This window comes from Ylistrum balloti, unplaced genomic scaffold, assembly GCF_031769215.1.
Source record: "Ylistrum balloti isolate Yb309-2 unplaced genomic scaffold, AGI_CSIRO_Ybal_v1 Utg370200, whole genome shotgun sequence".
Taxonomy (NCBI): Eukaryota; Metazoa; Mollusca; class Bivalvia; order Pectinida; family Pectinidae; genus Ylistrum; species Ylistrum balloti.
Genome location: NW_026782175.1, coordinates 624,338 through 696,426, shown reverse-complemented (window position 1 = coordinate 696,426; position 72,089 = coordinate 624,338). Strand labels below are relative to the sequence as shown.

Genomic DNA, 72,089 nt, shown 5'->3' with positions numbered 1-72,089 from the left:
GCTTTCAGATAAACACATTCCAGATAAGACTCAATAAATGAATATCAAATTGTGAACACATGCCAAACACTAAACACAATTGTCATAAATGAAATAATTAGTTTTCACTAAACATGTAATTGTTAATTACACTTCAAGACATCCTCGATATAGCCATCTCTGGGCACTGGGCTCGCGCCTAGAACACCCATTGACTGGCTTCAAGAATGCCCAGCAATACACTTCAATGAAGGGGCTAATACAAGGATTTTTCACGAGGACACCCGAACGATACACTTAAATCAAGGGGTTGGTTAAGGGTCTGTCAAGGGTCAGATACTTATATAAAGCAAACTAAACTTACCTTCAACGTAGAAGAGCTCTTGGATTTCAATTTGAATTAATGAGTAGTTGGGAGAGGAGATGCTTCATAGAGTTGAGAGCGTTATGTCGATGGTCTCTGGGCTAAGTGAGGGGTTCTCCATTCTGTCATGATACCATATATATTGTTACCATAGAAATTATACCGACACCAAGTCATGACAGAATTGTTTCTTTCGTAACCAAGCCATTTATCATTTTGAATTTCCGTAACCTGGCTAAAACCTCATTTGTACATTAATTCCTATCGACAAAGCAAAGAATGCCATATGGTGTGTTAAATATCACACTAGGTGTTGATGAAGTGGGAGGATGTATGGTTTTACTGACAAAACCAACAACGGCAAACCTGGCCAGACCGTGTTATCATCATAGTGGTTTAAGGTCATTCTTCAAATGGATGGTATTGAACAGGTTGTAAATATGAAATATATGTAATGCTTGATACTTGACGATGATTCTGTTTTAGAGGTCGGGAAAAAGATAACAACATTATATCTCTCTCAGAGAAGATTATTAAGCCAGAATAATTTCAGAATAGAATGCACAAGACTTTCTCTGGGTTTGTAGTTTTTAAGTTTTTCTATCACTTTCAGTATTTAAAGTAAAACTACTTTGACAAAGAAAATAAATGTTTGAAACAACATAAACTAAAACTACCACCATAAGGTTTCATATTATCTCATAGGTATCTTGAATGAAAATGAATACCTAAACTTAGATTCTGCTTTTTATGTTTACCGGTAAGAACGTGACAAAAGATCGATCTCACACAAGAAATGAGTACGGTAACAATATGGTTTCTCCCTAGACGTATAATATTATGAGGGCACGTTTACTTATCATAAGGTCGTGATATGGGATTATCTTGCCTATAATTAACGATTAAAATTTTGTCTTAATTCTTTAAAAATGTATCTTAATCGATGTAATAAACATGGTCCAAATCTTTAATAATGAAGATAAATAAATCTACAAAAATTCTTTTATCTTCAACTTGACTTTTGACATTGCCATCAAGTAGCATCTCTAGTTATATTATGGAAATACGATAAGATGGTCCTCGAGGTTTGTCGTTACCTGTATACCACGGGGTTTTTTTTAATTCATTAGAATATTTGCACGGTCCAGAATATACACATATACTTGACAATCTTCTAAAATTATCTTATTTATAAAAAGTAATGAAATTATTGTATTATGGAGATGCGTCTGTTACTGACTCAAAATTTGTGTTAAAATATGTTATATACTCTTGTGTCTTTTGTACAATCTTCGAGATTGCAAGTGGTAGACACTATTGGTAGACTTAAAGTCTCCGAGTTCTGATGTAACCTTTATGTAATGTTTTAATTCATTCGAACAGTGGCACGGATCAGAACATATCCGGCCTTCTATGACTCGTCAATCATGCTACATCATACAGTTGTTCCGGCCCTCTATGACTCGTCACTGAAGCTACACCCTTCAGCTGTTTCCTCCTTCTAGGACTCGTCAGGGATGCTACACCATACAGTTGTTTCGTCCTTCTATGATTCGTCAAGTATGCTGCATCATACAGCTGTTTCGGCCTTCTATGACGCGTCAATTATGCTACATCATACAGTTGGTTCATCCTTCTAGAACTGGTCAGTGAAGCTACACCCTTCAGCTGTTTCCTCCTTCTAGGACTCGTCAGTGATGCTGCATTATACAGCTGTTTCGGCCTTCTATGACTCGTCAATTATGCTACATCAATACAGCTGTTTTATCCTTCTAGGATTCGTCAGTTTGACAGTAAATATGAAAATCTATTCTAATTAGCTGTATGAAAGTATCAAGGAATTTTCTTTCGTCTGTAGTTAAATTTACCAAATATTTCATCTTGCCTTATTGATCTCGTCACCAATTTGTGCTACAAATCCCGACTACAAGGTCGTAATTGATTCCGTCATCAATTTGCGTTAATACCCAGTTACAGCAGCTTAATCGCACAGATGAGGCAGATTGTATGTTATCTGTAGTCGGTAGTCGACCCGCATAGCTGGTAAACAGGGACATATGGCAGAACACTTGTCAACAAGCAACACGGCCCGCGATCGGAATTCTCGTCATTACAGTATTTGTTTGGTGACTAGCAATACACGGTATTAATTGATTATCGAGTAAAATGGACCAAATACGCAGTTATGAACGTGATGCACGTGTAATATTTAAGAGAACCAGATGCAGTGACATTTTGATAACTTTAATGTTGTAAAATTCAATGATAATCGCTTGGTAGCAACATCACCATCATATATTTTATAAATTCTGTTTTAAAACAGTTTTACATTTGACCATAGTTTTGCTGTGAAATTAAAAGTATCCGGATTTAGAATTGCAAACTAAATATGATGTTTACATTTGGTATCAGACTGGCTTTCTCAACTCAGACTTTCCCTATATTTACAAAAATATATTCTTCGCTTTCCGATCACATTATTTTAGTTGTACAAAAATATTGGTACTGAAATATATTTAATATACAACCAATATTTAGCAGGTAGGCTTTTCTATTTAATAATTTATTTATTTTTATATCTACTTCTCATCCAACTTATCCTGTCTTTCTTTGTATATTTTAGATCTTGGAAAAGTACGACAAAGGCACATTGAAACTGACTTAGGTTTACATGGAAGTGTAGACCCTGAATCCCTTTCCCAATGCCTCGTCTTGTTTTCCCTGAAAAATAATTTATTTTCTACTAATTTATTTACCATTTCTTTATTTATTCAGTTATTCCTTTATTATACATATATCGGCATCGTTTCATTTATTTAATTTTTTTCTCGTTTTCATAGGTAAAGCCCATTTAGTCAATTTAAGGATTAAAAGTTTTACATTTTTGGTGATTATAAAATTGCATTTGCTCTATCTAGTCGGATTACACAACTCAGCATAATAAGAACGGATATTTCAATTAAATATTAGTATCGGTTTCCAAAATAATATAGTCTTTTTTTCAGAATGTACTTCTTCAAGATGCATGACTGTACTTAGGTAATATAACAAAACGGCAGAGTTAGGTATGCAAAATTTAATTTAAAAGTCGAAACACTCTTTCATCTTTTCGTCAGTGTTAGGTTTGAAATTTATAAATATTACCTTCGTAAAACTTAAGAAATTTTCAAATCACCTTGTTGGTTTTTGATTTTCAATAATTCAATTTAAATTTCTTTATTCACTGGATATATTTGACATGTACCTATTAGCGTCTAGTCTAACAGTACATATTGCATAATACTTGTTACAGTATAAATTAAACGTCTCTATAACTCAGTGAACAGAACAATAAAAGTGAAATGGACTGACTGTGATGACGCTAGACTTCCATGATATTGATCTCTTAAATCTTATATGGATATATTTACAACAAGAACTGAGAAAATTGAGTTGAATCGTGAAATAACCATGATATCTAATATCTCCTTTCAAGTCCTATGCACCATATCAGGGAAACGTGTAAGGACTCCTAATGGCATGCCAAGGATCAAACGATTTACAAGTTACTCAAATTCAAACATCTAATACCTCAATCTGATTGGTTGATGAAGGTGAGATATTTGACACCTTAAGAAGCATTTGATGACGGTGTAAAAAAACTGTACCAAAGTATATAGCTTTATTGTATTTAATATTTAAATCATCTTGCCATAGTTATGTCATTGATTTAATTATTGGTATAAGTGTACAGGTTTATTATGCCTCCTCTTGGGTAACAACACAGTTGAGGAGGTACAGTTGTAAATTGACTATCATAAAGTCACCTTGGCAGATATGAAATATATTTGTATTATAAAAAAAATTATATTGTCCTTAAATTAGGTTTATGTTGACCACAATAATACAGTTTGTGACAGTCTGTCATAAATAGCACCGTCTACCATATCTAACTAAATAACGCATTATACTCGTACTATGGTTTTTGTCCGTAAATTAGGTTTTATTTCACACAATAACCTGTTATACATATTACATATATAAAATGGAGCTACACACACCCAAACATACACATCCACAGACAGACAAATGTCTGTCACAAAATTTTCTCTAATTTAGAAACATTATTCACAAATATACCGGTTTTTCTATTTTACCAACACTCCTGTGCCGAGAGTGTCACCTTTTGCATCTCATTTGTGTCTGTTGTCAGAACATGGCGACTTGCTAGTTTGTCGTTCGTTTAACGAGATTGTACGATGTGTTTTATTCTCTCTTGTGTGCCTGGTAGTTTCTGTGTTATTATCCCGTCTATCACTGCTTTCCGTACCTTCCGGAACCTGGCCGTACTCTCCTTGTACTTTTGCAATGCTTTCCGTGTAAATATTTCTTATTTGTAATAACAATTTGTTTGTAATCATCATTCTCTTGTTTTTTTTAAATGAACCCAACGTTCCGTTCATCAGTGAACATCGAACAACGACAGTACCAACAATTCAACAAAACCGTAATTAGAATAAGAATTAAACCAGAGCAAAATATGGAAAAAGAGAAAGATTAACGCGGAGATTCCTGAAAAAGTACCAGGAGAATAAAGCCATGTGTTCCAAAATAGTAAGCGTCTTCTGCTTCATTGACGACAGCCACCATGCTAATCTTAGTCAGTCCAAGTAAATAATGTCAGGTTCCAAATTGAGAACAGCAACGGAACCGACAGACAAACTAACTAGCATCAAACATGTCCATGTTTCTATTGCACAAAAGAATATAATATTTCTCAATAAGATCACTATGACAACCTTAAACTTCCTTATATTCAACATGCATGTCTCGAATCCCTGTGTTGTGAGTTTGTCAGTTGACGATGACGTGATCATGAGAACCAGACTTGGGATATCAACTACGATAATAAAATGCTACTGGTTAGAGATACAGGGATGTTGCTGCCGAAAAATGAAAATTTCATAATAGAGAAATTGAGACCAGCATAAAGCTTAGTGGAAAGTTGTCCATGTTGGTTTCGTTGTGGTAAAAGATTGAGGTAAGTTGATAATGTCATGTCCTTGATTTCCAAGTCTGGTGTGTATACAATAATGAAAATGGTAAAAATATCTCATTAATTAGAGACAAGACGTATTTGATATATCTGAAGTAGAATTGAAAGATTTCGTAAGGTCTTTATAGCCTGTTTGATAACCTCTTCGATAAATTCAGCCAAGTCAGTCAAGACAAAAACACAACTTGTTCCCATAGGTATACAAATATTCTGTTGGGAGATCTTACCAACAATTGTCAACCAGGACTTTTTCATTTTATGGCTTCGTTCTTCGTATATTTCTTCTTTTAATATGGCGCATCTATTTTCACGAAATACGTTTCAGTATACTTTACAACCATGTACTTGTACTGACATTCACTATTCTTGGAAAAGAAGGCTCTCGTAGCAAGACAACGTAAGGATACATGGTTCTGCATAGATCGGAAAAATCAAATGTTTTGAGAAGAAATGTTTTAAAAGAGGGTAATAAAATTCGGTCAAAAGCTCTTTAGAGTAATCTATCATCCATATATCATTAAGTGTACTTCTTGTGTAAACAGTTTCACAATAAGACTGTAATCCAGATTTGATAGTACTTACAATGGTAGTGAGTAGTATGGATAAAGGTGTGGTTGAACAGTAGGACTGAGCAATAAAAAACGCTGTTTATATGGATTCTTGTGAAGCTAAGGAATCCACCATAAACGGGGGAGGTCCGTATCCTTATTAATACGCAGTCTTCATGATTGCAATACCAAAGAATGATTAGCCAGTATTTCTGTTTTTGGAAAGATTGGATAATATTCAGGTAGGGTTTCCTTTGTCATCAAACAAATCTGGTTCTTTTTATATTTCAGGGAATGTGATAATATCTGACAAGATACAAACAAAACGCAAGCTCGTTGTTCATGCCGAAATATACCAATTTATTTTTATATTAGTATATTCATTATGTTGTACCAAGTTAAACTCGTTTTGAAATTTGATCACAAAATTTTGATGATGCATCATATATTTAAGTGATATTGATTCAAACTGTTTTCTTATGAAACGGATATTTTTTCTCTGGCAGAAATTCAGACAAAAAAGTCTACATACCAGACAATTTATTAGTAAGTAATAGGACAACAACTTAAATTGCGTTTAATGTGAACCATCTGTTGATATCACGTTTCAAATTATAAATCCGACAACTTGTTAGTTTACAGCAATACAGTAACTTCCCTTTCATTATTTAGTAAAATAGAAAATAAAAACGTTCCATTTGAGTAATTCAACTTATGTAAAACGAATTTCAATCTCGTTTCCTATGTGAACGATTAAGCTGATTCACGGATATTTGATAATTCAGAAAAAGTATAAAGTGATCGTACAAAATAAAAATATCTTTAATTTTATTTTGGTGAATAATTATTTTTTCTCATTTTGTCAAGAAGATTATAAAAATGGTAATAGTTACTCCCTGGTTGTACGTTTAGCAGATTTGAGGGCTAATAGATGTGTTTCAGCTACAAGTCAACTAATAGCAATACCTCACAACTGATTGAAATCGAATGTGAAATTAATTATTCGTGGTACAATTTCTTCAGTATAATGTTTTGACCCCGGCTTAATAAATCCAGATTAACTGCAGGCAATAGCTCTGAACACCTCTTCAACAACACTGTCAGAAAATGTATTTAACGTCAATTTTTGGTCCTCTGCTATTGTCATCTGACGTTTTAAAGCCATCTGGTTTGATACAATAAGACCCACGCTACAATAAGAATGTCCAATAGCATTGATAAAGGAACAGAGGGGAAACTAATGATTAAAACCTTGTACGGAGAATATTTAAAAGTTTTACTCTAAAACTATTCAAACAAGTCCTTTAACATTCAGCATACGTTTCCCATTTGCCTCTATTTCAAAATAAGCCGTCAAAGTGGGATTAGTTTCACCCCAAATCTTGTAAATGCAAAATTGACTGCTTTTGTGCCGTGACAGTGATGTGAACATTGAAATAAACCAAATTTGAATCAATTCAGGTCTCGACTTTTTCATAAAAATGTCAAAGTCTTTACTTGCTAATTTTCATTTTGATTTTTTAAACAAATTATTTTGTCGAGCGGAAAAGGAATGTTGTTGTTGCCCTTTCTAAATACACTACTATTTGTTTTCTTTTTCATATCATTCCCTTTGATATGTAAGTTGCAGTTCTTAATAAATAATATTTTTTTAAGAAGTAATAGCGATAAAAAGTTCCACAGATTATAAGGCCTATATATGATGTGTAAATTCGTGTGTAGTGTTTACTATTGAAATTAATGTCTTCAACGGGGGAAAGGGTTGATCTAGTTTATCACCTGATCTGAAGTCCTTGGTACCGCTCAGTGTGGTATATCTTATATATCTTATAATACATGGTAATTCACCTGCATGTCAGTTATTTAATTATTGGTAACAAGATTTTTAATCCTTTATTAACGATATTGTTCTATTGAAAATTTTGAGAACTTAATGATGCTATTTTCAAAATGAATAATCAAACTAGACAATGAATATCTTAAAACCCACTTTTATGTAATGATTTGATATAGATTAAGTACAGAATTTATCTCGACAAAGGACATTTCTTTCATCGTACTTTTTTTAAAGTATGCTATGGATGTTTTTAAAATTAGGGATAAGTTTATTACAGCAGAGAAGGATTTTATACTTTAACACGGAAGATGGTATAACATAACGAATGATATTTGTATAGAAATTAAAACAAAATTTCTCTTTCATATCAAAGCAGTTGTATATAATCTCGTTAATTTTACAAAAGTGTATTTTTCTATAAGTATATATATCATATTTTTTACAAACAGTTGGTGTTGACATTTCTGCCAGTATAAAACCCCGAAACTGCCATATCGCGTGCATCTGTATTCCTAAATTAAACCATTCAATACATTTGGTTTGTGGTATAAAAAGTCGATTCTCGCACTGTAGTAAACTGTATACCTGTCATTAAAGGTGACGATCGATGATACCAAGTATTAGCAAATAGTCCTTGTGATGTTTAACAAAATCTAACTTAAGCGTTCGGAAACGTGCAATATTGTTACACGAATATAATTAATTACATTTTTTCTATGGAAGTGTTAATTTCTATTGTTCAAGAGATTTTTCCGATAAATCTGAATTGTTTCGATAATGCTTGTCTTTGTCCTCAAAAGTGCAACTGTTTAGATCGCCAATAATATCGGTGTCTTGTACCTAGTTTATATCAAAGCTGAATGCACGGTCCAAGCGCATGTCGACCTATATGTGTTTGTTTCTAATGTTTTAAAGGGAAAATGGATCTAAATTTTAACGTAAGGACGTGCAAACACAAACGCGTGTCTGTGTAAACAAGTTTATATTGTTGTAATTTCGGTTAGAAATGGTAAAACCGGGTATTGAAAATGGACTAATATTGTCCAGCCACTAAAACAGACAATATGTTTGAATTTCCATAAGTGCTAAAAGCAAACAGCCTACTCGAACGCTCCTAAATTAATGATATGTGTATGTAATGAGGCTAGTCGACCTATCAAGAGTATCGGTCGATAAATAGTGGAGTGATATCAAAGTTTTCGTTTTAACATAAGATCTATAAATTTTCGTAAAGTGAGCTTTAAAATATTTGACAAGTTTATAATTATTTGTATATATATACATAGTTCTTCCTTTTTTATGACAACTACACATAGTGTTATTGCCTTTCAGTCCAGTTCTTCCCTCGATCTTATTACTGTCTTCCTCCTTCTCAAGCAATTTTTTGTTACCATCATGGTTGAGTTAAAATGGTATATATTATATTGCAATATATGTTTCAGAAAATTCGGAAAACAGTTTGTATAATAAATTGTTGATGTCAGAAATATGATACAATATAGATAAAGTTAGTATTATGTTCTATCATAGAGATAAAATAAATATTGATACATACTTTTTAAAAAAATGACATACCTGCAAAATGTTTTCTTTTAAATTACATGTTTATCTTATTTTTCGAATCGAAAAAGTCTAAGATGTGAGCGTTAAAATGTTGTTTTTTTTGTGTTTGTTTTTGGTTTTTTTTCTGTTTTTGTGGTTTTTTTTCTGTTTTTGTGGTTTTTTTTGGGGGGGGATGGGGGGATAAGTGGGAGGCGATTCGGGCTGATTCATATCACTATGAGGCAAAATTATTTCTTCTTCATCGGAGTGATCACTTCATGGTTCAGAAAATATCATGATGACGTCATAATTAGTATACAAATATCACTAAGTCTTAATTAGTTCAAATATCATGACGCAATATTCTAGATAATTGTACGACGTCACGACGTTTTGTTTAAAGTGGTAAAAAACGATGTAGACTGAATTAAGATCTGAGTTTATGCACACATTTGATATTTGTTGAATATTGTTTGAAAAAATGAATGTGTTGCACACGCCCTTAGACTCACAGAATATGAATAATGTTATCTGGGTGGTGTTTAATCGCATAATAGATGCACACACATGGAGAACTGTATGTTTGCTCTTGTCTCCATACTGCACCCTTGGAAGACAGACCTGATATTTAAAGCGACAAAGACATCTACTCCAACAGAAGTGTTATAACGATGTCGACTGTGTCACTAAATGGATGGGTTCCACTAAACAAACGTGTCCAGGACATCCGACTGGTCAATATTTACAGTGTCAACAAGTTTTGAAAAATTCACAACTTCAAGTTAAATACTTGCTCTTAACTTTTTAATCCTTGTCTGTGTTGGTTCAGTGGCGACTTGAGGGGAAATGTACCCGTAGATCACATATATCATATTTAACATTAAACTATCAGAAAGAAAGAAAGAGCAAATCGTCTTTATCATTAAAAAGCATAGACATGTTCGACTAAAAGAACAAGGATAATTTATCATGACGGGCTGTATTATTTGCACAGTCGATTTTAAGACGGACAGTACACCGTTTTTCACTCATCTTAGTATCTTATTACATACAGGTCGTCGTCATCTCGTCTACACTTCGGATTATAACCGCAGATCATACACCCGAGATATCATCCTGTCAGATCGGCCAAATTCTACGTGCTAAACTGCACGCTTTCCATACAAAACAATTAATTGTATTAATATCTCTGTATCTCTTCTACAAGAGAACATTTGTTTTTAAAATGCTGTCACGTGATAAACTGATAGTGTAAAATTATGTATTTTCGTGGGGCTCAAATTTCGTGGTTTCCAACGAAAAATATTGAAATCTGATTTAACGGAAAATAGTACTCAGTAAATTAACTAGTGTTAAATAACGTGTATGTTAAACTGTTGTCATTTCGTGGATACATAAATTTGTGGATATAGTGTCTCTCGAAATCAACGAAAATGAATCTCCGACAAAAATGAATGTTTTACAGTATAATAATTCGCATTGTGTATCAACTAATATTTGATATATTATAAATGCTTACACCAAAAAACAATTCTGTCAGAGGCCTTTTAGAGGGAATTTATTTTGGCGACTGCATGGATTGATCGGTATTTACATCACAAAAGTTTTAATTCTTCGAGTAAACATCAACAATATATATCTTTTTAATACCTAAAATCATGGAAAAACAAATATAACAAGATATTGATTTCATTATATAGTTGGTCACGTTGTTTATTAGGTCTCTATCATGTCTCCAAATAAATTAAGGATGTCATTCCATGACACTGAAAAATACCTACAAATTCTTGTGTTCCGTGTGACTCTTCAGAACAATGATAGACGATCGAGTGATCCAGCTTTATTGTTATTACAATCTAATTTCGGATTGTAGGTTTCCTCTAATAAACAAAAGTTACCAAACAAATTATTTGGTTACTAATGTCACCCTACAGATGGAGTTGTGGGGTGAATAGTTGATAAAAAATCTTGTCAGACTGGGAATTATCAATGGAGTAAATTCTTTATCGACTTCTGTATGGACGTGGTTACATATAAGAGAAATTTGTAAAAATGTTTTCATGATTTGTGAAATATAATTATTCATTATCGTATTTATCTCTTGTGGTTTTTTTTCCCAGTGATACTACATTTTGTGAAATAACTCGTAGTATCATTCACGAAAATAAGGATCTTATCACGGAAGTAGTTTCTACACACGGTTCATGATTTTATGCTTCTTTTAATTGAAATGTAATTCATTAAGAAAACCTTCATAAATATTTATCTTTTATGAGAGATAAAAAAATCCAGAATATTTTAGAACCTCCCAACTCTTACCCTGCCAAAAATCCTGGAGAATAAGACCAGATGTCCCGTTAGGGTAAGCGTATTTTGCAGCATCGACGACATCCGCTATGTTAATTTTGTTCAATCAAAGTAGGTAATGTCACGTTCTTAAATGAGAACCATGTGAACAACAACGGAACCAGCAGGCATATCCACGAAGGAATACTTTCCATTGTAAGTTTTTTTTATTCCGTGATTTCTGTCCCATACTTCGGATTCCCTAGGAAAGGATTCTGTATTATAAAAAGTCTTTCTCAAAATGAAAAGGATTCCCTTGTTCTGTCAATTTTCCCGAGTACGGAAAGTGAAAAACTTCCATGAAATTAAAAATATTTCCTACACTGGAAAGGATTTCCCTAGAATGAAAATCGGATGTGTCATGCTATTCTTAGAATCAGAAAATTATATATGACACCATGAACTCCACAATGTCTCTCATATCTCAGAGTAGTCTTTTGTCTGTTTCTGACTACATATCTCAGAGTAGTCGTTTGTCTGTTTCTGACTACATATCTCAGAGTAGTCGTTTGAATGTCTGTTTCTGACTACATATCTCAGAGAAGTCGTTTGAATGTCTGTTTCTGACTACATATCTCAGAGTAGTCGTTTGTCTGTCTGTTTCTGACTACATATCTCAGAGAAGTCGTTTGAATGTCTGTTTCTGACTACATATCTCAGAGAAGTCGTTTGTCTGTCTGTTTCTGACTACATATCTCAGAGAAGTCGTTTGAATGTCTGTTTCTGACTACATACCTCAGAGTAGTCGTTTGAATGTCTGTTTCTGACTACATATCTCAGAGAAGTCGTTTGAATAACTGTTTCTGACTACATATCTCAGAGAAGTCGTTTGAATGTCTGTTTCTGACTACATATCTCAGAGAAGTCGTTTGTCTGTCTGTTTCTGACTACATATCTCAGAGAAGTCGTTTGTCTGTCTGTTTCTGACTACATATCTCAGAGAAGTCGTTTGAATGTCTGTTTCTGACTACATATCTCAGAGAAGTCGTTTGAATGTCTGTTTCTGACTACATACCTCAGAGAAGTCGTTTGAATGTCTGTTTCTGACTACATATCTCAGAGAAGTCGTTTGAATGTCTGTTTCTGACTACATATCTCAGAGAAGTCGTTTGAATGTCTGTTTCTGACTACATATCTCAGAGAAGTCGTTTGAATGTCTGTTTCTGACTACATACCTCAGAGAAGTCGTTTGAATGCCTGTTTCTGACTACATATCTCAGAGAAGTCGTTTGAATGCCTGTTTCTGACTACATGTTTTAGCTTTTACAATAAATTTACTCCCATGAAGCTGACATTTATTATTTAAATTATGTAATATGTAAATGTAAATGAGGACATTTGTATAGACTTATAGTATAATCAACTCTGTACTTCACTCCTAATAAGAATGAGTATATTTAATTATACAACACACTGATCATGAGACACCAGGAACTGGTTAGATATTAAAACTAATTAGTCTTAACGATTTGAAATATATATTTATATATATAATTCAAACGCATTTCGGTTTTAAATCCCAACATTTCTAAAGTAGTACAGTATATTTGTTTACTTGCAAATTATATGAAGTGCAAACGTATTTAATTAAAAATCTTTGTGAATTGAAATTGTTTCAGATTTAAAATCTGAAAGAAAATGTAAGAAAATAACGATACAAATAATAAACAATGTAAACAAAGTCATTACTTATCTCAAACTACGTCAAATGAATGGAAACTGTGAGCAAAGGAAACCATAACGAAGAGACGTGTAAAACGTTTGATAAGACAAAATATAATATTTGTTTAGAATTAAATTGAGACGATGTCTATCAAATACGTATTTTTCAAAGAGGATACAAAAATATATAAAAATGTCTATTCTCTTTCAATTAATTTTTATGTATATTATTCATTTTTATCGTAACAAGATGTGATTTTATGTAATATAAAAATAGTTATCAATCCTGTTAGTTCTATCCTAACAGAGAAAGGATGTATACACAGGAATATAGTGCTTATAAAGACTTCGCAAACAGAAACATATAGATAAAACATTTAATAACTATCCGAAACATATACCGGTATCATTTTCTGAACTCTAATAACCATCATTATTTGATGGATGAACAACGTTTAGTTAGGAATATAAACATACCAGGTCAAGTGCCGAGGAAAATTGATGAGCGGATATCAATGACTTTGATAGATATTTGAAAAATAGATTTATAAATGATGTTCATTTCGGTCTAAACATGTCCAGTCACTCGAAAAAATAGGTGCAAGTAATTTGTAAACATTTTTCATACTTCATTTAATTCAAAGAAAAGTATTTCCATTGCATTGTACTAACGGCCTGCACGTGCGTTTCTCTCTGTAGTAAAGATAATGACCGTGATCATCATCTCTCTCGTCTTATCATCGGTTTTGTCCGGCAAAATTTCAATTCATTCACTGATGACAGTGAAAAAACACATCCCAACTTTTGCAGTTCCCAAATTAAAGAGTGATCAATTTCATGCTAAAATTGCATTGAAAGATATTCTGTTCTGAAATATGTTTCACTCTGTTTTGAAAACGTTTCAAGCATTCAGTTGGCTGCTGTAATACATTTCCATCGATCATTTATCTGGAAAAGCCAAAGTTGTTCAAAGCCCGCCAAGCTTGCGCATAGAATGTTCTCGGGTGAAATAAATATTTATTTCGTTAGAATTTTGACTCAGATTTGTTTAACAAAAACATATTGACAGTAGATCGTTTAAATGTGCAGTTTGGTAACTGGAAATCTACTTTTTGTGTGTGGTACTTACTTGAGTCTTTTTGAAAATGAAATTTCATAAAATATTTGCAAGCTTGTCATGCTAAACCTGAACACTTCCAGCTGAGCAGTGTTAGCCACAAACACCGGTCATATGGGCAAACCGGGTCGTTAAACAGTCAACAATAGCATTAACGAAAGCTTCACTTCAACATTTCTCCAAAACTCTTGAAAACCTCTTGAAAATAAACAGATGTTGGAAACAAGAAGAATACTTCTAAACGGAATTAGTCAGTATACCTGCCGTTTAACGCTCGGAGCTGTGTAATTTCTCCGCCCTTTTTAACAAGACATTTGAATAATTTTGCGATCTGTTTAAATTGTTTGTATAAGGTTATTTTGTTAACTTCCCCGTGTAAAGCTTGGTGAAATGACCCTTCTCGTTAACTTCAGACCCGTGTCACTGAGGTTGTGCCCTTCCCCTCCCTATCTGACACCTCTCCATTAATTGGTCGTACTTGTAAGTCTAATCGTTCATACAAAACTAAGACCTATTTTTGTGGTCTAAACATTTAACACTGGACAACACAGCATGTTACAGTTTCCGTCTGTGAACAGAGCAAAGAGCAAGTTTACAACAAAAAATACCTGTTCTGTTGTAAAATAATTTACCTTTTGTGACAATTATAATTAGTTGAGGGAGTGAGATTTGACAATTGAAGAGCTAGCGTTACTTAATGTGTAAAATAGCGATCTCTCACACCGAAGATTAGCCTAGACAATCGAAGATGGTAGCAAGGTTGTCATAGAATTTACAGGTGTTGATGAATGGATATTTTGACCTGAAAACAAAATTCTCTATTTTTATCTGATTCGCGTATACCTGGTGTTTTATACAAATCTTTGTTTTGACACCTTGTTAATGTTTCTTCCTTAAACCAGTTTACAGTGTATTGAATTCAACCGGCCTCCGTGATTTATATATATTTGATCGAACATGGTAACACAACTGACGAAGGATGACAATTGTTGACTTGTGATCTATCCGGATCTCTGACTCATGATCTACGGCACCAGATCGCCTTGCCAAGAAATTCCACAACCTCCGAACCAACTACACACCCGACATCCCCGAAAAAGTTGTCGGAAAGTTGTAGTGATAGACAGGTGGAAAGTTTTGACATGATCGTAGTGGCATTTTCTATTATATGATATGAACACCTGGACCGCAATTCGTCCTTGTCCTTTGTATCATGTTCAAATATCACATAATTCACGAGATTTGTTAAATAAAGTAATGTAGGTTGATACGAAGGTTTCAGATTTTAATTTCCTATCGAAATTGTACCTATGTTATATATATATCTTCTTGAGACGGTTCCGGATTCTTTTTACATATCCTGTCGAATTTTGCGAGGAAGATTTTGAAAGGTTTATGATATATTATTTTTGTGTAGTAACTGCATGGCTATGCATGTTGTTTCTTTCGTTTGATTTAGCATGATTAAAATTAGAGTTTTGCGTTCAGTGCCAGGACAAAACGATCGTGCGCGCGTGTGTATTCTACGCATAAAGGGAAATAACTCAAACTTGTTAGTTTGATATTAACAATCTATCTTATTGTAGATGGTGCCGATTGTTTATTTGTACCAACAATTAACGCATTTTCATGGCTTTTCAATGTATTTTATATAGCCTGTCTTTGTGGAAAATTAATCAAGCAATCGAAATGCTATCAAGTCAAAAACGAATGGAAGGGCGCAAAAATAACGTTTCCATCTTCTTAAATGTACATGTATGAAAAAAAAACACGCATGTAGATCATTACACTTTTTATTACTATTTGTTGACAATAAATTTGCATTTTCAGAGGTAATCAACTATCTTCTCTCTTTAAGGACAACTAAGTGTATTATTGATTTTATGAATCTACACTCATCGTTAATTTGATTTAGATACATTTTCATATATTTTGTCAAAATCTAGACATTGAATGATTACATGTTCTTAGAATTATAACCGTCTTCCCACACCAATGACGACGATGACAACAACAACAAAAATGACAACAGTGCTAAAGTTATTACAATAATTATTACAAAAACGATACTACTAATACTAACAAACAGTTGACATAAACACTGACACTATTTTTTTTCTCTCTTCATTTTAAAAACTTTTTCAAAATTTTATTTTTCTAATAATCTTATCTTCCTTATTTATTTATTTTCATTATTTTATACAAGTGTGAACAGTGTTTAGATTTATCAAATTTCAAGTTAGATATGTTTTTAGTTAAATTCTTCATTCAGAGAGTGAACATTTTATATAACAATATTTCTCTCACTTGTAACAGATGACACTCTAAAAATAGTGAGGTTTTCTCACAAGGACTAGCAGGGCCGGCTACAAGCTGTATAGAGATTACAACTGGGAGTTCAGATCAGCTGTGTGTTACTTTGAACGTTGCAGCAACAATGCAATAGTATAGAGGAGTACCAACATTATAGATCTGTACATAATATCCAGCCCGTGTAGGAGACTGGGTGTAACGCCGAGATAAATGTTACTGCTCCCAGCCCCTTCCCTCAACAACATCACCTTTCAGAATCGGGGTTGGATGGGGGATGAAGTTAAAATAGATTTGCAGCCACAATGGAAGATCTTGGGACCTTGATGTTTTCTTTTTCTTTCTTGTATTAATTTGACACCGTCCTCATACGACCCTGGCTGTGGCGAGGACGTTAAACGCAGTAAAAAAGCAAGCAATACATTGAAATAATCTTTCGTGTTATACCCATTCTGATAAATATCGCTGGGTTTACCCCCTCTTTTTTGTCGATGTTATGAGCTGAATTCATTTGTACATACTATGTATCGTAATAACATTTAGATTTTACTTGATTTCCTTAAATCTGAACAGATTTCACATTTTAGTATACGATGAAAGTTCTATACAATGTCATCACTGTTACATTCTTTATTGTTGTATCCTCAGGCGGCCTTCTGATTGTTCTTACTATCTACCAAGAAAGAGAACTACACCGTTGTCTGAGTTTTGTGTCTAAGGAATTTAACTTTGGTTCCCCAAGTCCATAAATCGGAGTGGTAACTATATGTCAGGATCAAAAAAGGGCATATCTAAAAATGGTAGAAATTTCCGAAAGTTCATGATCTTCTTCATAGCAATATATATAACAGATATTCTTATGTGATGATTTTACTGAGCATTCATCCTATCTATAGCTGTTTGTTATACTAGGCTTTTATTCCTCACTCCGTATTACACACACAGACAAAAAATAAAAATAAATAAATAAAAAACACACGCTTACCCAAAAGGAAAAACTGCGCATATTTACACATTCAAGTCTGTGATTTTTATGTCGTTCTAGATCGTTAAGAGGATAAAAGAAGGAAAGAAAGAAAGAAAGAAAGACGCCAAACTTCGCACAATTTGACATTATTTCAATCTTTAATCAAAATCATTATCAATTAATAACACATATATCATTACATTAATTTATTAATTTCTTTAAAAATAAATCCCCAATCAAGAACATTCCGTGACACCACAAGTTTTTTATGAAATGACCTTATCCATAAGGATCGTGTTAATGGATAAGGTCTGGAAAAGACCCTGTCCTGAAAATGTATGTGTGACGATTCATCCATAATAGATTACAGGCTATTCGCCTACATTTGAGTCAAATGTTTACTAACATGAGTGTGTTTATCGTAATGACTGGTATAACAGTGTGAATGTGTGGGTATGCATGCAAATGAGGGTGCACATTCCATAGGTATGTTCTAGAAAATTTCGGCTTCCACTTTCCCTCTCTGTTCCTGAACATTTTATTTAAATATCATACAACTACACGGTTTTTTTCGGTAATAAATTTGCTTTCCAAAGATTAAATTATCATGAAATCCCAGATTTTATAATAAACAAATAACGTGTCAATTTCAATATAATATCAGTAAGCGAAAGAGACCTGTGTTTCCTGATTCCCGACCGTCCCTATCTTTCTGCTACAATCTGCCTGCCTGCCTGCCTGCTCGCCCGCCCGCCCAGGACCTTATAAGTTTGATAGAATTACATCGAAACAGTTGGCGCTTGAAAGTAATGTAAGCATCTCCTTATACTACAAAGGTTATAAATTATTGGTACTCCATTCAGAATTATTATTTTCAAACAAAATATGAAAAAAAATCTTATCATAGATAATTAGATTTTTGTATGTAGATCTGTCTTAACATGATATAAAAATAACTGACCGAGAAAAAAAACCCATCGCACTATTCCGGACTCGATCCGAAATTACGTTTATTTATTTAGACAGACCGGCGTCCGCATTACCCATAGTTCCATAGTTTACGTCCAGCGCCTGTCTTAACTCGCTGACTTGTACACATAGCGGTGGAGGATATTAGATCTGGAAATATATTTAAGAGGTAAGATGTGAAATATTTCAGTAGATGAAACATTCAAAATGTGATTTTCATTGCGATGGAAGTGGGTAAAGTCAATAATTTAAGTTTTTCATTGACATCAATACAGGAGTCAGCAGTGCCCGTTTTCTTACATGAAATTCCTTTGGTGCATTTGCTACAAGATTGCTGTTTTTCAAAGATTGCTATTATTTACAGTTCAGTTTAAAAGTGTGTGTTTGAAATAGAAGCCTAAACTCGTGACATTTATTCCATCCATTTAAGAGCTGCTAATTTTCTTCGGTATATTTTGGTTTTGGCGGAACGGAAGTTCTCTTCATCGATTTCCGGTAAGGAAAAAGTTGACGCGAAACCATGGATACTGTAAACTAATGTCTAGATATGTGTTTTCGATTATCTTCATTGTTGGTACAATGTTGGACACAATTTCAACAGACAAACTAACTGTGAAATTACCGATAATTCTTGTAAATTATTGAAATGAAACTGTCATTCATCTTTATTTTGATTAGCCCTCTCCCCATCGTAATGTTTTTTCTTCTAAAAATAGCACAGTACTGTAACAGTTAGAATTGCTCCGTAATCCTGATGGTCATCATTTTAGTTCCTTTTTTGCTATTGACATATCATAGTTTTCTACATTATAAGTAAGTGCATATAAACCCTCTGCTCTTTTCAACATTATTTATGTAAACAGCAACTTTTGTACTGTTGGTTCAGTTATCAATTCAGCTAAATTTCATTTTTAGTAATAAAGCTGTGCTTTCTACAGTTTTTTTTTAGAAATTGTATCTAGTGTAAGAACTTGTTCACATTAGTATACATTGTTGACTCACAGTCTCTTTATAGATAAACATTAAGGAATAAACAAGGTTAAATAATGATTCTGGAATCAAAGACCACTGAGCAGGGTTGGCGAACATCACAAATGCGCTAACAGCATTTCAGATGTGTTCAACAATCATTTGTTACCATAAATAAGATAATCAGACACACATATCACTTTCATGATGTACTTACAATCATGCTAAAATTGCAAATAATGAAAAACTGAAATATATATGCATGTATATAATTTTCTATCTAATTTATTTTGCCGTTTTAGCAAAGCCTGCTTAAAAGACAAGTTGAGAAGCTATAGTTATTGCAGTTGATTTCTTGATATAGGAGTATTGGATAATCGGGTATAATAATCTTATAACAGGATTATCAGTAAAGAAGAAGAAGTCAGACTGTAAAGGTTAAATGCTTAGGTTTGGAAGTTTTACTGGTGGCAAGTGGCCCCTGGCAGTATGCCCATAAGTATATTAAAAAGTCTTCATTTGTATATTTATCAAATAAATAAACACAACTTTTCAATAGCCTTAGGATTAAATCAGCTTCCCCTGGGACAGGTAATTTGTGTACCGTGTAGTACATGTAGGAGTAGAATACTATATTGTAATATCAACTACTACCTCTGCTTTTCAATATCTAGAACATACATTAAATGCAGACAGCAAATTCCTTGGTACATTTATGCAATTTTGTTTATGTTTTCCAGTTAATAATCCATTGTTGAAATGTGAAGATGAAATGGCAATACCGACAGAAAAAAGGATTTGTACAGAGCAATTTTAATATGATATAAAATGCAGGATATTGATGGCTAACAAAGCCTTCAACCTGCAGACTCCAATGTGTGTTGTTGCACATTACAATATCAAGTGTATTGGAAAGTGAATAAAAAACAATGCCTGGGAAACCCCCGGAATCGGACGGGGGTGGATCCATGACTCCGTCAGAGGCTAGTGATGGAGAGGAACGAAGTGAAAGAGACTCAGACTATGAGACTGATGAAGAAGAGTAAGTTCTCTCATGGTTATAATGTCATTTATAAACAAGATTTTATAGAACTTGACAAATATATCTGACATATTTGATCGTTTTTCATACATAGAAAATTCTATACTGTTATATATTGTTTAATTTACTTAGGAGATTACAAAGATACAATGGACAACACTGTCTTTTAGCCAGGTTCATGAAGATCCTTATATTATAATGAAAAATTTTCAGAGTTTTTCATTTTTGATTTTTAAACAGTGCTCCCCCTTGTTTTTTTTTAACCTGCGAAGGGTCAGTGATTTTGAAAACTCTTGCTTTTCCTGTGGGATAACTCCATATATCTCTGGTATTGGGACTTGTAAAATCTGTATCCCTAACAATGTATTTTTATAAGAGAATGCTTGAAAACCATGGGTACAAGTATAAAATTTCACCAATTTTCGAGAGTTTTGTATCATCATTCATGGGTAATGGAGAATACTGGGTTTTTTTCAGATATGAAGCCTATTGCCAGTGATCAAGTTAATTTTTGATAAATCACTTTTGACTTGCAAAAACAAGTTTTAAGTATGTACATACAACCCGTATTCAAACTACACCGGTATTGCAAAAGCTATTTATTTATTTATATTTTTTTTTCAAATAATCTGATGAATGATTTCTTTCTAGACGATGTCGCCGTCAGTTTAAATATGGAAGGTATATTAAATGTATTAGTATTATATTAACCTGCACTCAGACACATCTACCTTCTCTGATTGGACGGTATTTGAGTGACTTATCCCAATCATATCAATTTTCCTGATATTAATGTTTGATGATGTTTTGCAGATCCATAACTTTTCCTGTTCAATGTGTCTCATTCCTGTTGCATGTTTATAGGATTCCATTCAACTTGCTATCTGATAAATTCATAAACAAATTTTCTGAATACATACAGAAAATTTTAATGAAGTACATCTACAAATACAGTATACATTGTACATCATTCACTGAAATCTATATTTCTACTATAACATCACATGTTTTCAATCAAATGTGTCATTGACAGCAAAGGTCTTCTGTTAACTGTTCACCCTGATTTGCGAAAATCTTTTTCTCAAACATTACATCACATGTTTTCAAATATGTGGTTGACAGCAATGGTCTGTTTTAATTTTTATCCATATTTGCACAAGAAGCATTGATTTTCATTTCCCACAATATACCACTGTGTTTAATATGGTATACATGTACACATGATATCTAGAGGTCTTCATTGCTACTTCAGTCCCTTATCCACTCTCATGTTTCTGTATAGCAAATTTAGAGCTCTTGTTTGCTGTGATGTTATTGAGAGTGCCTAGTATACTTCTTTAGCTGTTTTGTGTTATAAAATTGTACAGAGTTTAGATTTTAGATTTAGAAACCTGTCATATGTCAAAATTTTATATTTTCTCCTGGAAATTAACCTCGGATCTATAGGTAACGATTGCATGAATTAGATATTCAGTTCATTGTTAAGTAATCATATTGATAAAATGTACTTTTGTCAAGCTTCCTCCTCCACCACTTCTTCCTAAAATGAAAACATATTTCCAGTAACCTTATATACTTATATATATAGCTACCAGCCCAAGTTTCATTTTTATCTCCTTCATGAACCATGATTATTATTTTTTTATGACTTGTCATTTATTGAAAAATATAGTGTAACTGCTTGTTGGGGAAAAATGTAGCTTAGCAGTGTGAAAGCAGTTAAAAGTTTGAATCATCAAGCTCTTTTTTGCTTTTGTAAAAGAAAAGTGAATTTCTTAAGGATAACTTTCCTAATTTGGAAATCTGTGAATTAATTAAAATTACAATGCTACTTGATACAGTAAATTGATACATAGTTATTTGTGATGGATGTGTAAATTTTAACAACCAATTATGTCCGAGACATAAATGATCATTTATAGAGTGAAACTTTAAGGCACAATTCAATGTTTTATCATACTTTTATTCTACTTCTGTAACAGTTTTAAGTTCTATAAAGTTATAGAATAATTCATTTTGTTAAATCAAACCTTCTTTTTTTTTGTTTTTAATTAAATTTTGTATATTACAGTAACTATATGTATCAGTTCAAAATTGTAGCAGTTGATTGTATATCCAGTATCTACACCTTAATTTTTTTCTTCTAATATTAGACACCAGGAGATGTTGAACATCCAATGGACAGGTTATGGGAAGAAGACGCCAGTTGTTACTTTCAATCCGGAGTTGGTGCTAGCAAAGAAGGGCAACATGAAAACTGTTGGAGGTATTTCTTAATCTAAATAGACAATACTAAAAAGGTAAATAGACAATACTAAATAGATAATACTAAATAGACAATACTAAATAGACAATACTAAAAAGACAATACTAAATAGACAATACTAAATAGATAATACTAAATAGACAATACTAAATAGATAATACTAAATAGACAATACTAAAAAGGTAATTATTTACTAATGGTGGTGCTGTCCTTGGGGACTAAATAGTTTTCTTGTTGTTAATACATAAAGTATTGGGTACATGTAAAACCAAACTGGGAGAAATGTGGTATTCAACATCAAGATTGCAAAGAGAAAAAAAAGAAGTGAAAAGTCCACAAATTTCTTGGTTTTTATTGTGATTTAAACTTTTGATTCATACTTCTTTTAAGATGTTGCTAGTAATTGGATAATCAAAAAAAAAGTTACTTTCCCTTAACAGCTAATATCAGGTACATTTATTTTTTGTCTGATGTTAAAAGAAGGTAAAGTTTATTCATTTTTATACTTTGTTGAAATTGCAAGAAAATAGTTCTGTGTAGTCCAGCGAGAAAGGTTATGCTTTTGTTTTTCCTCACATTACCATGTACTTAATCATGTTCTGTCTTCATGCATCTGTCTACATTTCATTTTATCCAGAGAGATATCACCTTGCCTATAAGTTTGGAAACACGGAATGTAAAGTTGTGAGAACTATTCTCAACTTCCATGGATTCCACGAGGTGAGCTTTTTTACTGATCTTTAGATATTTTAGATCACAGAATTTAGAGTTTGATTGTTTTGTTATAAAGAGTAAATTTTATGGCAAAAAACTACACAGTAATGTAACAATTTAACTATTAAAACATAATAGATATAATAACAAGCTAAAAATCTTAATTGTAAGATACAGTAAGAAGTTATAAATATACTCATAGATCACTGATAGCCATGTTTCTTTATTTATCTCAAACTCCACCCATGTCTGGTAATAAGCCCACCCATATATGTTGGTATTAAGTACGATTTCAAACCATGGGTTTTCAGTGTTCTGTAATAAGCCTATCCCTGACTTTTCGTTTGAAGAAATCTTATTCCCTGTTGTTAAAATCTACAGTATCATAAAATGTCACTAATTTCTATTGTTTAGGTTCACCCCAACAGCTCCGACTATAACTTTATTTGGACAGGGGGCCACCTAAAACCCTTCACTCTACGCAGTCTAACAGAGTTTCAGAAAATCAACCATTTCCCTCGCTCATATGAACTGACTCGAAAGGATCGCCTCTACAAAAACGTACAGCGAATGCAGCAGATAAAGGTGGGTAACTCTGTAAATACTGTCTCTATTTGTATCAATGACTTATAATGCAATAGAAAGAAAGACAGTTTTGTTTATTACAAAGAGAAATCCATTCAATACTTTATTAGTTTGCATCCTGAAGACTGATGGTGAGTTTGGCAAGATCATCTCTTGATTTTAAGATCAATGTTACACCAGAAAGCTGTCCAAATTAAAATCCAGGATTAAATTTTCTTGTTAATACTAATTCAGCATCTTGAATTCTGACTCGTTTGTCAAAATCAGTCGCGCCATAATCCAAATATGTAGGCTTCTTATGCAGTTTGTATTTTTGAGGAGAAATGTTGTAATGTTGCTTATTGCAAAAGTGCACAATCCTGAAGTCCACTGTTCAGTAAATGATAAAATGATTTTAAAAGGCATGTTTTACAAAAGTTTTTAAAAATTTCTTTTCAGGGAATGAAACATTTTGATATTTTGCCATCAAGTTTTATACTGCCAAGTGAATATCAAGATTTTTGTGGTAAGTATACAGATCAACTACAAGATAAATTTATTCAAGCTTTTTGGTAAACTGTTAAATTATATGTCTTATCAGAACATCTTGCAGTATATACATTCTTTATAGAGAATTTTGTACACTATGAGTCTCAAATTTTTCTTGGTTTCAATTCTAGCCTCATTTCTTCGGGAGAAAGGTACCTGGATTGTAAAGCCAGTGGCATCATCAAGAGGTAGAGGTGTCTTTCTCTGTAATCATGTAAGTAATTATAAGATTCTGCAAAGCCTTTGTATGAAGTACTAGTCCCTTTCATATTTAAATGATATAAAAAAAGTCTTGACTAACCCTCCCTAACTGTTGAAATATTTTTCGAGTTTTAAAAAAAAATGGAAATTTAAAACTTTTTTTGATAAACTTTTGACCTTTGACATTGCCCGAAATACATTGAGAAATCACAAAGTCCCAGAATCCATGGAGTAAAGTTTGATTCTGCCCTTAATAAAAATTCAAATTTCAATTACAGCCCTTTTAGTTTTTCTATTTAGTGCTTAAAGCTGCCTGTAATGACACTGATGACATACGTAAATGGCTCCTAGATTCTAATGTTCATATTGTTGTTCAATGTATCTGGCTGCTTACCACACTGGAATTTGTTAATGCTAGAAAATATAATTGTCTTAGATGAAAGGCATATGAATTAATGCAGAGTCAAGAGTTTTCTAATAGTTGTTGGAAATAATTAGATTTTTGTTGTTTGTAGCCGGACCAGGTGCCACTGGATGAGAATCTCATTGTGTCTCGCTACCTAAATCAGCCTCTCCTTATTGATGGTAGGTTTACCTTACAATTGATTGTTGAAAAGGTAATTTCTGAGTGCCACTTATTTACAAGTGTCATTGTGCTCATGGTTGAATTGAGTCTTTATGAAAATAATTCCCAATTTTCCTCAAACTCATGATGAGGTAATCATATTTGATAAAATAAAGGTGCAGAAACTGCCAACCATCAGCATTGGAGTTTACTGATAATCTAATTATATCAAATAAATTTGAAACCAGCGTTTGTCTGTTTTAGATATATTTCAACAATTGACTGAAGATTCTTCTAGATATGTTTTCAGTTTAAAAAATTTAAAATGTTTGTTATCAACTCATATACATTTTTGTGTCAAAAGACTCCAAAGTGGTACAAGACATATCTCAAAACTATTATGTTGAATCTAGATTTGTTACACTTGCTCTTAATTCCTCTTAAGAGAGTACTCCCTGAAGGTTTTACAAATGAAGTTTTTCTTGATTTGACAGGTTTTAAGTTTGATGTACGCCTGTATGTGTGTGTTACCTCATACGATCCGCTAGTCATTTATCTGTTTGAGGAGGGACTCACAAGGTAAGTTCTGATAGCATTTTAAACACAAACATTATGATGAGGTAGACAACAGTACATGTTTGAATGCTAAATAACAAAATATCCTCAATCTAAGATATCACCCCCTATGATTATGAAATGATCGTAAGCCTTAAACAGTCAGGAAAATAGTTTTCAGTATATGATTAGCTAGGCAAAAACATATATCTAGGATTGTAGCAATTGTAGTGTGTTTCACTGATCTGTGTAGGTACAAATCTAACAGCTATGATACACACAGTTACTTGGTATTTGTCTATATCTGAGGAGAGTCTCAATGTTTCACTACCATAGTGTAGTGTGTTTCACTGATCTGTGTAGGTACAAATCTAACAGCTATGATACACACAGTTACTTGGTATTTGTCTATATCCGAGGAGAGTCTCAATGTTTCACTACCATAGTGTAGTGTGTTACACTGATCTGTGTAGGTACAAATCTAACAGCTATGATACACACAGTTACTTGGTATTTGTCTATATCCGAGGAGAGTCTCAATGTTTCACTACCATAGTGTAGTGTGTTTCACTGATCTGTGTAGGTACAAATCTAACAGCTATGATACACACAGTTACTTGGTATTTGTCTATATCCGAGGAGAGTCTCAATGTTTCACTACCATAGTGTAGTGTGTTTCACTGATCTGTGTAGGTACAAATCTAACAGCTATGATACACACAGTTACTTGGTATTTGTCTATATCTGAGGAGAGTCTCAATGTTTCACTACCATAGTGTAGTGTGTTTCAGACTGTTTCAGCCTCTTGAGAAAACTTACAGTTCTGTTTTAAGATTACAATAATATTTCTTTTCACTTTCAAAAATGAGAATGCTTAAAGCAAAGTCCAACATTTCAATCTTTATTGAGGAATTATCTTGTATTGATGTTTGTATATATCTTAAATAATCAGATTAATTTTTTAAAATGTTAAAACTTGTTCTCAAGGTTTGCTACAGTGAAGTATGAGAAGAGCACTCGGCACATACGTAACCAGTGCATGCATCTAACAAACTACAGTGTCAACAAAAAAAGTGATGACTATGTCAGGTAAGAAATGGTCCTGTCAATAATCTTGTTGACATGTAGAAATCCTTATTGTCTTGGAGTGAAATTATAGTAGAATCTGTAAAATTATGAAAAATATACATATATTCTGACATTATGATAACAGTGGTGAAAAAATGTTTTCAGGAGAAATATTTGATGGAGACAGTGTAAATATTGCTTTACTTATAAACATGCTTGATAATAATTGTAGACTGTAGGTGATTGATAAAAAAGATAAAAAAAGAACTAAGAGAAATATGCTACCTGGTTTGTTTTAAGAAGTATGGGTTATAATTTTTAATAGAGTAGAAAATTTTAACAAGGTTTTTGTTCTATTGATGTATTGATTGATTGATTTATTTATTTATTTATTGGTTGATTGATTGATTGATTTTATTCAGAAATGATGACCCTGATGTTGAAGACTATGGCAACAAATGGTCATTAGGGGCATTGTTACGATACCTCAGATCTCATGGCCGCGACACAACAGGTAAACTCTCCAAGATTTCTTATATAAGTTTGTAACTTTGAATCCACAAAAATTGCTTGAAAAACCATAAAAAATCGAGTCAAATTAACATGTGTAATTTTACAGCATTATAATGGTTATTCTGATTAATGGGATCATGATGATTGTTACAGAGTTACAGTAACCCCAGCATGTCTTTGTCTTTCATAAAACAACCAAATTATAATTTATATACAAATTCTTCATTTCAGGAATAAAATCTAAAATTGGATATGTTCAGATATAAATCTTTAAGTAAGTCTATCTGGTTTAGCATATTATAATATAGGTCATTGACCTTAAAGTTTTATCAAACAACTTGTTTTATTTATAGCTCTGATGATGCGAATAGAGGATGTAATCATTAAGTCGATATTGTCAGTAGAACTACCCATCGCCACAGCCTGTAAGATGTTTATGCCATTCAGAGGAAACTGTTTTGGTAAGATTTGTTGTTCACCCATAGTAAGACCTGTTGTTCACCCATAGTAAGACCTGTTGTCACCCATAGTAAGACCTGTTGTTCACCCATAGTAAGACCTGTTGTTCATCCATAGTAAGACCTGTTGTTTACCTATAGTAAGACCTGTTGTTCATCCATAGTAAGACCTGTTGTTTACCCATAGTAAGACCTGTTGTTTACCTATAGTAAGACCTGTTGTTTACCCATAGTAAGACCTATTATTCACCCATTGCAAGAACTATCGTTTAATGTTAAAGTTTTTACACTGATTTTCAAGGAATGCTATTGCTTAAAAGAGATCTGATACGACTTACAATTTATAAACTGCATGGCATATTGCCATTGGACGTTCCTTAGCTCAACTGCTGGACAGGTGACCAAGAAGACATCTTGAAATCTCCCGCTGGCCGGGAGAAACTTTTCTATATTATTTAGACATTTTGTTATATTCGTGAACACTTATACATCATTAAATGTATCAGTTATTTCTGTTAAAGAATGAAATTTATCAGTTATTTCTGTTACAGAACTATATGGGTTTGATGTCCTTATTGATGAAAACATGAAACCCTGGGTGCTAGAAGTCAACTTGTCTCCGTCCTTAGCCTGGTATGTGTAGAGCCAATTATTTTCCCAGTAATTTAAAGTGATGAGTGACATCAATAGTACAACAATGTCACACAGCAGTCTAATGAAGTTTACTCACTAGTGTTTTGTAAAAGAGAAAAAAATTGTCAATTGTCTCTGTTGATTTATTTATTAAAACAAATTGAGGTTGTAAGGATTCTTTTCATTATTTTTGTTTTTAACTTCTTTTATTTTGAATCAAGTAATATGTCATGTTTGAAATGTTCCAGAGAAATATTGTTTGAATTACTGAATAATGGTAACAATTTTGTGACTCTCTTACAGTGATGCTCCATTGGATTTGAAGATAAAAACAAACCTAATCTGTGATCTATTTAGTCTTTCAGGTAAGTCTGTTCTATTGCCTCTGAACGTTGACACATAAGACAGAAAGTCTGTTCTATTGCCTCTGAACGTTGACACATAAGACAGAAAGTCTTTTCTATTGCCTCTGAATGTTGACACATAAGACAGAAAGTCTGTTCTATTGCCTCTGAATGTTGACACATAAGACAGAAAGTCTGTTCTATTGCCTCTGAACGTTGACACATAAGACAGAAAGTCTGTTCTATTGCCTCTGAACGTTGACACATAAGACAGAAAGTCTGTTCTATTGCCTCTGAACGTTGACACATAAGACAGAAAGTCTGTTCTATTGCCTCTGAACGTTGACACATAAGACAGAAAGTCTGTTCTATTGCCTCTGAACATTGACACATAAGACAGAAAGTCTGTTCTATTGCCTCTGAACATTGACACATAAGACAGAAAGTCTGTTCTATTGCCTCTGAACATTGACACATAAGACAGAAAGTCTGTTCTATTGCCTCTGAACATTGACACAGAAGACGGAAAGTCTGTTCTATTGCCTCTGAACGTTGACACATAAGACAGAAAGTCTGTTCTATTGCCTCTGAACATTGACACATAAGACAGAAAGTCTGTTCTATTGCCTCTGAACGTTGACACATAAGACGGAAAGTCTGTTCTATTGCCTCTGAACATTGACACATAAGACAGAAAGTCTGTTCTATTGCCTCTGAACCTTGACACATAAGACAGAAAGTCTGTTCTATTGCCTCTGAACGTTTACACATAAGACAGAAAGTCTGTTCTATTGCCTCTGAACGTTGACACATAAGACAGAAAGTCTGTTCTATTGCCTCTGAACATTGACACATAAGACAGAAAGTCTGTTCTATTGCCTCTGAACGTTGACACATAAAACAGAAAATTGGTAAAGAGTGACTTAAGTAAATACTACATACTAAAAAACAAATCTGAGACACTGATAATTATAGTCTCATTGTTTTTAAAGCTGTTCGGTGGTTAATTGTCCGAAACATTGAAGAATTATGTGTGTTAGAGAAATTTATTACTGAAGCTAACAAGCAACCCATAAATAACTATGATATGTATGATGTATAGTGTTTTCAAATGAGAATCATTCTCTATGTATTGTGTACTGGGTTGAATAAATCTTGAAATCTATTGAAAAATAAATTTATGCAGTAAAATCTGTGATACATGTTGTACAACATCGACGTTAGACAATCATCTGTTTGTCTTCTCTTGTTGCTTAGTAAGGATGTGTCATTATCTTACCTAGTAATGTCCCAGGTATTTACATTTACCTGAGTAATTATTTACATTTGTTCTGATATAATATCATGTAAAATTGAAACATAAATTACATACATTGTACATTTGTACTGCTTAGGTAAATAAAAAACTGAAGCAATGTTTACAGATATGAAATTTGACCTATCCAAGTCAGAAGTACTAAAGTCAGTCTCTGTCTCTTATCAAGATCAAAATGCATCAAGCAAATGAAAAAGTCAGATTTAAAAAATTAACTGTTTTCTTTAATTCAGGTCTGAAGACATTACAATTTTATGTTAAAAGGACAAGGCCTTTTAAACAAACTTAAGACTGCTGCGATTTGTTAAATTTCCAGAATTGGTTTTCATCCTTTGTCAAAAAGCTTAGATATTCGGAAATGCCATCACTGCTTAACAATATTGTGTGAGTTTGGAGAAGTTAAAATTCATGTTGAGTTTATCATAACATTGCAGGTATTATTTGTAATAATATTACAAGTCGTAGAGTTATTTGTAATAATATTACAGGCATCATATGCCACGATCCCATGATGAGGACGCTTCAGCAAAGCCGGCGAAATCAAGAAGTCACTGCCAAAATTGCATCTCGAGCAAAGGTATATCTGAAATGGACACCATGGTGACCTGAATATGTCCGATAACAGTTCCTCTAACTGTCCTCAAAATACCAGTACCTGTCTGAATGTGTGTTCCTGTCCTTATTACACTGTATCCTCATTGATTAGCATGCCAATGTTAAGCTAGCTGTTCATTTTAGCCGTTTATAAGTAGCTAGAGCTGTTAATTGGTAGTCTATGTATGAGCTAAGCTTTGCTAGGTCAATATAGGTAAAGCAAAACCTTTGGCAAAATGCTTTGAGAGAATGCATGCGTTGTTTTAAATATATCCACCATTTAGTAGTTAGGGAGATGGGTATGTAAGAGGGTGGGTGGAGGTCTTGCTTTCACTGTTTGACTTTGTGTGTAGATAAATCCATCCATGTGTTCATAGTATAGCAATTAGCTCTATACCAGATGTCAGATTTAGTTTGTCATTGGTCAAGGTTGCAGGGTCAAAGTTCAAATTTTTGATATACATACAAACTATTCTATGATACCTCAAGTTCAACGTGTTTCATTTGTTATCAGTTACAATATATATTTTATTAGTTTATAGATAAATTCTGAAAAAAAACATGGCACATCATTAGGTCATCGCCAACCTGTCTAATGGGTCAAAGGTCAAGACAGCACTTCATTAGGCCATCATCAACCTGTCTAATAGGTCAAAGGTCAAGACGGCACATCATTAGGCTATCATCAACCTGTCTAATAGGTCAAAGGTCAACACGACACATCATTAAGTCATCATCAACCTGTCTTATAGGTCAACGGTCAACGCGGCACATCATTAGGCCATCATCAACCTGTCTATTAGGTCAAAGGTCAAGACAGCACATCATTAGGTCATTATCAACCTGTCTAATGGGTCAAAGGTCAGGACATAGAAGGGAAGGATTATCAATGTGTGAACCTCACTTTGAAGTTTTGAATTCAGCTCATTTTTTATAAATATCTGAAAACTGGGGCGTTATTTGTGATGAGATGCAGTTTTAGAGCTAAATAAACCTAATCCATAAGAAAATTTTCAAAAAAGAAAAATTGAATTCTTCTCTTCAATATCATTTAAGATTTAATGTCGTGTCTTTGAATTTGAGTATTAAATTAAATGAAGATATTGAATTCCTTGAAAGAAAAGTTCCTCACAGTACTAGCATGAGTTGTTGTCTCTGACTGATGATCATAAGAGCATGATAGATATCTGTGGAGTAATGTATACTTTTATTGTATAACATATTTTAAAATTCAAATTTGTCTGTTTATTTGTATATGCTGGCATGAAATAGATTGTAATGCATGATTTCAAAATATTATTATTGATTGTGGGAAATCTGCCTACCATGAATCAATCATTAACTTTTAACCAGTAAACCCCAAAAATAATTCACTGATTTGTCTTCTTGTCTGATTTCCTGAACTTGTGTCTAACGATCACACTCAGTGACAGTATTAATGATTTCTGTAGAAATGATTTCCAATATTAGATTTCTCACAATTATTCTGAAAAACCACTGGTTACAGTGTGGAAAGCCTCTCTAGCATACCTCAGATTGTGTTCCAGAATCTTACAGGCCAGCTATGGAAACTACTGGCTTTGAGAAAAAGATGGAATTTGATTTGGCTATATACAGATAATGAGGATTGAAAAATATGAATTGATGATACGTTTGTAAATACGGAATTTCATCTCATCCTCATTCACTATTGGACAATGTAAATAACATCCTAAAGAGGGCTTCCATACCAAGTGCTGTACATCACGTCTTTTATTAGTAGAATAAAGCATGTAGATATCACTATTCCTTCACTCCGCCTGCCTTTTTTCCAGTCTGCTCGATTCCGACCTTCTTCTGCCTCCACGGTAAGTCTGTCTGGGACCAGGCACGTGTGTGTGTGTGTGTGTGTTCATTCTTTTGGATGTATAATCAGATAGCTGGCTTTGAACATGACAGAATTTTATTGTTAACAGATGTAGAAATGTCACATGTCCTCATCTATTTATTCTTTGAAATACATGTCCTGATATGTAATGTTGAAACGTCATGGAACAAGACAACCATAGTGTCAATAGTAAACAATCATAGAAAACTACGATATTGATATAAAACCTTTTAGGTGTGAAAACTACGATATTGATATAAAACCTTTTAGGTGTGAAAACTACGATATTGATATAAAACCTTTTGGGTTTTAAATCTGGGATCAATCAGGTTATTTTGGTCTCAATCATATAAATGTCATTTATTGTACAAATCCAATGTTTCAGTTCAACTTTACTCAAGTTGATTGTACAATTTAGATTTTTTAGAAATCAGTAAATTTTGTTAGATAGATTACACTTAGCTTTTAAGCACATACCATCTGTTAAAAGTTATTCAATTCAAAATAGTTTGATTCTGTGGTAGAATTTTGGAAATTGTATCCACTTATCCACTCATCCTGAACACTAAGTTTATGTACTGGTGCAAATGTTTACACAAGTATAGAAATACTGAAACAAATGTTGATGATCCAGAAATACACAAGGATAAAAACTTATCCTGGATACTATCAACTTAAATAGGACCTTTCTTCAATAAAGATTCTAGATTAAATTTATCAAAGTAGTTTTCTTCCTCCATCATAAAAAATGTCTTCGTGTGACTATTACTACACATAAAGTGATATCTGTAACATACCGAAACCCCATCAGGTTAATAGAGAACATATAGTGCTATTATCATCTACAGTCTGTATGTTAGATAAAGGCGATGATCTTTGGATTTTCTTTAGACAATTAATACATTGATGATACATCGTTAGTAACTATGAAATTATTCATTAACAAGTTAACGAGTAACACATTGCCATGTATATATATACTCTACTTACTTTGAAACTGTGAATCTGAATTCTTATGTAATGTATTTCATAGTAATAGATTAGTATACTAACATATATTATGGATGTACTAAGCTGGCTGGAATTTCCTGGCATTTGTATTCAATAACTTTTAACAAGTTGGATACATGATATTAAATGATTTTCATTTTCAGGACCTGAAACCATCTCTAAGTTTGCGGGTTTGTACTGACAAGCCTCTCTGTCATGCTCTGTTGTCTGTGATTCATGTCGTCTTTCTGTTGTTTTCTGTTACAGCAATGCATACATGATTGCATTGCTGTAGTTATGTTGTCTCTTACAAACATGCTGTATCTTTTTGTTACAGCTATATGGCATATTTTCTGTTTCCATATGACCCTGCTGTGTTGCAGTCAAACTTGTGTTGAAATGTTACTTACTGGTAACTTGTTAACAGTCATCAGACAGGGAGAGATTGTTATACAACAGGATGTACAACAAATTTTTGTGAGATTTTTTATCTCTTTGATTTTGTAGGAATTCATAATCCATGAACACAGGTGTCTGAATCAACATAAAGTATTATTGGGTTTAGTTAGTGACAGCTATTTATGTAATAATTCTTGAAAACCCAGATTTGAGCATTGTGTAAATAAATCATTTTACAGTGTAATGAAAAAAATATTCCATCACAGATTTGACTGCTCTGCTGACTCTGAGGAAGGGCTTACTTCGTGCTATCATTTTCACTTTCGACATTTGTTTTTTCCTGCTTGTTGGCTGAGGTATTAGTTGTGGAAGTGCCAAGAGTTTTGTTCTTTCAATTTTGTTTGTTTGTTGTGGTTTTTTGTATATATTTGTTGTCGTGTTTTTGGTAGTTTGATATTTTCAGTTTCAGCCATTTATTGATTAATGAATGACATACATGCTTATTTATTTCTTAGTCAATCTATGGATTTCTATTTCTTAATGTTAACTTCTTATAATGAAAGAGAAATAGAATCTTATAATGGTCTGTTCTATGGACAGGAATATCTTGACCCAAAAAATTATACCTAGTCTAAGTTCACAAAAGTTACACAAAGTTGAATTTGTAAATTGTAACTTTCTTACTGGGTACTTATAAGTTTGAACATTTTTGTACTTTTTCTGAAAGGTACAAAAAAGTTACAAAAAAGAGTTTTAAAAAGGTATACCTTTGATAACTTATTTGGGTTATGGTTATGCTATGTTAAATTAGGACACTTCATTATTGTGAATTGTGTCATAGAACTTGCCAGCTGTCGTATTCTACCTTGTGTGAGATAAAGCTATCACCTCTCCACCAACTATTAGCTCACTCTATGAAAGAGGTGAGATTTCAATATTCAAGACAAAATTGTATCATTGAAAAGAATTCTCTTACACATACATTTTACATGTCTCATCAAAAGTTGTTTAAAGTTCTTATCATGTTGTTTAAAGTTCTTTTTTGTGATTAAAGATTTGTTATTATTTTGTTTTTACTGGTGATATATCTATCCTGGTTATCCTTTACGACTAGTTGTCAGCATTAATTGATATATCATAGATAGAATTGAATCTGGAGTATTAATGACTGTTTCTCGTAAATTACACTTCGTCCATATTTAGAAATAGTTACTGATTAACTATTTCTTCTTATACTTGAATACGTTAATGAAGATTTTGTTCTTAACTAACATAAAGACTGTTTGATAGAAATTGTTAGAAGAATGAAAATATAACATTGAAATATTTGTCTTTAATTTCATTGTAGAAACAAAGACCAATGTCAGCAGGGTCATCAAATAATGCTAGGTCATCTTCAAGGAACTCTGAACGAAGCTCCAATGCAGACAAGCCTGGTGGAATGTCTGGTCTCACTAGCGAAGAAATCAAGATTTTACGTCGAGTAAAAGAGGAAGAAAATCGGTCAGGGGGGTGGGTGAGGATCTTCCCTACTCCAGACTCTTGGGATCTGTATTCGTCATTTCTACAATATTCTAGCACAAATAACTTCATGCTTCACAGCCGACTCTACCCAGAAAGGTAAATATATCTCAACGTAAAAAAGTATTTCTAAGAAGTTAAATCTCATATCATGTATGACATCCACAATAATATCCATGATCTATATTTCAGTGTCATTATTTCTACGGTTAATTTCTTTCTTTAACTTTCTTTTTTTTTTTTCAAATGTAATGTTCATGATATCCTCAAACCTTATACATGTAATATGAAATTTACTTAAACACATACAGCTCATAAAAAATGAGAAAAAATATAGAATGGGAGGCTGGGAACCGGAAGGGGGGAGAGGGAGATTAAATGTGAAAGTTTGCTCTTTGTTCATAATGTTACTCAAATCTTGTATAGATCAATCTTCTGAGTAACTTAAGGTTTTTTAATGTTATCTTGTTTTATGGAAATAATGCCCTTTAAGGAGAAATCTATATATAGATTCTAAATATGCAATATTTATGGAACACTTGTTTACAAAATTTGCTAAATACCAAAAAAGGTGCTGCATGCTGCCTGAGAATGTAGTTATAACTGTCTGACAGTAATTTATATTGATGTGATGTCAAGGAAAATCCATCACATGAATTTACAGAGAAAAAAAAATCTTTTCTTTTACAGACACAAGTCAACATCTAGTCAGCCAAAGACTGCAGGAACAGCCTCTTTAGGATCTAGAGCCAGGTAGTGTTTATATAATTACCCCCTCATCAGGCCCTAACCTCCTCCTCTTGTGTCACCCCTACTTATAACTAGGTCTCTCTAGTACCACTGATTAAGCATGGTCGACTTTCATTACTGACAAAGAATGGTGTTTATTTTTGTGATGATATACATGACTGCCAAATAGATTTCACAAATCGGTTTTCATAACAGCTGATCTTCTTTGTAAACTTTGAAATTCTTTACTTCATGAATTCCTTAATTTTGTTATTATGTTATTTACCACATCTACATTTTGTTAGAGATGAAAATAAGTTTTATACACATCACAAAAAATATTACAAACTTTCAAGAAAATTTTGTTACCATGGTGGGATTATTTCTATTGTCAATTTCCACTGGCTATTTTTGATAACATGGTGTAAGGATTTTTTGTCGTCAAATGAATAGAGTTTAAGCTCTGAGGCTCCAACTTGTGTTTGAACGAATGCTTTTCAAATTCAAGTTTCCCTCAAAACAGAAGTCTTTTAAGATATTTCATGAATTTAGATTTTTCTTGATTTTGTGAATTTTAGTAACAATGTCAGGAATAAAAAGGATATATGAACGAAAGAGAATTGATTGACACTGAACTTTTTCAGAATAAATCCTATTTTACGATCATCCTACAAGTAAGTAATGTAAAGGTATTGTAATGTAGAATTTGTGTACCTTCTTGGAATGCTACGTCTAGCCACAAGCAAAAACAAAGTATCCTAATCACAGCATATTTATTATAAATTGTTCTATCTTCTACAACATAATGTAGTTTAGTGCTCTGTATCGTCAGTCATTTTCCTGACCTTGGAAGATTTTGGAACAGTTTTGAAATTTAGATATATATTTTTTTCTTGCCAAGATATTGTGTTACAAATCATTGGTATCAATCTGTATAAACCATGTAACATGTCTATCTAGGTGGATTAAGTTTGGATCTTGTCAGATGCATGCACAGTACAGTATATTAGAATAAATGGCTTCTTTAAATTCAGAAGGAAAATAGCATTGCTCTAAATTTAATATTCCTGAAATTTTAAATAGGTACATACATAGTGGTGCAATATTGAAGTGAAATGACTAGCCAGCTTTTTTACGGTACATTTGTACATAGTGTATCAGCAAATATTTTTTAGAATTAAATAAGCATGTAAATAATACAGTTAAGAAATAATTATAAAGTAGATTGGTGGCAGCATAATTAAATTATTTGCACAAAATTTAGAATTCTTGTCTTAGGAAATTTAAACTGTTTGTACATAAGATGTACAGGTTCTGATCATTATAGATGTTTTATCTAAGTTACATATAATGTGCACTGAGACCTTTCAGTTTTAACTGCAGGACTGAAATGATATTGATGATATCTGTCACCATCAGTTATATAGTAACTACAGTGATTGTACCATTTCTATACCATTTAATAAGCCCAGGGGAAGACACATGACCTCTGACTCAAAGTCAGGAGATGGGCTGAATACAGGACAATAAGTCTAGGTGGCCACATTTAACCTCTGACTCAAAGTCAGGAGATGGGCTGGATACAGGACAATAAGTCTAGGTGGCCACATTTAACCTCTGACTCAAAGTCAGGAGATGGGCTGAATACAGGACAATAAGTCTAGGTGGCCACATTTAACCTCTGACTCAAAGTCAGGAGATGGGCTGGATACAGGACAATAAGTCTAGGTGGCCACATTTAACCTCTGACTCAAAGTCAGGAGATGGGCTGGATACAGGACAATATGCCAACGGGTGGGGGAGGGCATATGACATTGGTCTCAAGTCAGGATATGGGTTTATTACAGGGCAATAAGCACAGGGAAAGTGGGGGGATATGATATCTGACTCAAAGTCAGGATATGGGTTTATTACAGGGCAATAAGCACAGGGAAAGTGGGGGGATATGATCTCTGACTCAAAGTCAGGATATGGCTTTATTACAGGGCAATAAGCACAGGGAAAGTGGGGGGATATGATCTCTGACTCAAAGTCAGGATATGGGTTTATTACAGGGCAATAAGCACAGGGAAAGTGGGGGGATATGATCTCTGACTCAAAGTCAGGATATGGCTTTATTACAGGGCAATAAGCACAGGGAAAGTGGGGGGATATGATCTCTGACTCAGCATCAGGATATGGGTTTATTACAGGGCAATAAGCACAGGGTAAGTGGGGGGATATGATCTCTGACTCAAAGTCAGGATATGGGTTTATTACAGGGCAATAAGCACAAGGAAAGTGGGGGGATATGATCTCTGACTCAAAGTCAGGATATGGGTTTATTACAGGGTAAGAAGTCCAGCGGAAGGAATGGTATGTGATCTCTGACTCAGCATCAGGACATGGGCTTATAACAGGATAAGCCCAGGGGATGGGGGAACATTTGATCTCTGGCTCAGACTCAAAGTCAGTATGTGGGCTTTTTACAGGACAAACCCAGGGGAAGGGGGTATGATATCTTACTCAAAGTCAGGATTTGGGCTTTTTACAGGACAATAAGCCCAGGAGACCAAATGAGACCTCTTACAGTCAGGACATCAGGAGAAAAATATATATTATTTTTTGTTTGTGTCTATGCTGAGTCTGTTTTAGTTTTAAAATTGGTGAACTCATTTCTGGCCATGACTTATTGCTAAATAAATACATTATTTAGGTCAACATTGATGCCAATATCACTTTTTAGGGAGAAATGTGATGCTAAGTTAGCTAACCAATCTACAACAGTCCTGCAGCAAAAATAAAAGAGAGTTATACATATCCCATTACGTTTACTCAAGTCGTGGTGATGTTGTATAAGGGGTGCATGTGGTCATGCTTTTCACTTTGTCTGGTGGCAGTGTACATTTACTCACGCTTTCGCATGCATTGTTTAATGTACGTTAGACATAGATGATGAGAGATATAATCGGTAGTAGTGATTTAGGGTGGTGATAACAGGTGTTTAGTGATATAAGCTTTCCACGTTCAAACTGTAATGAAAATACATGACAAAGGTAAGACATACTCAGCAATAATATTGAAAAAAGAACATCAAATGTGATATCCATGATTATTTCCAGACAATGGAATTAATTACACATTTGTTATAGAACCAGTCATTAGTGGATGTTTTAGTTGTGGTTGTAGACAAGTGCTTTTGATGGGGTTGTATGTCATTAAGGAACTATTTGCAGGTTGTATAACAGTGCTATTAATATCATGGATAAATTCAGTATAGTTTGTCAGATGATAATATCACAGGTAGTATTTGACAAATTTAATTCATAAATTTAATTAATTACATTTTTTTTCAATACTTCTAACCATTAAAGCTGTATCTATTTAAAACCATTATTGCCTGCATCTGAAGTGGGAGTTATCTCCCCTACTGAATATTAAATTTGTGAGCCTGCGATTTCTGTATAGGATTATACTTCATTTTCTGACAGTATTATACTGTTTCTTTATTAACCTGACTGTATTCTAAAATATCCTCTTCAACTCCTGCAATAATATGATACATTTCCATTTTTTACTAAAAGCATGCTGGAAGCACGTTATATCTTTGTTCTAGCATTACTGCCTTAATTATACGTCTCTCTATTTTACTTTGACAGTTATACTTGTCATGCCCTCAGACCATTTTACTGATCTCAGACCATTTTACTTTGACAGTTATACTTGTCATGCCCTCAGACCATTTTACTGATCTCAGACCATTTTACTTAGGCAGTTATACTTGTCATGCCCTCAGACCATTTTACTGATCTCAGACCATTTTACTGATCTCAGACCATTTTACTTAGGCAGTTATACTTGTCATGCCCTCAGACCATTTTACTGATTTCAGACCATTTTACTTTGACAGTTATACTTGTCATGCCCTCAGACCATTTTACTTTGACAGTTATACTTGTCATGCCCTCAGACCATTTTACTTTGACAGTTATACTTGTCATGCCCTCAGACCATTTTACTTTGACAGTTATACTTGTCATGCCCTCAGACCATTTTACTTTGACAGTTATACTTGTCATGCCCTCAGACCATTTTACTTTGACAGTTATACTTGTCATGCCCTCAGACCATTTTACTTTGACAGTTATACTTGTCATGCCCTCAGACCATTTTACTGATTTGCCTTTATTTTTTGTAAAGTATAAAGAACATGGTCACATTTAAAAAAAATAAAAGAAAACATTTGGAAGTTCTTTAAGGAACATAGAAATACATTGTATGTTACGAATGCAGATTATTTTATATTTTAATTAGATTTAGTTCAGATTAATCAAATTAAAATATAAAACAGGAAGGCTGGAGAAAAGTAGGTCAGCAAGTGATTTTTTATGAAAGTGAGGGAAAAGGGTTTGAGCACTTGATACAAACTACAAATTGATATACTATTGTCAAAATCGATGAAATATTTCTAGTTTATTTGGGGACCAGTTGAAGTTCAATGTTTTATCATAGATAACATTTGTCTTTAATTCTTGAGGTGTTTTAACAAATTCAGTAAAAAATATACATATAAGGGAATACATACTTGGTACCCACAAAATGAAGCACATACAGTATATGTATGAGAAGGTAAAATTGTTGAAAGTGAAATAAAAAACAATGAAAAGATAATCTTTAAAATTTTGGTCTAGGTCACAAGGTAGAATGGCTTTGATTTTCATCATAAATCTCAAAACATATCAGTAACCCTGATTTGATTTCATATGTGAATGATCGACAGCTGTTGTGTGAAACTAATTATCTGCCTGACTTTGTTGGACATTTCATTTGTTACCACTGATCTTTCTCTCTTACAGAAATACGTACGCTCATCTTGGTCTTTCAACGGGGAAGTCAGATTCCGAGGTGAGTAGGAAGAAATATTCTCTAAACAAAGTAGATACATTAGATAATAAGAAGAATGACTGACAACAGTCTTTATCATTATATACTATTTGAATTTGTGGCTGAGAAATTACAAAATGAGTTTGATAATAAACAGGATTATAGTGAGGTCATAAACGGGATAACAGTGAGGTCATAAACGGGATAACAGTGAGGTCATAAACGGCATTACAGTGAGGTCATAAACGGCATTACAGTGAGGTCATCATTTATTATAAGGATATATATAGTCAAACCTCATTATTTCCAACTCGTATAGCTCAAAGACCTCATTTTGTTTGAAGAAATTTATCTGTCCTGGCCAAACTATTCACCAAACATTCGATCTCACTTAAATCGATTACCTATAACTCGAAGCTTTCCAACAGTCCATTGACTTCAGTTAGACCATATCCTGGTTTAGTTAATTCTATAACATCATGAAATGTAAAAAAATCTGTGATTGCAGAAACAGTCCTTTGTAAAGATACTCACACTTGTGGTAATTAAATACTATAAACTGACAAATATTTGTGTGCCGTTTGTTTCTTTGATGATTTCTGTTGCTTGAGTGGCTGTAAAATTGTTCATCGCAAACAGGTTAGCTTCTACATAGTGGTACACTCTGTCCTATCTGGATACAGTTTTACATATAATAGGAAAATGTTTTGTTTCATAACTCTACTTCAGTAAGTTATAAATTATGTTTGTGCCATTTTAATTAAAAAGGAAATAGATATCAAATCAGAGACACAGTAATATTTAGTTTGTGAGTGAAAGCAAGTTTGGTTTGTGATCAAATAGCTGAGAAGAGCTTAATATTAATTTCAAAATCCATGAAAAATGTATCAGAGATAACTGGTTTATCAAATTAATGTCATGAACATTAATGGCTGTGAAAATAAAGTGGTTGAACATGACTGGTTGATACCTGTTAATTGTTTACTCTTGTTTTCACTTTAGCTGGCAGAGTGTTATGCAGATGCGATCATAAGAACTAGACACTATGAACGAAAACTTGGAACAGGTCGCAATCGACGGAAAGGGAAGAGGAAAAATCGTAAAGGTAGTGGGTATTCTTATAGATGTTGTATCAACATAAATGCAAAAATTGTCATTTTCCAAACATTTTTTCTTTCAATACTATTGAATAATACTTGGTAGATGCTTGTATGAATGTAACTTTCAGAATCATAATGACATAATTTGACTTGACAATTAATAACAGACATTTCATTACTCTAAAAAAACAGAAAATTTTCGTAAGTGTGATATTTGTTATTTAATGTTTTTAGCTAAATCAAAGACAAAATTAGCTCAGGGTGTGGCAGAGGATGGTGAAGGAGAGGAGGAGGGAGAAGGAGTGGAGGAAGATGCAGGGGGAGACAACCAAAGTCCAAAAGAGGAACAGAGGACTACTGTAACATCATATGAATCAGGGACCCACATAGACAGAGTTCCTGTGGAAGGAGAGACTGAAAACTCATCCAAAAATGTAGAAACAATAAAAAAACAAGAATCTTCATCTCCTGATGATCCTCCACCTAAACCAAGTAAAACAGTGGAAAGACAACCCCACAAACCACAATCCACCATCATCAGTGCAGGGGACGCTCCTTCACGACCGCCGGAGAAGGAAATGGAATCACAGTCTGTTGTTGCTCCATCCAAACCACCCATACCACAAGAACCAAAATTCAGGGTTGTAGAAATGTTGCATAAAGGCAGCTCTCTCAGGTACGGCTTTAAAACAACTGCTACAGTCAGAATTCTGATGTTTGATATATTTTGTGGCTTTCTATTTTTGATATTTTATGTGTAAAAATGTCTAGAATTCTGAGCATACATAAAGTTTGGATTTTTTTTTTTATATATATATATATATATAAATTTTGTTTGTAGTTGTTGTGTTGCAGAATTGATCTTAATACCATTCAAGCTTTTTCAATGTTCTGGATACAAAACACCACTCCCCTACGTATGACTGTTGGAACAGTGTTGTTTGATAACAGTGTTGACAGCATGGTTTTTATTTGACAGTAAAGTACAGGCCCGCAGTGCATTCGCCATGTACCTGGTGAGAGTCCAGCAGCGTCTCGTGTCAGAACACAACCCAACCTCTCAGGAAGATATTGATGCTCTTAATGAGCAAATGGTGAGGTTATAAAAATTAGTCAGTAATAATTGAAAATTTGTAATTATTTAAAATTGACATTTAACCTGAAATCTGATTATAGAAATACATAATAATGCCTCTTACACCAAGCAGTAGTTGTATGTACCATGTTCTCGATGTTTGTTCATGGCCCATCAGCATATCACTGATATCCCATGAAAAGCATTGGGATGACTTTCTATTAAATTTTAATTTCTAATGGATTTGTTAAATTAATGGCTTTCATTAATGAAGGCATCATTTAAGAAATAATGACATTTTAATATGTATTGGATTGCCAGACCTACTACAATCTATGTAAATCATAATTATGGAAAATAGTGTTTCTTTTCAGTAAAGTTATACTTTGTATTATTGAAATTACAGGTAAATGTTACAGTATTGTGGAAGATAATTTTTTTTTCCGTAAGATAAGTTCTTCTAACATAAATAACAGGTTAATGAATTAAAACTCATTTTACAGGATTTAGTTTTACGATTTCTTAAACGAGCAGCTGTCAATTTACAACAACAGTTCAAGGTCATTGTACCGAGTCGTAAATTACCACTGAATGATCGACGCCGGATTCTAGCCAAACAGCTTGGTGACTTTGTTCACATTTACAACAAGGTAAAAGATATATATGATAGGATACTCTAGCTTTGAAACTTAACTGCTGCATTCATAGGATCAGACAATTTAATACTCATTTCAAACTAATCATGAATTGTTATGTTAAAAAGAGTTCTGGACGGAAATTTACCTAACTTATGATGCATTGTAACCAGTTGTAATTCATCGTATAAGATCATAATTGAATTCCATCGTAGAATTTTTTCGTTCTTTGTTTGTTTTACATTTATTAAGCAACTCCTCAACAACTTCTTTGCTTAGATTGATTAAATGTTTCCCTCGCTTTAAGGAGCTTTACGGTCTTTTAGTATCATGTAAGTTTGCTCTGAAGTTGGTGAGCTCTCCTTTGTCCAATCAATGAAGCAGGATTTCCAGAGTGGCAGAATCAAATAAACTCTTCACCTCCATTCATAAATACAAGCTCTCCAGGGTGGTCTATGTTGTAGTTTTAGACAACTCAGAAATTCTCCAGATGTTGGAAACTTTCCCATATCACAAATTTCCCAAGGTAATCTCCTTTGTTGTTTGGAAACGTCTATAGTTCTCCTGATTTTAAACAATGTTCCATACAAGAACTTCCCCAGAGTAGTCTCCCTTGTTGTTTAGAAGTAGGTCTCCTAATTGAAGACTTTTTCCAGACATGTTCTCTGCTGCCTTGTTAGAGTGCACCATTCTGTTACAGCTGCTTCATCACAGTAAACAGGTATAATTGGCATGTATTGATCTTGGCTTTAGGGCTAGTATACAACAAAACTACCCTCCCCATGTTCATCGTAGTAAAAATCTATATAATTACAAATGTATTCCTGTGTTTAATTGGACGTTTTGTATCCTCCAATCCAAGCATGCTTAAAGCCCATGATATCAGATCTGAATTTTCATGATTGATTTTTTTTTTACATGAAATATATTTAATGTAAGTAATGTAAATACCTCATTATATATTATATACAACGTACCTGTTAATCAATGAGCATGTGGAACCAGTCAAGCTTCTCACAATTGCATGATAGATATAAAATTAAGTTTTTGGAATGCTAACTTCATGCAATATATATCATATTAAGTGATATTCAGAACACCATTTTCACCTAAAGCTGACTTTATTTCTCTCTATTGGTTGGTTATACAAATAGATATTACAACTATGTGTTTGTAAATCTCTCTTTTCACAAAAATCAAACAGATGGTGTTTTTGAAGTATCTTGATACTGTAAGCATACTTGTATATTGAAGCGATGATTTGATGTTATCTAGTGCTACAGCTACCATAGTGGTTTTCATATCTCTTGCTTTTGTATCTGGAGAAGTGAACATAAAACACATTTATCCTTAAAATGCCAAGAGGATTATTGTTGAAACAATATGCAGCCTTAACATATTTATTCAGAAAACATTTAATTACAAATTACATATTTTGCGTTTGATTTCCTGTGTAATGGACGTCCGTAGATTGTGAGTAGAGATATCATAATTGTGTTTAGTGAAAATAGCAGAGAAGCAACAGTGTTTGACAATTTGAGTGAAGACTTGATTGAAATTTTGACATGGAGGTTGAATAAGAAACTGAACCAGTCTGACTGTCTAGACAGAATGTAGAAACTGAACCAGTCTGACTGTCTAGACAGAATATAGAAACTGAACCAGTCTGACTGTCTAGACAGAATATAGAAACTGAACCAGTCTGACTGTCTAGACAGAATATAGAAACTGAACCAGTCTGACTGTCTAGAGAGAATATAGAAACTGAACCAGTCTGACTGTCTAGACAGAATATAGAAACTGAACCAGTCTGACTGTCTAGACAGAATATAGAAACTGAACCGGTCTGATGTCTAGACAGAATATAGAAACTGAACCAGTCTGACTGTCTAGACAGAATATAGAAACTGAACGGGTCTGACTGTCTAGACAGAATATAGAAACTGAACCGGTCTGACTGTCTAGACAGAATATAGAAACTGAACCGGTCTGACTGTCTAGCCAGAATATAGAAACTGAACCAGTCTGACTGTCTAGAGAGAATATAGAAACTGAACCAGTCTGACTGTCTAGACAGAATATAGAAATTGAACCAGTCTGACTGTCTAGACAGAATATAGAAACTGCACCAGTCTGACTGTCTAGACAGTTGAATGTCATGTGATTATGGTACTCTGTTTTTGGGGTTTGGTGCTTGTCTAGTCTAGAGACTTGTTTTAGTATTAGATTAAAGTTTTGCTGTAATACCTGACAGTAAAGAATTACTGGAAATTAACAGGCAATTTAAACAACACAAATGACAACCCTGAGATATATATACATACAAACAAACCATATTTATTTATACATCACAAACCTGCATCTATAAAAAATCAAGTTTAGCATTAAGGGTAACTCAGCTATCAATACACAAAACTGTTCTAGTGAAATTAACACAGATAATCTTCCTGTCTGGGTTAAGGTGGACAATTATCTATTAAATAATTTCACATTAATTGTGGTTATGCATGTTTTGTTCTAACAATTTACCCAGATCAAAAACCCCTAAGTGTATATTTCGGGCTTAAAATATATAATTATGATATATCTTATAATTATAAAATTGAAATTGCCAAAACTCTGATCAAGTGTAAAAATATGTGTATGATTGAGCTGAGTGCCCATAAAATGACAATAGATGTTTTACACGTGTCATCAAGGAGTTATTTTTTCATTGTTCAAGATTAAATAGAACAACCCTATAACGACCCTATGTATTCATCATGATAAATAAACTGTATGCTTACAATAACTCAACAAAAGTGCAGTCCATGAAACTACTGATAGAGAAAAGAATTTCTTCATGCATGAACTATCAAAATTAAAAAAAAAAAAATGTTTATTTTGGCCATATCGCTTTAGAAAAAAGTCAGTGAAATAGAGGCAATGGTTTACACTGATACTTTTAGGTATGGCTTATTGGATCGACTAAATTCTTCTGAATGTGTTTGGCCCCTCATGTCTGATAAAGGGGTTCCAAGTGATTGGGTCCTTTTTTAAAAGAGAACACAGTTTAATTTTGTAAATTTTCCAATATATTTCCAGTGCATGTGTATTTCATCAAATTATGGAGTTTTTTCCCTTTTCTGTAGGTTTATTGGAGGGTGTCCTAACAATCATCTGAAAGATTAACATCAATCTATAATGTATTTGATCTGAGACAATTTGCAAAGTGTTGATGGATAGTAGATCAACATGATGGCATATGATGTCATATTATTGTGTTGAGATCTAGAAAATATCTACACACTGGTGAATCCAGCTTAACACTGAGTTAATGGGAGGCTATGATGCAGAGGTTTTTTGGGGTTTGTTTATATATACAAAGTTATTTCATTGTATTATTGGAAGACATAATGACTATTAAAATTATAAATAGAGATATTGAACTTTTTATAATTGAAATTTCTGAAACGGAAATAGATTACATAAAACAAAGTTACAATTAAATATCATTTTTTCAGATCAAGATTTTTTTTATGATTATTTTTATTTAGGAAACCGAACAAATTAGACTGAAGAAATTGGCTGAACAGAAACAGGGTAAAACAGCTGAGGTACATCCACGGGGAGAGACATTGTGTGAAAAACGATTTGAGAAATTTGTGAACATAGCCAGGTATGTGCCAAAAGTCTGTGTTTTAAATTTCTCTTCAATTAGGTTGTGGAATGTCCTCATCTGTGTGGGGGTCTTACAAACAAACAAATCATCAGTTCAAAAGATAAGTATGAATTATACTTACGATGAAATGTAAAAATACAAAAAAAAAAACTGCAGATTAATCTAGATTTTCAATAATTTTGGCTATTATGTTAAGGTAAAAAGTGATTTCAATACAAAATTTTTTTTTTAAATTTGTATGATTTGAATGTATCATAACTGAGATTGCTTGTTCTTATTACTGTGTAAGTTACAATACAGACCAACTGAACACATGTAAGCCATTTCTATCAACATCACTAAAATAGGGACTATGATTTGATTACAACAGGTTTCCATCAGTTCTTTAACTTTATTACCTAGTTTTAATTTGTGTCTGGGTTCATGAAGACCATTTTATTGTCAGTCCTTTACAGATGATTAACAGGATCTATGTATCTACCTTTTCTACAAACTACTTACACTAATTGAGATAATTTATGTTATTTTTACACTAATTGAGATAATTTATGTTATTTTTACACTAATTGAGATAATGTATGTTATTTTTACACTAATTGAGATAATGTATGTTATTTTTAAACTAATTGAGATACTGTATGTTATTTTTACACTAATTGAGATAATGTTATTTTTACACTAATTGAGATAATGTTATTTTTACACTAATTGAGATAATGTTATTTTTACACTAATTGAGATAATTTTTTGTTATTTTTACACTAATTGAGATAATTTATGTTATTTTTACACTAATTGAGATAATGTATGTTATTTTTCCACTAATTGAGATACTGTATGTTATTTTTACACTAATTGAGATAATGTTATTTTTAAACTAATTGAGATAATTTTTTGTTATTTTTACACTAATTGAGATAATTTATGTTATTTTTACACTAATTGAGATAATGTATGTTATTTTTCCACTAATTGAGATACTGTATGTTATTTTTACACTAATTGAGATAATGTTATTTTTACACTAATTGAGATAATGTTATTTTTAAACTAATTGAGATAATTTTTTGTTATTTTTACACTAATTGAGATAATTTATGTTATTTTTACACTAATTGAGATAATGTATGTTATTTTTCCACTAATTGAGATACTGTATGTTATTTTTACACTAATTGAGATAATGTTATTTTTAAACTAATTGAGATAATTTTTTGTTATTTTTACACTAATTGAGATAATTTATGTTATTTTTACACTAATTGAGATAATGTATGTTATTTTTCCACTAATTGAGATACTGTATGTTATTTTTACACTAATTGAGATAATGTTATTTTTAAACTAATTGAGATAATTTTTTGTTATTTTTACACTAATTGAGATAATTTATGTTATTTTTACACTAATTGAGATAATGTATGTTATTTTTCCACTAATTGAGATACTGTATGTTATTTTTACACTAATTGAGATAATGTTATTTTTACACTAATTGAGATAATGTTATTTTTAAACTAATTGAGATAATTTTTTGTTATTTTTACACTAATTGAGATAATTTATGTTATTTTTACACTAATTGAGATAATGTATGTTATTTTTCCACTAATTGAGATACTGTATGTTATTTTTACACTAATTGAGATAATGTTATTTTTACACTAATTGAGATATGTTATTTTTACACTAATTGAGATAATTTTTTGTTATTTTTACACTAATTGAGATAATGTTATTTTTACACTAATTGAGATAATGTTATTTTTACACTAATTGAGATAATGTTATTTTTACACTAATTGAGATAATTTTTTGTTATTTTTACACTAATTGAGATAATTTACGTTATTTTTACACTAATTGAGATAATGTATGTTATTTTTACACTAATTGAGATATTTTTTTGTTATTTTTACACTAATTGAGATAATTTTTTGTTATTTTTACACTAATGGAGATAATTTATGTTATTTTTACACTAATTGAGATAATGTATGTTATTTTTACACTAACTGAGATAATGTATGTTATTTTTACACTAATTGAGATATTTTTTTGTTATTTTTACACTAATTGAGATGATTTATGTTATTTTTACACTAATTGAGAAATTAGGTGACCAAATTCTTTTTTGTTCTCTAATCATGAAAATGTGTATACATATAGTGTATATAAATGGCCTATACAAAATGTGTAACAATGGATGACATTAGCAGATTTAGGAAGAGTTATACTACAAAAAGTGCTGGCAATGCAATACTGTCAGTGATAACCTCTCTGGCAGATACTTTTCTTGATAGTGCAGGAATTCACCCATGAAGTGTTCGAGAAACTGTGAGCCTTGTTGTTGGAGAAACTGTGAGCCTTGTTGTTGGAGAAACTGTGAGCCTTGTTGTTTGAGAAACTGTGAGCCTTGTTGTTGGAGAAACTGTGAGCCTTGTTGTTTGAGAAACTGTGAGCCTTGTTGTTGGAGAAACTGTGAGCCTTGTTGTTGGAGAAACTGTGAGCCTTGTTGTTGAGAAACTGTGAGCATTGTTGTTGAGAAACTGTGAGCCTTTTTATTGGAGAAACTGTGAGCCTTGTTATTGGAGAAACTGTGAGCCTTGATATTGGAGAAACTGTGAGCCTTGTTGTTTGAGAAACTATGAGCCTTGATATTGGAGAAACTGTGAGCCTTGTTGTTATAGAAACTGTGAGCCTTGTTGTTTGAGAAACTGTGAGCCTTGTTATTGGAGAAACTGTGAGCCTTCTTGTTGGAGAAACTGTGAGCCTTGTTGTTTGAGAAACTGTGAGCCTTGTTGTTATAGAAACTGTGAGCCTTGTTGTTGGAGAAACTATGAGCCTTGATATTGGAGAAACTGTGAGCCTTGTTGTTATAGAAACTGTGAGCCTTGTTGTTTGAGAAACTGTGAGCCGTGTTGTTGGAGAAACTTTGAGCCTTGTTGTCGGAGAAACTATGAGCCTTGTTGTTGAGAAACTGTGAGCCTTGTTGTTGGAGAAACTATGAGCCTTGATATTGGAGAAACTGTGAGCCTTGTTGTTTGAGAAACTGTGAGCCTTTTTATTGGAGAAACTGTGAGCCTTGTTATTGGAGAAACTTTGAGCCTTGTTGTTGGAGAAACTTTGAGCCTTGTTATTGGAGAAACTGTGAGCCTTGTTGTTGGAGACACTGTGACCCTTGTTGTTGAGAAACTTTGAGCATTGTTGTTGAGAAACTGTGAGCCTTTTTATTGGAGAAACTGTGAGCCTTGTTATTGGAGAAACTGTGAGCCTTGTTGTTTTAGAAACTGTGAGCCTTGTTGTTGGAGAAACTGTGAGCCTTGTTGTTTGAGAAACTGTGAGCATTGTTGTTGAGAAACTGTGAGCCTTGTTGTTTGAGAAACTGTGAGCCTTGTTGTTTGAGAAACTGTAAGCCTTGTTGTTATAGAAACTGTGAGCCTTGTTGTTGGAGAAACTGTGAGCCTTGTTGTTTGAGAAACTGTGAGCCTTGTTGTTGGAGAAACTATGAGCCTTGTTGTTGGAGAAACTGTGAGCCTTGTTGTTGAGAAACTGTGAGCATTGTTGTTGAGAAACTGTGAGCCTTGTTGTTTGAGAAACTGTGAGCCTTGTTGTTATAGAAACTGTGAGCCTTGTTGTTTGAGAAACTGTGAGCCTTGATATTGGAGAAACTGTGAGCCTTGTTGTTTGAGAAACTGTGAGCCTTGTTGTTATAGAAACTGTGAGCCTTGTTGTTGGAGAAACTGTGAGCCTTGTTGTTTGAGAAACTGTGAGCCTTGTTATTGGAGAAACTGTGAGCCTTGTTGTTGGAGAAATTCTGAGCCTTGTTGTTGGAGAAACTGTGAGCCTGTTGTTGGAGAAACTGTGAGCCTTGTTGTTTGAGAAACTGTGAGCCTTGTTGTTTGAGAAACTGTGAGCCTTGTTGTTGGAGAAACTGTGAGCCTTGTTGTTATAGAAACTGTGAGCCTTGTTGTTGGAGAAACTATGAGCCTTGATATTGGAGAAACTGTGAGCCTTGTTGTTGGAGAAACTGTGAGCCTTGTTGTTTGAGAAACTGTGAGCCTTGTTATTGGAGAAACTGTGAGCCTTGTTGTTGGAGAAACTCTGAGCCTTGTTGTTGGAGAAACTGTGAGCCTGTTGTTGGAGAAACTGTGAGCCTTGTTGTTTGAGAAACTGTGAGCCTTGTTGTTGGAGAAACTGTGAGCCTTGTTGTTTGAGAAACTGTGAGCCTTGTTGTTGGAGAAACTGTGAGCCTTGTTGTTGGAGAAACTGTGAGCCTTGTTGTTGAGAAACTGTGAGCATTGTTATTGAGAAACTGTGAGCCTTTTTATTGGAGAAACTGTGAGCCTTGTTATTGGAGAAACTGTGAGCCTTGATATTGGAGAAACTGTGAGCCTTGTTGTTTGAGAAACTGTGAGCCTTGTTGTTTGAGAAACTATGAGCCTTGATATTGGAGAAACTGTGAGCCTTGTTGTTTGAGAAACTGTGAGCCTTGTTGTTTGAGAAACTGTGAGCCTTGTTATTGGAGAAACTGTGAGCCTTGTTGTTGGAGAAACTGTGAGCCTTGTTGTTTTAGAAACTGTGAGCCTTGTTGTTGGAGAAACTGTGAGCCTTGTTGTTTGAGAAACTGTGAGCATTGTTGTTGAGAAACTGTGAGCCTTGTTGTTGGAGAAAGTCTGAGCATTGTTATTGGAGAAACTGTGAGCCTTGTTGTTGAGAAACTGTGAGCCTTGTTGTTTGAGAAACTGTGAGCCTTGTTGTTGGAGAAACTGTGAGCCTTGTTGTTTGAGAAACTGTGAGCCTTGTTGTTATAGAAACTGTGAGCCTTGTTGTTGGAGAAACTCTGAGCCTTGTTGTTTGAGAAACTGTGAGCCTTGTTATTGGAGAAACTGTGAGCCTTGTTATTGGAGAAACTCTGAGCGTTGTTGTTGGAGAAACTGTGAGCCTTGTTGTTGGAGAAACTGTGAGACTTGTTGTTGGAGAAACTGTAAGCCTTGTTGTTATAGAAACTGTGAGCCTTGTTGTTGGAGAAACTGTGAGCCTTGTTGTTGGAGAAACTGTGAGCCTGTTGTTGGAGAAACTGTGAGCCTTGTTGTTTGAGAAACTGTGAGCCTTGTTGTTGGAGAAACTATGAGCCTTGTTGTTGGAGAAACTGTGAGCCTTGTTGTTGGAGAAACTATGAGCCTTGTTGTTGGAGAAACTGTGAGTCTTGTTGTTGGAGAAACTCTGAGCCTGTTGTTTGAGAAACTCTGAGCGTTGTTGTTTGAGAAACTGTGAGCCTTGTTATTGGAGAAACTGTGAGCCTTGTTGTTTGAGAAACTGTGAGCCTTGTTATTGGAGAAACTCTGAGCCTGTTGTTTGAGAAACTCTGAGCGTTGTTGTTTGAGAAACTGTGAGCCTTGTTATTGGAGAAACTGTGAGCCTTGTTGTTGGAGAAACTGTGAGCCTTGTTGTTTGAGAAACTGTGAGCCTTGTTGTTGAGAAACTGTGAGCATTGTTGTTGAGAAACTGTGAGCCTTTTTATTGGAGAAACTGTGAGCCTTGTTATTGGAGAAACTGTGAGCCTTGATATTGGAGAAACTGTAAGCCTTTTTGTTTGAGAAACTGTGAGCCTTGTTGTTGGAGAAACCATGAGCCTTGATATTGGAGAAACTGTGAGCCTTGTTGTTTGAGAAACTGTGAGCCTTGTTGTTTGAGAAACTGTGAGCCTTGTTATTGGAGAAACTGTGAGCCTTGTTGTTGGAGAAACTGTGAGCCTTGTTGTTTGAGAAACTGTGAGCCTTGTTGTTATAGAAACTGTGAGCCTTGTTGTTGGAGAAACTATGAGCCTTGATATTGGAGAAACTGTGAGCCTTGTTGTTTGAGAAACTGTGAGCCGTGTTGTTGGAGAAACTTTGAGCCTTGTTGTTGGAGAAACTATGAGCCTTGTTGTTGGAGAAACTGTGAGCCTTGTTGTTGGAGAAACTATGAGCCTTGTTGTTGGAGAAACTGTGAGCCTTGTTGTTGGAGAAACTCTGAGCCTGTTGTTTGAGAAACTCTGAGCGTTGTTGTTTGAGAAACTGTGAGCCTTGTTATTGGAGAAACTGTGAGCCTTGTTGTTTGAGAAACTGTGAGCCTTGTTGTTGGAGAAACTGTGAGCCTTGTTATTGGAGAAACTCTGAGCCTGTTGTTTGAGAAACTCTGAGCGTTGTTGTTTGAGAAACTGTGAGCCTTGTTATTGGAGAAACTGTGAGCCTTGTTGTTGGAGAAACTGTGAGCCTTGTTGTTGGAGAAACTATGAGCCTTGTTGTTGGAGAAACTGTGAGCCTTGTTGTTGGAGAAACTGTGAGCATTGTTGTTGAGAAACTGTGAGCCTTTTTATTGGAGAAACTGTGAGCCTTGTTATTGGAGAAACTGTGAGCCTTGATATTGGAGAAACTGTAAGCCTTTTTGTTTGAGAAACTGTGAGCCTTGTTGTTGGAGAAACCATGAGCCTTGATATTGGAGAAACTGTGAGCCTTGTTGTTTGAGAAACTGTGAGCCTTGTTGTTTGAGAAACTGTGAGCCTTGTTATTGGAGAAACTGTGAGCCTTGTTGTTGGAGAAACTGTGAGCCTTGTTGTTTGAGAAACTGTGAGCCTTGTTGTTATAGAAACTGTGAGCCTTGTTGTTGGAGAAACTATGAGCCTTGATATTGGAGAAACTGTGAGCCTTGTTGTTTGAGAAACTGTGAGCCGTGTTGTTGGAGAAACTTTGAGCCTTGTTGTTGGAGAAACTATGAGCCTTGTTGTTGAGAAACTGTGAGCCTTGTTGTTTGAGAAACTGTGAGCCTTGTTGTTGGAGAAACTATGAGCCTTGATATTGGAGAAACTGTGAGCCTTGTTGTTATAGAAACTGTGAGCCTTGTTGTTTGAGAAACTGTGAGCCTTGTTGTTTGAGAAACTCTGAGCGTTGTTGTTTGAGAAACTGTGAGCCTTGTTATTGGAGAAACTGTGAGCCTTGATATTGGAGAAACTGTGAGCCTTGTTGTTTTAGAAACTGTGAGCCTTGTTGTTGGAGAAACTGTGAGCCTTGTTGTTGGAGAAACTCTGAGCCTTGTTGTTGGAGAAACTGTGAGCCTGTTGTTGGAGAAACTGTGAGCCTTGTTGTTTGAGAAACTGTGAGCCTTGTTGTTGGAGAAACTATGAGCCTTGTTGTTGGAGAAACTGTGAGCCTTGTTGTTGGAGAAACTCTGAGCCTGTTGTTTGAGAAACTCTGAGCGTTGTTGTTTGAGAAACTCTGAGCCTTGTTATTGGAGAAACTGTGAGCCTTGTTATTGGAGAAACTGTGAGCCTTGTTGTTATAGAAACTGTGAGCCTTGTTGTTTGAGAAACTGTGAGCCTTGATATTGGAGAAACTGTGAGCCATGTTATTGGAGAAACTGTGAGCCTTGTTGTTTGAGAAACTGTGAGCCTTGATATTGGAGAAACTGTGAGCCATGTTGTTTGAGAAACTTGGAGTGTGGAGTTAAAGTATGAGATTTTCTTTTTTAACTATAATGTGACAGTGTTTATAGATGTGATTACATTGTTTCAATGTTCTGTTAACAGTGAAGGGGAACTTGAAGAGGTTTTGACAACCTACACACGCATTAACAAGTCGGCAAGCATATTCCTTGGAGGTGGGGACGCTAGCAGCAAACCTACAAACACTACTGAGAGTAGCGCCTCTCGTCCTAACTCTGTGAATCAGCCCAGAGCTTCTGGCACATCCACCTCTGATACCAGTCTCCAGAAACGAAGGGATAGCGCTTCAAGGGAGAGACGAGACAGTACCTCGCAGGACAGACGAGAAAGTGTGTCAAATGAAGGTGCATCCGCAGCGGAATCTGGGTCCCATAATATTGTAGGCCATCAGGATAAAAACAAAGGTTAGCTTGTAACTTTCTCAATGCTGTGTGTTGCTGCAAAAAAAAATAACCCTCTTTTTGTTTTTTTTACTTATAACTTCTAACAAATTCATAATGATTTATTTTGCTTTATAGATATTTTATTTGCAAAGATACATAAGAGATCAGACATCTTCTTTTGGAAGAGGGGTGGGTGGAACTTGTTTAAAAAGGGTTTATTGTTACAGTTTCCCAGAGAATGGTCCCACAACTCACTAAATTCTGGTAAACATCTAAATATTCTGTGTAGTGGGATTTATAAATAATCAGAAAATTACTGTCCCTATATCATATCTGATGACTGAGAACTAAGATGAGGAATAGATCTGAAAATAAAGATATCGTTATAATTTGATGTGAAACTTTACTAATTTTCTAAAATTGGTTTTTGATTGATTTTTTCATAAACATTAAAAACTGGTGTGAAAAGAGCACAATATTGAAGCGTATATTATTAACAACCTGACCATACAATACAATTATCCATTATTTTATTTCCCTCTTTTTTTTCTTATTTATATTAAGTAATTAGATTTTGCTTATTTAGATCTTTGATTATGTTTAGTGTTAGATTTTGGTTTATATTTAGCAAGCCCACTACTACCAAGCATACTCTCCTCCTGTACTCAAGTTTGTGAGTATCCACCAACTCAAAAGTTTTCCTGACAACTTCTAGTCTGTTGATAATATCTGTTATTTTGTAGATTTTCATTATTTTTTTAGATATAATTATGGTATTTTATTAACTTATATACTTCCTGTCCTCTCTCTCTACCAAACTGGCCATGTTTGGTAGTTCAGTCGGTAGAGCTAATTAGACTTTTCTACCTCTGCTGAAGATCCTGGCTTGGTCTTCCCTACCACAGGAAGTGATTGAAGGGTGGGAGGGGTTTGTGTTGGAAAGCCATGATCACAGATAACCCTGTGTTGGGAGGGTTTGTAATTAGGAAGGATGCTCTATCTCAGTTGCTATGTATAGGTTACAGTGGGCCTCCTTTGTGATTGAGACTTGAGATACTATAGGAATATAGGGATACCATCCTGGTTACATCAAACCTTTAGCATGTAATTTTTTTTAAGTGTGTGTGTTTTTTATAATTGGTTATTTTGCATAGATTCATATGATGCAAATCTACATCAAGATATTAGATAGTAGCTTTGTATAAATAAAATGGAAATTTATCAACATATTGGTACAATCTTTCGTTTCAAGAAGACTAAAACACTCCATGACATTCTCTCTTACTGTTCATAATTCATTCAATACAATAAATTACAGTACTAGTACATATGACCTTATTGATGGAGAGACAAATCGACCACCTGTCGGTGCTGTTATGAGAATAATTCAGTGATTGATATAAATACATATGTAGTTTTATAAATGACTTATATAACTTATATCAAATATATGGAAGAGATTTTATTATCAGGATTTATCATTCCTACAGGATATATGTCTGGCACTTATTCATTTAAAAGTAATTTCCAAATTTTTAATGTTGAAGCTTGTGCCACACATTGTTCATCCATCATGCACACAAAGTTAAAAACAAATGCCACTTTTGTCCATTTTCTCTACTGTAAACTATATATATATGTAATGCACACATTTTTGGTAAAAAAATGTCTTGTCAAAAAGTGGGTGTGTTCTATACGCAAGAACATGACATTCTTGAGGTTATCATTCTCAAGTTCTCTGTCTGCCATATTGGATTATCTCCCTTCACATAGTTATATTGAGAGTTGTCGGTCATATATGATAGATTGAAGATAAAACAACAAAGAATAAAATAAATTTTGAATGTTTTAATGCAATTCATTATTTTTATAAATATAAAAAACAACTTACGACTGATAAATCCATAGAGCACTAAGTAGGAAATGGTTTATAGCACTGAAGTTACATTTCACTAAATAAAGTCATGTTCTCTGCACATTGTGTATACATTATGTATACAACGTGCACACATGTACATCCTACATCCTTTCTATTTGTGTTTTATTTTGTCCTATTCATCAAATTCAGTTTTGCATGCCAGTACTTCAGGCCTGGCAGATTTCTTCTGTATGTAAGTTAGGTCATGGGTTTACAATAGCTCAGTCAGTAGAGAACGGTACTAAGGTAACCGCATGTGACATTAGGTCATGGGTCTACAATCGCTCAGTCAGTAGAGAATGTTACTAAGGTAACCACATGTGACATTAGGTCACGGGTCTCCAATAGCTCAGTCAGTAGAGCACAGTACTAAGGTAACCGCATGGGACATTAGGTCATGGGTCTACAATAGCTCAGTCAGTAGAGAACGGTACTAAGGTAACCACATGTGACATTAGGTCATGGGTCTACAATAGCTCAGTCAGTAGAGAGCGGTACTAAGGTAACCACATGTGACATGTGCGGTGTGATGCTCCTTACGTGTGACGGTTTGTGCTAAGACCAGTCTGTGTCAACATGTTCTGTGGCAAGATACTTTTCCCTAATTGCTCAGGATGTCATGCAATGGACCTTCTGTATGTTGCGAGACCTCAACTCAAAATGAGCCTGGCTGTTCACAGGGAGATTAATTAAGACAAGTTAGGTCATGGTTCTTCCTCACATTTCACCTTGGTCCCGGCTTAGCCAGAGATGACAGGAGTGCTTTTTTCTCAAAGTTGATATTCATATGCTGAATGCCTTTAACACCTTTCTGATATAATCAATGAATAAATTTTAGATTATGTGATGGTGGGTGTCATGCTGAAAGTTGTAGTTTCTGTAGTGTAAAATACCTTTATCTGCTTTCTTAGTTAGTGGCACCTCTCATGTAGGCGACAGCAAGCCTGGCACCTCCTCCTTCACTGCAGGCTCTGGTACCGCAGCTGATGTTGTAGGGCTGAATGGTGCATCCACGTACCACACACCCACACAGTCATCTTATGCAAATGCAGTCCAGATTTACACGCAGAAACTGGGAACATCGAATCGGCCGCGTTCCGCTTCCAGTCAGCGTCCAGGTACAGTATATCCCTTCAAACGGTCGTCTCCTGAAAAATTCAGGCTTTCATACTCTTCTGCGCTTCCAGCTTTTTGGGCTTCATTAAACTGATCACGTAACTACTTTCTATACTTCACAAATAGAAACATTTACATGTATATATTGCACATTTTTCTTTACAATTTGACGCTGGTTTCAGTATTTCAAAATTAATTTTTTACTTTCAATGATATGTTTACATCAAAATGTAATTTCCTTTCGTAGCACAATGCTTTTTTTATCTTTAGAACTGTAAAACTAGATGTAATTTGTGTGGAAGGGGGTTGATTAATCACAGACTTGTTCTCATGAGGTATTCATGTTGGGTGTGAATGCTGATAATAGATAAATGATGAATGTTCGCAAAATGTTTATTGATTAGAAGTTTTACACATGTTATACATTCTCATGAAAGTTTTGATTTAATTAACTGATATGAAATACTAATGTAGTATAATTTACCAAAATGTGTTGATTTAAATAATTACACTCACAATAATCAAAATGAGTCGCATGATATAAAATTTTTCTACAAAATATTTCTTAATTTCAAGATTGAATAAGCCAAGCACACATACACAAACACTGCATTTGCATCGTGGATTTGAAACATACAAAATGAAGGAATCGTGATTATTTCATGAGAGTTGAGATGTAAGACTTCATGTTATCGTATTGTAGCCTCGTCCAATGGGCCACGTCAGCGACCAATGTCAGCTGTATTACAAAACCGCCCCTCCTCGGCCAGCACCTACTCCACCACAGATCCTACTGTTGGTACGCAAGTCAAAGCATTATTGTGTGTTATTTTAGTGTGTATGAAATAAACATTAAGTGACGATTTCACTCGTCCCATTTCTTACATCTGTTGAGTCTGGCACACTCAGAGGAATGCGTTATTATCAGGTTACAACATAAAGAACAGTCATTGAGATTTTTTTGCTAGAAAACTGTTTAGCAATGTATGAGAGTTACAAAACAACTTTTGCCTTTATTCTGTTGTGTAAGCCTGTAAATAACATATTTTCTAGTGTTATACTGTTCTCTTTTTTTCAGTTTATAAATTGAAACTGCTCAAGCTGCTAATAGGCTTGCATTTTCTGTTGCCTCACACTTTCTGTTAAGCTTTTTTTTTTAATGCCCTTACATTTTATAAAGGACATGTATGTATAATGTTACTCATATCCATCACTTCCATCATCTCATCCATTTCATCCAGAATCAGTTTTATCACTCTAGTGACTTTATTTCAAAACATCAAGTGCGCTGCTACTATATTTTAAAAAAAGCAAGAAAATACCAACATGTCAACATAATCATAATCCTAAATCAAATTCAATAAAACTAGGGCAAGGAAGACTCCTGAAAAAGTACACAGAGAATAAGACCAGGTGTTCAGGAAGAGAAAGCATCTTCTGCTTCATCTTTATATAAAGACAATGATAAAGAGAGAGCATGTGCATTCTTGTCTTTTGGACTTTTGTATAATTTGTGTGGATCTGATGGAGTTATAAGCTGACATTTTGAGTAGATTTTGGATTAAGAAGGAGCTGTTGTATACACTCTTTAGATGTTAGACTAGTCTATCATGTTTACTGATGTATTTACATAAAATGCTTTGTCATATTCACAGATTCCTACAATGACCAGGCGATACAGGACGCCTTGCAGAAGCTTGCCCTTCGTCAACAGTCACGACAGTACTCTGCCCACAATGGCACAAGTGCTATAGGACTAGACGGTCAGGTGTCACGACCACCATCAGGAATGATAAACAAACCAATCTATAGACCAATGACGGCTGGTGATATCAGTAATACATACAAATCTACTCAGTCTTTCCCAAATGGCAGCTCGGACAAGAGCAAGGACCAACCAAAGTACATATCTATGGAAGATCACTATGTGAAGTCACGGCCCCCACCCGCCCCTGCACAGCGAATACAGTCTGCAGGGGTCATTGGCCGAAATCGAAATGCGAACGCGACTTTTAATAGTTTCATAGAGGACACTGACGGTACACATCAAGGGGATCTGGCTGTTGCTTATAACCAGGTGACTGGAGTGCTGCCTAGCAACTATAGTGCTGCATCACAGTCCAGCAAGCAGTTTCAGTTGGTGCAGCAACACCAAGCATTGAAGCAGCAAAGCAAAGTCATGCTGGAGCAGAGCAAAGCCAAACACCAAGCTATGGTTGCCCAGGCGTACGCCATGCAGAAGTCACTGCAAGGTCAGGCCCCCAAAGACATGGAGAGTGCTGTACAGAAACCTCCACCAAAACCCCACTATCGACACATGGGTCCTGTCGAGGTGGAAAGTGCCATGCAGAAATATGCTCCCAAACCGCCGACCCAGCCCTTGCACACACGTAAGGCAGGCATGCATAGGGTTCAGAGGTCAGTATCTCTTGTGTGGTTGGTCAGGTATTAAACTTCATAAAAAAATTTTTTTCAGACCAGTTAACCAGAAAGTGAGCATGAACCAGTAGATATATTTTCATTCTTTATTGTAAATGTTTTTGGAACGGCTTTTAATGTCTTGCTTCAATATACCAGCATCACTGTACAAGTATTTAAAGTACTGGAATTTGAACCTCAGTAGGCATGCTTTCTACTAAAAATCGATTTTCTTTAACTGTGGTCGTTTATTTCTTCAGTAATTCACCTAAATGGCGCTAAAGAGGAATAACGTGGTATGTTGTACAAAATATTTCTGCAGCAGCTAGTAATGGTAGCAAACATTTACGAGAGGCTGTGTTTGTCTATAAATCAATAGAGCACATATCAGGATATTTTGTTTTATTACTGGATACTCTTGACAAAAAATAAATAAATAAATAAACACTTTGCATATTGTGTGTATAAAAACACCAAATATTATTATGGCAAATGAAGTTCCAAGACTCTAATCTTTGCAGCCATCTTCAGGCGCCAGGCCTGAAAATACTTCAGGTTCCAGGCCTGAAAACATTAGCGATTTGGAACTTCATTTGCTGTGTTAATGTTTATATACATATAGAAGATACCAGTAAGAAGATCAGTGAAATTAAATCAGATTCTGGGACCCAACTCTTCATATACCCTCCTTTTGATATGTTATGGTGTTCTGTCCCTTTCTGCTGGGTTATCTGAGAGCACACCACCCTGGTTTCCTTTCTATCTAATGACCCCACTACCTTAGATAAATAAGTGTCTGTTCTCTTCAATTGTTGTAACTTTGAGCTTTATCTGTGAGTCTTTAAGTTTTTTTTGTCCATAACCATCTAATATCATTTAAGATACATGGATCTTGAGATAGGTTTTATATTTTGTTAATTTTAAAAATTTATTCATTTGTGTTTTAAGTTTGCTGAATCTGTTTTAGTTAAAGCCAGCTTGCTGCTAGACCCTGCCAATTCTTTTCTTGCAGTGCAATTTAATTACAGAGCAGTACTCCCCAAGAGTCCATCATACACGTCGTCAAATGACAATGAAATTGAGGTGGTTTTTTTCAAACACATTATAAGATAGAATTGTTGTTATATCCTGTGCTGTATTTGTGTATGACAGGAGCGCTGTGGCTGACGAATCACTTAACTTCAACTTTCACAACAGTCTCAAGTATGATATGCACACAGGACAGATGCGACCATCGTCAGGTATATCTAGAGTCCAACAGCTCTCCCCAGATCTCACACAAGCTTCTATACATAGTTAGGATCACTGTAACTATCAAAATAACACAATTTAGAAAATAAAAATTTATTTTATTTATGTAAATAAGATTAATTTTTTTCTTAAATATTATAAAATCTTTCCTGTAATCCCTATTGACTTAAATACTCACTATTTTGATATTGATTTCAATACCACTCTATTATTGTTTAAGTTTGTAACACTTAATCTTTTATTTATTTCATTCTCTCAGAATATTTTTTTACTTAATAAATTTATTCATTTTTCATTTATTGTTTCAGCTCTTAAAATAACAACTTCATCTTGAAAGGCATAAGTGAGATTTATTCTCAAAAATTCATTTTTTGATAGATTTGGTTTTATGAGTGTTGTTTTTTTTTCTGTGAAATATGATGGTATAAAGATATAGTGTGATGTAGTTTTTCCATATCTATCATAGTTTGTGAACGTACTAAAACAAGACTTGATATTTTGTAGATTTAAACACACAGACCTCGATATCACAGCTACTACCTATTTACAATATTATATCTTTGGTTGTACAAAAATTGCATTTCATCCAGATTATATATTATTTCCTGTTCTGTGGATGATCATCAAAACTTCTAGTACATGATGTTTGTCACAACCTGCATACCACGTTTAAATAATTTCATTAGTGACGTTCTTCTAAAATTTGTCAAAAATAGAAATTACAAAATTTGCTACATTATGGGGCTAGTTCACCTCCCCGTCACGATGTTGACATTTCTTTTGAACTTTCCTCAGTCACTCGATGTGTTTAACATTTAGGCTGAAGCATCACTGACAATTGTATGATGAGGATTGACGATTGTTTGGCTCTACTTTACCTTAATTGTAATAAAATAGAGCTTTTCATTTGTATGGTTTTTGTGCAATCTTATGCACAATCTTTTTTTTAAAAGCAGAAACATTTTTGTTTGTCAATATATAAAGATAAGTATATTGAAAATCAATATTGGCATTATTTTTATTTATGAAAATATGTTTATAATTAGAATTTCTGGTCCTAAAATATTGTAACTTATGTTGAAATATAATTTATTATATCAAAACTAAGATTAAAAAATTCCTCAAAAACAATTATTGATAGGAATTTATACAACGATAATTGAAAATAAAACCCAACAGAAGAGTTATGTTAAAAAAGAAAATCAGAACTAGAATTTCTCAAAACGTTCTTAATACAATTTTTATTCTGTAATGAATTAAAATTTATTTAATTTAAGTTTATACAAATACACTTTCAGAACTGTATACTATCATTGTAGGGCATGTTTATAAATTTGGTTCATTAGGGGATGCCAAACAGCAGTGGGTTTAGAGAAATTGATGAGGCAGCAGGCCATTTTCTTCACGACAAACCCACCATCCAGCCCCATTCACCTCCAATTATATGAATTTTTGTATTACAGACATATTATCAATATACATACCAAGTCGCTAAGTTCTCTGTAACATGCTGTTCACATAATAGATACAATGCCTTCTTTCAGTAGCATAACACAAATAGCATCTATACATTATGTCTGTTACGGTTCGTCAGGTCACTGATTCTGGGTCTTAGTTATCTACATCATCAGATCATGCATACATGAAGCTGCCTTACCTGTTGTGCTCACCACAGTTTCAGTGTCTTAATTCTGTGATTCAGGTCTAGTCACAGTGCAGATCAATACATCAAGCTGTCTTACCCGCAATTCCATATCACCGGTTCAGTAGCTCATTTCTTTAATTCAGGTTAAAGTTTAGTCAAGTTCTTAGCATCAAGATTTTAAGTCGTCTTACCTGCTGTTCATGTCACAGGTTCAGTGGCATAATCTGTATTTCAGGTCTAGTCAAAGTGAGATCAACACATCAACTTGTCTTACCTGCTGTTCGTATCACAGGTTCAGCAGCAGGTTGCCTTAGTACAGTTTCAGGTCTAGGCTCAGTCCATAGCATCAGTAATGCAAGCCGTCTTACCTGCATTTCACATCACAGGTTCAGTGGCTTAATTCTGTATTTTAGGTCTAGTCACAACACAGTATCATATACATCAAGCCGTCTTACCTGCTGTTTATTATCACAGGTTCAGTGGCTTAATTCTGTATGTCAGGTCTAGTCACAGCACAGATCGAGACATCAAGCTGTCTTACCTGCTGTTTATTATCACAGGTTCAGTGGCTTAATTCTGTATGTCAGGTCTAGTCACAGCACAGATCGAGACATCAAGCTGTCTTACCTGCTGTTTATTATCACAGGTTCAGTGGCTTAATTCTGTATGTCAGGTCTAGTCACAGCACTCGAGACATCAAGCCGTCATACCTGCTGATTATTATCACAGGTTCAGTGGCTTAATTCTGTATGTCAGGTCTAGTCACAGCACAGATCGAGACATCAAGCCGTCATACCTGCTGATTATTATCACAGGTTCAGTGGCTTAATTCTGTATGTCAGGTCTAGTCACAGCACAGATCGAGACATCAAGCTGTCTTACCTGCTGTTTATTATCACAGGTTCAGTGGCTTAATTCTGTATGTCAGGTCTAGTCACAGCACAGATCGAGACATCAAGCCGTCATACCTGCTGATTATTATCACAGGTTCAGTGGCTTAATTCTGTATGTCAGGTCTAGTCACAGCACAGATCGAGACATCAAGCCGTCATACCTGCTGATTATTATCACAGGTTCAGTGGCTTAATTCTGTATGTCAGGTCTAGTCACAGCACAGATCGAGACATCAAGCTGTCTTACCTGCTGTTTATTATCACAGGTTCAGTGGCTTTTCCCTATATCAGGCTCAAGTTCAAGCTGTATTACCTGGTGTCCATATCACAGGTTCACTTGCTTATTGCTGTATTTCAGGGTCAAAGTTCATAGAATCAGTACTTCATGCCGGCTTACCTGCCGTGCTTTTTACAGGTTCAGTGGCGGGGATCTGTTCTTAAGGTTCATTTCAGGGTCACAATGCATCTATTCAGTTTATTTGCCAGTCTTACCTGTTGCATTTCACTGGTTCAGGAGAAAGAATCTCCAAATTCCAGAGTCAGATGGTCACAGAAATGTACTGTTAGAAGTTCTTTCTATCTAACCTGTTAATTTTCTCTATCAGAATTAATTCAAGTCAGTATAGTATGATAAGTATGCTCTCTTGGTTATACACATAATAATTATAGCTAAATTAATGGAAAGCAGTCTATTAGTAAAGGATGTCAGAGTAAGACACATCTTATGTTTTATTTCCTTTAATTAAGAATCTGAATCGGAATGCCATTTTAATTTGGTGTGATGTTCAGTACATTTATTTATACTTCTTGTGGTGTTATGTTGACTTCGAACTTGTTGAGAGAACACGTGTATAGTATTAGTGCAGTTTAGTTTTGATCGTTTTTGCATGACTATTTCATTATGTTTGGGCTACCTGTTTGTTTGTTACTTATCACTTCAACATACTTGAATTTTGGCCTTATCAATTCAACATACTTGAATTTTTTACCCCAATTCAGATAAAGTTATTACAGTTATGAATCACAATTTACTTAATGTATTTAGTATTCAATATTAACCTGGTGGTTTATCTGACATTTCTTTTAAGTGGCATATACCTGGTGGCCTCACCTGGCCACAGGTACACAGCCACAACATGCTGGGCTCACCCAGTATCTATGTTGATCAGGATTTTCAGTCATTTTTAAATCTCTAGAAATAAACATGCAGAGTAGTAAGGTAAATGTATTTCGTGTTCTGTTCGCATGTTCGTGATGGTATTTATGAAGATGATGGTGATTGGTCGGTGTTCTTTGTGGTTGCAGTTTAATATTTACATTATTAGTATTTTGTTGTTGTTGTTTTTCACTGGAAATTCTAAAAACAGAGGAAAAATATCTATGACATGCATATGAATTTAGAAATGAGTATTTAATTGACCTAATGTTTCACAATACGTAAATAAATTTTTAAAAGAGGGGTTTACTTGACTTGTTATGTTTGTATTTCATACCCATAATTTTAATGTTTGTATAAAACACAGGTTAAGAATTAATGTTATTTGTGTTGATATAGTTCTAAATCCTAAGATGATTCCCCTTGAAAAGAAAAGAAAATTAAAATGACTCAAAATTTATGATTTTGGTTTATGTATTTCATCTGTAGATAAATATATTGCTTGACAAATTACCAATTTCAGACCAACATAGCATCATGTACCGAAAACAGCCTCGTCAGGAATGGCTAGGTAATTGAAATACTACAGAAATTTGGTATACAGGGATAAGCTAGTAGTGTTTTCGTCTTCGTTTTCCTTCACAAACTTTAGAAACTACTATCCAGAATTAGTCCTATTGGCTTTACTAGAATGACTGGATTTTAATGTGAAATCTATTCTTTTCATTTATACAATTAAAAATCGACGAATGATTTATCTAAAATTCTTACTTTTACACCATCTCAGATACTAAAGAGACAATTGAGTTTGAGTTGAACATTTATGATATCCAGTAATATGAAAAAAATTGTATTTGACTGCAATTGTGGTTAGATATTTGATTTATTAGATTCTGTTGAAAGCCAAACAATCAAATTCCAAATTTTAATTTACCCATTATTAAAAAAAAACAGTTAATTTTTTTTGCTATAGATTTTATGTAAAACCGTAACTAGACTTAAAATGTCAATAATTGATTTAATGATTTGCTTTAAAAACTTTCTTAATTCAAACTTCAATTAGAATGTAAGAATGTAAAGAAATTGCAAGACCATTGTGTTTTGTATTAGAAACTTTCATGTGTTACTCAACAAAGTTTTATCTAATAGTCAAAAATACACAAGCCAAAAAAATCAGTTTTATGCAAGAATTTTCATTTTATACAAATAACATGAAATGTAGAATGCTGTTATTTTCTTAGACAATAAACACCCAAGTCCTTATGAAGACATACAGTATCTTGTTCTTTTGAACGTGTAAAATGTTGTTTCTATTGAAGTATTTTCATTGTGTTCTGCTCTTTCCATTATAGCTAATATATTTTTCATAACCTAATAACATATTAAATAAGGTAAACCTGTTTTGTCTGTTTAAAAAATAACATAAATAAAAAAACCTAATCCCCCCCCCTCCTTCTTTTTCTTTCTCAATTTTTTCATGTTACTTTTTTTCTTTTTTTTCATATCTTGAAATATTTTACATGGATACCAACTTTGACAAAGATAATTCTGTTATTTCAGACACATTATTGATATTATCTATGTGAAGAGAGCTATAAGATATTACATGTATTATACATCAGCTTATACATGATTAGTCTCCTCCTACCATACATCAATGTCTCTAACTTTAGTTACCCTCTGCTGCTCAGTATCTAATGCTTTTTAGGTGAAGAACTTGACTAGATTATATAATGATACACATACAGCCTCCACACTTGTCTCTTTTTCAGGTTTTATTGCATGTTTTTTTTGTTCTGGTTTTTATTGTGTACTGATTATGTATTGATCAAAGTAACAAAATTTTTATTTTCCAGGTGTAATTTTCTGAGTTCTTTTTTTTTTTCTTTCTTTGCTTGTAAGTTAAGATTTGACACATGATTGAATCACTTCTACAGATTGAGTATATTTTACTTGGACAGTGGCTATTGATAAATAACCTTGAAGAACGTCTTCAAGGTGAAGGAAAAAAAGTGTTGAAAAAAGCTAAAATTGCAATGTCCTTAATTTTTAGGGGGGAAGGAGGGGGTAGGGGTGAGGGGGGAGTTGTGTGAAAAAAAGAAATATATGTTGATTACATCATACTGTTTTGATGGTGATTAAATGACTTTAAAATGATTTACCTTAGTATTAGAAAATAACCACACAATTAGGTGATGGTGTTGAGTAAAAAGTTTATCTTGAATTAATTACCAAGAAAAGTGAAATATAAACCTATTCAGCCAGCATCAGTTCTGGGATGTGATATTTTGTCATAAATAGAATTATTTCTGTGTAACAGTTTATATTGGAAACATTTTGGTTTGAAACTGTACAGGTAAGTAATGGAGGAAGTTTGATTTCAATTCTGAAGATAAAATGGTAAATGATATTAAAAGGGTCATGTAAGTTACTGGTAAATACATATGCAATGTGTACAATTACATTGGTTTTGTTTTTCGACAGGATGGTAGGATCTCAACTATACGATGATGGCTACGGCTGAAAAAACTGTGTCCAAGGGAAAGAACTCTACCAAAACATTCAAGGAATTCCTAGTCTTTGGGAGAAATCAAAATAAATGATGAACTCAGTTTAAAAAAGGAAAGTTTGACTTGCTAGCCAAGACTGTATTTAGTTAGCTTGTGTGTATTAGCTTGTTCCGAGTCATCGTAGGTACTGTATTTGGCGTAATAAAGCGCACAACCTTCTTATGCTTGGCTCAATTATTCATCATTTTTTTCTGATCCCCTGACTCATTTGAAAAAAGTGCCTGTTGAAAGTGGCTTTTTTTTTCAATTGTAGAAGGTTGCAAAACATAAGATTTTTTTCTAAGATCGCTTATTGCCATTAGAGAGCTTACACTGTTCACCACTGTATTGCTGATGTACCAGTGATTTTGTATAGACTATTGCAAGGATAGTGGTTGAAGGAATATTCAGGTACGAAAAATAAAAAAACATTTTATATCTGTGATATTTAGATATTAGTATGAAACTCACTTCTATTTATCAGAATATTGGTCTATGTAAATGGTGTGTTTACAGTATTCTATATTTAAAATTCAACAAGTTTAGCTCACAATGCAGAGAAAATATGCAACGTGGATTGCTGTGAAGGTACACAATATGCATGGAGGTCCATAAACTTTGATTTTTTGCAATAGATTTTTAGGTTAGGTATTCATGGTGAAAAATACAGACATCATTATAAACAGAGTGATTTTCTTTCATTTTTGGTATACTATGATGTCAATTTTCTGTTTGATTTCTGTCAGGTGTTTTAAAAGTATTTGGTCCGATTATTATTTTTCAATGAAGTCATTTCATGTCACATTGCATTACCATAAATCAACTCCAAATTTCTGTAAACTTATCATGGCAGTATGATTTAGATACATTGGTTTTTAGAGATAAATTGAATATCGACCAAGTTTTTTAAAAATGTTGTTTGCTCCTAGTTTTAATTGTTAATAAGATGTATAAACAAATAACACATTGTAAAATTTATGTTTAATATTACAGCAACAAGGCAATCACATTGTTCAAGTTTGAAACCCCTTCAATGAAATTTGCACTATTTATTTAAATACATTCCATTTTCAGTAAAATAGCTGTGATAATTTGAATGGATGACATCTTGCCTATAGACGCTGTAACACATCTCATTGGGTACATCTTTATCAGAATTAATGATAAAAGTAAACGTGTGATCTGCTTTGTGAATTGAAGACATGTATGACCATAAAAAAGGATAGAGAGAGAAAGAGAGAGATGTATGTTTCACAGAGAATCTCATTGTTAAATAAATATTGCTAACAACCATGACAAGAAAAATTACAGAAGGCAAAAATATAACAATGAAGTTATATTGTTTGTGTTGAATGGTACTAGACACATTTCTATCATCAAAATAGGTCACAGTAATTCCTAGCTTGTAGAATACCAAATTTTAGTGTTAGACAAGCAGGATTTTGTATTATATGTAGTCTACTTACTTACCTATGTGTCACCTTTGAGGCTTTCCTTGTCAAATGTAAAAAGTTGCAGCTGCTAAGTCCAGTATGATTGTACTATCTGTTAAAGTAGAAAATGCCCTTGGTGATATATACTAAATATTGTCTGCAATGTATTAAATATATACATAATTATATATGTGTGTAAGTATGGTACATATAAACCTTATATATATATATATTTAGTCCCAATATAAAGGTCTCCTCAATGAACATTTATAAAAGATAGGGTCAATTTACAGAGGTTCAGGTTTAGTTAGAATTTGGTTTACACAGGTGTATTACACATTATGTGTTACTGATATCTTGTCATGGTGCCATTATCATTTCTTGTTGAGGAAAATATCTCTACTCAATCAGATATATGTTCTGCACCTGTTTACATGTGCAGGAATTCAAATATATGTTCTGCACCTGTTAACATGTGCAGGAATTCAAATATATGTTCTGCACCTGTTAACATGTGCAGGAATTCAAATATATGTTCTGCACCTGTTAACATGTGCAGGAATTCAAATATATGTTCTGCACCTGTTAACATGTGCAGGAATTCAAATATATGTTCTGCACCTATTAACATGTGCAGGAGTGGACATAAGCTGTGTCATTCACTATGTTATGTTTTTTGCCACAAGGAGGAATGGACATAAGCTGTGTCATTCACTATGTTATGTTTTTTGCCACAAGGAGACTTAAAATCCGTCCACATACATTTGATATGTCTAACTTGATGTGTTATGTTTCTATTTTTCTATTTATCTGGTCGATTCGTATTTATAAACATGTTGTGTTGTATTTTTTACCTGGTATGTGTATATATATATGTGATTGTTCTGACATTGACCAAAGGAAACTAATTATTTTATGTACACATCTTACATGAGCGTCTATATACCTAAATCACCAGAAACGGTTTATCATGCTTCATCGTTTGTTGGTATACCAACATAGCTTCATAAAAACAAAACATAAACATTTTTCTTCAATATTCAATTTTTCCTCCTGGTTATACAAATATTTCTATTCAGTCTGTAAAGAGAAATCATATATTGTTATGATGTAATATATTGTGCATGATATGAATTTATTTTAGAATGTAACAAAAGATTTTTTTTCCTTTTTTCCTGTATTTTTATGACCTTAGAAAGTCAATTCCCACGGTTTATTGGGAAATTATTGTCAAAAAATGAAAATGTCCAATTTTTTGTTTTCAGGGGTATCTCAAAAAATGTAACCCAATAATATTTGAATTGTTAATGGAAAGATCTTACTTATCTGTGATATATATCAGTGTTTGTTGTTGGTGATGTTAGTGACATGATAGTAGTTTTAAGGTTGTGTACCTTGTGACCAGCAATGGCTAGCTAACTATGTTACCAACACTCCCCTTCTGGTGTACCTTGTGACCAGCAATGGCTAGCTAACTATGTTACCAACACTTCCCTTCTGGTGTACCTTGTGACCAGCAATGGCTAGCTAACTACGTTACCAACACTCCCCTTCTGGTGTACCTTGTGACCAGCAATGGCTAGCTAACTATTTTTCTGTTACCTCCCCTTCTGGTGTACCTTGTACTCACTAGCTGGTGAGCATCCATGATGTCTTTCTCTTGTTTTTTCTCTGTACATGTTGTCTTCACCTATCAGGTTTTGTTGTGAAGTCTTAAAGAGCATCACTCTGAACATTCCTTATACTTTGGACAGAAATGATTTTATAATCATTGATGTTATTGAAAACAGATAAAAATTTTATTATCCTAAATACATGTTTTGAATATTGATGAATCTCGGATCAAAAAGAAGTTTTCAGTGAATGTGATATATCTGTCAGTGTCAGGTTTGTAGTTTTGTCAGGGTAAAGGGTCTTTGTCATTGCAGTTATTGGTGTTGACAGTATTCCTTTCTATAACAGCTTGTTTACATGTGTG

General features: G+C 33.8%; 1 protein-coding gene across 1 annotated transcript; it reads left to right on the top strand.

The window, feature by feature from the left end:
• Positions 1 to 20,574: 20,574 nt before the first annotated feature.
• Positions 20,575 to 62,769, top strand: LOC132551466 (tubulin polyglutamylase TTLL5-like). The gene is made up of 32 exons (XM_060215606.1): positions 20,575 to 20,687; positions 21,339 to 21,368; positions 22,841 to 22,953; positions 23,591 to 23,673; positions 24,082 to 24,252; positions 24,691 to 24,757; positions 24,912 to 24,994; positions 25,497 to 25,566; positions 26,041 to 26,125; positions 27,089 to 27,190; positions 27,592 to 27,683; positions 28,036 to 28,143; positions 28,692 to 28,773; positions 29,077 to 29,138; positions 30,921 to 31,009; positions 32,841 to 32,873; positions 35,631 to 35,902; positions 36,494 to 36,556; positions 37,177 to 37,206; positions 41,368 to 41,416; positions 42,398 to 42,500; positions 42,730 to 43,171; positions 43,475 to 43,589; positions 44,074 to 44,220; positions 44,906 to 44,926; positions 47,742 to 47,863; positions 55,434 to 55,693; positions 58,562 to 58,768; positions 59,470 to 59,565; positions 60,422 to 61,184; positions 62,337 to 62,425; positions 62,744 to 62,769. Exons 1-32 carry the CDS (start codon positions 20,575 to 20,577, stop codon positions 62,767 to 62,769), a joined length of 4,188 nt encoding a protein of 1,395 aa, XP_060071589.1.
• The last annotated feature ends 9,320 nt before the right edge of the window (positions 62,770 to 72,089 follow it).

What these genes read in the sequence shown, in the direction of transcription:
- LOC132551466 (XM_060215606.1), top strand. Translation starts at nt 20,575, where the DNA reads ATGCCTGGGAAACCCCCGGAATCGGACGGGGGTGGATCCATGACTCCG. An exon ending in TCAGCCTCTCCTTATTGATG is followed by an intron (nt 25,567 to 26,040) that starts GTAGGTTTACCT and finishes TTGATTTGACAG; the next exon opens with GTTTTAAGTTTGATGTACGC. An exon ending in TTGTTCACATTTACAACAAG is followed by an intron (nt 44,221 to 44,905) that starts GTAAAAGATATA and finishes ATTCTGTTACAG; the next exon opens with CTGCTTCATCACAGTAAACA.